This window comes from Ascaphus truei, chromosome 5 (genome assembly GCF_040206685.1).
Source record: "Ascaphus truei isolate aAscTru1 chromosome 5, aAscTru1.hap1, whole genome shotgun sequence".
In the NCBI taxonomy this organism is placed as follows: Eukaryota; Metazoa; Chordata; class Amphibia; order Anura; family Ascaphidae; genus Ascaphus; species Ascaphus truei.
In genome coordinates, this window is record NC_134487.1 from 105626130 (window position 1) to 105698218 (window position 72089).

Here is a 72089-nt window from a genome sequence, read left to right on the forward strand (position 1 = left end):
AAAATCATATGGTTTTTTTTTTTTAAATCAGTTCTGTAATATTAGATAATATTGTATTTTAATAAAAAATATTATTCAACTCAATGCAATTTTTAATGAGTTTTAAGCTTCCTTTGATTTTTATAGCAGGTTTTAGCTCACCTCCCTAGCAGTGCAAGATATTTGCAACACTTTCCTGTTTGTGATAATTTATTGCCAATATTTCCAGCAGTTTGAGCTGTAAACTGTAACAATAGATATTACCTTAGTAATATAAGGATACATTGTAGCTGCTGAGTTCCACCGACTGAAGCAGCCATTATGTTAGTCGAACAATCATGATTTTGACATATTTATAACAGGGAGCATCAAACGACTGCTTTATATATACAAATAAGAGGAAAAAAAGGAGAATGTAGTATTGCTGCTTTAACGTAACCTTTTGACGAGCTTGACTCATTTAAATTTTGCTAATTTGGTTTGTAGTGGTGAATGGGTACCACCCTATCTCTGCCATCATTTTGTCCTTTATGAGTTTCTGGAGGATCCGTTTTCAGTTGGCGCTTAAAGTGAAAGAGATACATATGGTAAGGAAAAGTCACTGTCAACGGGATTTCTAAGGACGGATGCTTTCACCACAGCCCACCAGTAAATTAAGTGCTTTGAATTACTAGGCATCTTTGCAGTAACAGACCCCGGTAGTATATTCTCACGAACCATTCACAGAGGAGACTATGTCCCCTGACTGTCATTTTATCTACAAAAACATAACAGCTGCCGGTCAGTGTTAATCCACTTGTACAAAATGGCATGGGAGCAGAAGGGGCAGCTCATATATGATACATGCTCAAGGTCTAGCCTATTTCTAGGACACAACTCCTACTACTAATTACTTTCTGTGCTATTTATAGAAGGATGCTTCCATCTCTAAGATTATGTTCAAAGCATTTTAGCCATAACTTTATGCAATGAACCAATAAAGCATGATAGTTATTATTTCTGAGTTACAAAATGTTCTGGATCACCCAGGAAGGTACCTGTTCGCACAGGTCTGTAGAAAAGCAGAAATATGTCAGGGATAACTATAAACATCATAAAAGGCTTTATAAAATATTCCAAACTGCGTATTGTATATGCTTATAAATGTGTTTACACCATTTTACAAATAATTCTGGTTACTGGACTGCAAACTAACTACATCATCTTATCAAGCAGTACCTTGAGGGAGCAGACAATAGAGACAGAAGACCAAGGTTATAAACATCTTAGGCGTGTAATATAGTGCGCGCGCGTGCGCTACCGTGCACGCGTGTCACTGCTTAAACCTGACCTATACTTCCGACGCACGCACGTATGGCAGTGAGCGTTAACCCAGCAGATCGGAGGAAAGACATCAAAAATGTCTTTTCGCGCTGCTGCCGTGCCACATGACGCTGCCAAGCCAATCACAGGGCGGCTATCGTCTGATGGGTGAGCCTGTCCCCAACAAATCCAGAACAGACGTTTACACTGTATGTGCCTGGGTTCAATTCTTCTTTGTCTACATGTGTGTGGTAGGGTGCTGCTGACAGCTTATGGGTACCAGTGGTTGATGTGCAGTAAAAAATTAGTTGTACTGTGATTAAAATTGCTAGAGAGCAAATAGTACATAACAAATAGTTCATGCTATATTATGTTATTAGAAAAGCATGTTTCAAGCTCTGGCCCTGTTAAGACAGTTCCAAATTCTACAGTTTTTTTTGTTCTATATTTTTTATCCAAGATGACATAATAGGGGGCTTGAACTATACCTCTGCTTCATGCCACTGCTTACAACTACTGTAGTACCCACAGTTATTCTAACACAAACCAGTGGCAATCGCCAAAAAGACCCAGGTACATGCCATAAACTTGCCTTAAACTAGACCCAGCATTTCTGCAATGATTAATGGCCCATCAGATTAACAGCGGGGGTCCCTAGCAGTCCCATTCAAACTGAATGGGACTGCCAGGGACCCCTGCTGTGTTAATCCTATGGGTCATTAGTCAATGCAGAAATGCCTTAAACTTGCCTTAAACTAGCCAGGTTACACCAAACACATACCCAGAATGTAACCGGGCTAGTTTAAGGCAAGCTTTAGAATACTTGTGGTCCCGTCTGTATGTAAATGAAAAGCGCGTGCCATGTGCATGCGCAACGCCAGGCACGCACCAGCGCGTACTATATAACAAGCCTTACTTTTAAAAAAGCACATAGCAAACAGCTTGGAAAAGATTTATAAATGCAGTTAAAAAGAAAACGCCCTCTGGCGCAAAGAGAAAGAAACCGTGCAGTGTTTGAAATAAAATGTATTTAGCTCAAAATAAAGCGTGATTACACTCACAAACAACTGTAGTGTAATCTTGTCCATCAATAATCAGATGTACTCTGTGGTAACTTCTGGTATTGTCCTCTGTCACCTCTTGTCAGGGACACGTCTAGTTAGCGCTCCCTCTCACAGTTCCCTTGTTTGTCCACCGGGTGTGCTGCTGCTGCTCCTGTCTTCTCTGGGATTTCCTCTGTCTTCTCTTGTTTCTCATAGTTTCCTGTCTTTGCCTTTGTTTTGTGTTCTGGTGACTCTTCTCTGCCATAGACCTGTTCTGTGTATCCTGTTTTTGAGCCCTAGTTATAAATAAAGGTCCTTGCCTGTATTCGACATTTCTCGGTCTTTGTCACAGCCCTGTTCCTGTGCTCCAGTCCTGTTCCTGCCTCCTCACTGCCGACCTCTACTTGTGACCCTGACGACTACGATACATTGCCGCCTACCTCCGACCTCTGCCCGTGACCCGACTACGCTACCTTGCCGCATGCATTAGAAACATGTCTGTGATAAGACTACACCTTAGTTTCTAGTCACTGGGGTCCATCCTGCACCTGGAGTCCCCTGACACCTCTCTTCATAGCTCTTCTCCCAAAGTAAAATGGAGTTAAAAGTAAAAGCATGTCTCATATGTCAACGCAACTGCTCTCTCCGCAGTGGTAATGGGTTACAGGTTCTTCTGGGTCACATGAGACACTCATTCTCGTCTCGCGGTCTTTTCGCTGTGCTCCATCCATCTGCTTTCTTCTCCACAACACTCTATGCTTTTCGTCTGGGCTTTGTTAGGCGTGATGAAGGCTGCTATTGTGCTGCAGCTTAAATATTCGTAAGCATTAACCATTACGTTGTCTAAATGTTTTTGCACTTAAAGGGGACAGACCGCCCATCCAGATTGTAGATATACGTATATGAAATCGACAAATGGTGTAATAGCATGAAATAACTATAATATATATATATTTATATATATATATATATATATATATATATATATTCATAAGAAGCTGCATCAGTAAGCAATCCCCAAAGTGCACAAATTCAATATAAATGTAATATATATTAAATAAAATAATCATATCAATGAAATAATCCAAATATGGTTTATTTCTATCTTGCATTAGTAAAATAAAATTAGTGTAATAATATTTAAAATAGCTATACTGTGAATATAATACATTGTGTTAACCTACGTATTTAATGAAATATTAAATAAATGTTTTACTTGATGCATAGCAACTTAATTCTGCACTTACACTCTTAACAGTCTTTTTAGGGTTTAGTTTACTTGGCAGATGATTTTGAAGCATTCACTTTTTGTTGGTGTAACGGGTTTCCCCCCCCCCCCCAATCTCACATTGGCCCGGGTACTCTAATAACCAACCCCCATTACGTGTTAGTGTTTGGTGGTGCACCTGTAGGCAACAGGACTCCTGAGTCTCCCGCTTGTTGTTATTAGGGGATTTCCAGCAGGACAGGTAGCTGAGGTAGTGGGTGCGAGTTCAACTTACATCATGTGCAGCGCCTCCACCTCATCAGGATCTGTGCTTCCGCAGGGAGATGGTCCTGGTGAGGAACTCCTTCTTGGTGGTGCCATCCACTGCTGAGTAATTTCACACTCACACAGTGGGGGTATCGTTAACAAGGCCATCTTTATTGCAGGTTGGGATGTAGCAGACTGCCCCATGCAGCTGCCTGCTCTAGCCGCACATCTCTCCGTGCTGTCCCTTTGCCAGGTACGCCCTCCCAAATTGAAGTGGGATTCCCTCTTCTCCTAGGGAGATCCTCTCTGTGCCAGGTCCCTGGACACAGAGTGGCTTAGACAGGCCGATTGGTCAACCTGGACCGCTAGTTACTGCACTAGGGTCACAAAGTGTTCCTACAATCCCTTATGCAGGAAAATACAACTTCCCAACAACTTCCCACAGCTGCTGGAACACACTGTAACTAACTGTGTTGTGCCTTATATACTTCAGGAGGCAGGTGCATCCCTGAAGTCACTATCCAGGGACTCAGAGCCTACAGCCACTCCCCTCCATACATAGGGCACCTCACCATGGTGTGAGGGAAAACCTCCATAACTACTGCTGGCATACCTGTTCTTACCAGGACTTACTGTCAACAGAGATGAAAGTAATATACCATTATTATGCATGGCTATATAGGTATACAGAAATATCATTTTTTTAGGACACACCATATACATCTGTATGCCCAGCTGTCTATTTCAGTGCGCCCCCCAAAAAAATTGTGACGCTGATGGCGCTGAATCGACGATTAAGACATTTCAGGTTAGTACATACAATTTAAAATGAGTATAGGTGACAGTTACGGGCATTGAACATGTATGTGAAAAATTCCTATGATTTATTGCCAAGCAGATACTAGACAGGTGTCCCCGCTACAGCTTATATGTGATGGCAGCGAGGTGCTCAATAGGTAGTAACGTAATAAGAAATGAGAAAAGGGAACCTAATACGATAGCCCTCTATCACTGCCTGGTGGATTATAAAGTAATTAAAATATATTTTAATGTCAAACCAATGAATTTAAAAAATAGGGTGTTAAAAAATGCAAAAATTATTGTGTGACTAGTGATCGTAGGATGAGCACTATATGAGTGCTCACGAGCACACATGGATATTGTGATGAGCTATAGATCCGTCATCACTTTAATTCCAATAGATGTTGGAAAGGCCCTTGTAAGGGTAATGGTGGAGTAATATAGCCCCTTACCCTGTTATAATAAGATAATGAACTGTACTGAACCAAGACTTAATATAACAGTGGTTTATGTGGATCACTGTTCAGTTGTATGGTGTGTACTCATGTGAGGATAAACTCTAGATAGTGGATAGTCTGATCTGTGGTGTCAGTACCAGTATATAAGCCACACATTCCTGGTGTACCATATAACCCCCATAAATTGGAAATATATGCACCAATATAGTTTGTATGGGTATAATGGTGTATACACTATGATTGAGTGATCCAGCGGCTATATACGTATAGACAGTGTTCGACAATTATATACATTTACAAGCCCGGGGCGTGTGGATTTAACCTCCGGGCGAGTAAATATTGGCCCAAGCAGCACACGTGTTTTTTAAATTTCCCCCGCTCGTGCTGCTGTTTTTCCCGCGCTCGCACTGGAGAAAAAAAAGAAAAAAAAAAGCCGGAGGCGGGTGCATGTTGTTGGGGGAGATTACCCCGCCTCCGGCTCTCTGAGCAGTGCCTTCGCTCCTCCCCCGCCTCTCAGCAACTTTCCCTCCTCAGCGCTTCCACTCTTCCCCCTTCCGGCAGCCAGCCCCTTCCACGCCTGTCTGCATCAGGCCCCTGCAGGGCCATCTGTCGCCCCCCCCCCCCCTCCCATCGGGCCATCCGCCCCCCCCTCCCATCGGGCCATCCGCCACCCCTCGCATCAGGCCATCCGCCCCCCTCGCATCAGGCCATCCGCCACCCCTCGCATCGGGCCATCCGCCACCCCCCCCCCCTCACACCAATCTCTCCCGGCTTCCGTGACCCCCCCCTCACCCCAATCTCTCCCGGCCTCCGTGACCCCCCCCTCACCCCAAACTCTTCCGGCCTCTGTGACCCCCCCCCCCCTCACCCCAATCTCTCCTGGCTTCTGTGACCCCCCCCTCACCACAATCTCCCCCCGACACCCCAAATCTCCCCACTCACTCCCGATCTCGCGTGGCAGCTCCGCCAGGTCCCGGAAGGTCTCCACCGACAGCCACTGAGCTGAGGCTGCTGCCGCCGCCCGCATGTCCCGGCATGTCTGACACCCGGTGACCCGCAGCGACAGCCGCCGAGGGCGACACCCAGACTGCCCCCGCCTCTTCTCCCTCTCTCCGTGGGATATGGCGCTCTCCGGGGGAGACCACAGCGATCCCGAGGTGTGTAGAGGGGGGGGGGAGAGTGTGTGTGTGTGTAGAGGGGAGGGAGAGTGTGTGTGTGTGTGTGTAGGGGGGAGAGAGAGTGCATGGGAGAGTGTGTGTGTGTGTGTGTGTGTGTAGGGGGGAGAGAGAGAGCGTGCATGGGAGAGTGTGTGTGTGTGTGTGTGTGTAAAGGGGAGAGAGAGAGAGCGTGCATGGGAGAGTGTGTGTGTGTGTGTGTGTGTGTGTGTGTGTATAGGGGGGGAGAGAGAGTGTGTGTGTGTGTGTGTGTGTGTGCAGGATACCAGAAGTGTCACATCACCCCACCCCCATTACCCCCCCACCCCATCACCCTCTCATCACCCCCCCACCCCATCACCCTCTCATCACCCCCCCACCCCATCATCCCGTCACCCCCACCCCACCTCTCTCACCCCCTCTCTCTCGCCACCTCCCTTTCTCACCCCCTCTCTCTCACCCCCCCCTCTCTCACACACCCCCTCTCTCACACACACCCCCTCTCACTCTCTCATCCTCTCTCTCACCCCCTCTCTCTCTCTCTCACCCCCTCTCTCTCCCCCCCCTCTCTCTCTCACCCCCTCTTTCTCTCTCACCCCCTTTCTCTCTCACCCCCTCTCTCTGTGTCTGTCTCACACTCTGGAACTGGATATCTTACTTACCCTATATATCTTAACTGCCCTATACTACACCGAAATAACCTATACTGCTTTCTTCCAGATCTGACTCAAGCTTCACACAGAAGACATCGGAACCCCCCCCCCCCCCTAACCCAGAAGACAGGTAGGGAACACTTCCCCTCCAATGTATAACATTGCGGGAATGAGGGTACCTGGACATTGAGGGACTGCGGATCAGGTAAGATCCAGCATTTACATACACACACACACGACTAATTGTAGTATAATGTAATACAATAAATACATTTATGTCAAAAATGAATGTTGTTCTGACTAGGAATTTATTAAATGTGTTTTATTTTAAAGCGGGGTTGGGGGCGAGTAGATTTTTTGGTTGGGCTAGTAGATTTTTGGGTGATTTGTCGAACACTGCATATAGAGAATGCAGCTCCACCATCTTATATATTTATAAAAATGTTTTACCAGGCAGTAATACATTGAGAGTTACCTCTCGTTTTCAAGTATGTCCTGGGCATAGTTAATATGACAAATAATACATGGTTACAAATACAGTTACATAAATGAACAGGGTATACATTATATACAATACATTGCATGCAGTTAGAGAAGATGTATATTATAGGCTTATGTAACAGTTACAGACCAGATTAAAATGTGAACTTAAACGGGTGGTGGATGTGAGAGTCTCTGGTAGGTTGTTCCAGTTTTGGGGTGCACGGTAAGAGAAGGAGGAGCGGCCGGATACTTTGTTGAGCCTTGGGACCATGAAAAGTCTTTTGGAGTCAGAGCTCAGATGATAAGTGCTGCATGTGGTAGGGGTGAGGAGCTTGTTCCGGTAGGTGGGTAGCTTGCCCAGAAAGTATTTGAAGGCAAGGCAGGAAAGGTGAACTTTGCGCCTAGACTCGAGTGATGACCAATCTAGTTCTTTGAGCATTTCGCAGTGATGTGTGTTGTAGTTGCATTGGAGATCGAAACGACAAATTGAATTGTAGAGGGTGTCAAGTTTGCCAAGGTGGGTTTTGGGTGCCGAGCCATATACTATGTCTCCATAGTCGATAATTGGCATTAGCATCTGCTGTGCAATACGCTTTCTGACCAGCAGGCTTAGGGAGGATTTGTTCCTGTAAAGTACACCTAGTTTGGCATAGGTTTTGGATGTCAGGGTATCAATGTGCATTCCGAATGTTAATAGCATTTATCTTAATAGCATTAACAGTGTAGATGCCACGTGCTCTTATTATGTGCCATATGTATCGGAGCACTGATAACAGTGTGCTTGATTGTCAAGAGTAGTAAGCTGCAGCTGTGCCGATCTCAATATTGTATCAATTCACCTGCCACATCCATATAATGCGTATATGAGCTTACAATGACTAACATGGACGTGAAAGACTGCAGTGGCACCGATCTCTAGTGTGTATCAGTGCATATGCCACATCCTCATACCAATAGTTCTCAAATAATAAATGCAGCAAATTGGACTAGCCACAGCAGTCAGCTGTAGCCCACGTGTGTCCCCGTTATGGCCACATTAAAATAAAATATATGCTTCTCCCCCTGCAACTCCTGTAAACATGGCTGGGTGGCGTCATTTAACGCTGCGTTGCCATGACAACGGGACGTGGCATTTTACGCCGCGCAGCCATTTTTACGGGTGTAACAGGTGTTCTCCTGCAACATTGAAGTTGCAGGAGAATGCCGGGAGACGCTACCGGTAAGACAAGCGAGCGGGTAAAATGCACTCGCCTACGTGAGTGGGCGAGTACATTTGTCGAGCCCTGTATGTATGTATAAGGCAATTGGGAAATGGCTGCACACTCCGTATTAAGTATCCTACAGTGGGTGTCTGTCCTAGATAGAAAAAAAATCCAATTTAAAGAAAATACCAGAATGGTCTAATTATCTGCACCAGACAAAATTCATGCAAAATCGATGGTGTTCATTGACCCATAACACACAGGAGCCCACCGTTTCGGTCCTCAAAGGGACCTTCTTCAGGGAGCTGAAAACGTTGGACTCCTGTGTGTTATGGCTCAATAAACACCCTCTATTTTGCATTTATTTTGTCTGGTGCAGATAATTAGACCATTCTGGTATTTTCTTTAATATCTATATTTATTTACATCAAACTGTATTACAGGTCCCTCTGCCAGTGAAATAGTTAATATAGTTAAATAAGTTTACTACCCCTGTGCATCAATGATTATGCTACAAACCAATAATAAATAAGCAATGATTTCCTCCCTTTGGAGGCTGCTGTTTCCAGACCAAGGAACCTGCAACGTACAACCACATCATAGAGACTGATGCATGAAGTCCCCTGTAAAACACATTGGGATTATAAAACCAGAAAGACAAAACATTAATGACTGTGTCATGTATACTATTGTATAACCCTACATTATACACATTATATATATATATATTTATAACATCACACATCCACGTATATCCAACCTCACTGGTTTGAGTCACGCGGTCACAATTCTTGTGACAATTCTGGTAACAACCCCCATCCCCCACAATCGCTTCCATCCGTTGTTATGACAACCAGTCGGATGTGGTGGCGTCCTCTCTTTTCCGCCTGCTCCCTGGCGTGCAGCACTTTGGTTCCTACCCCTGGTCCTTATCCTTCACAATAATCCGCGGGTGTCTGCACCTCTCTAATCAGCGGTTGCTGTATACGGATCCCACCCCCTACACATAAAATAACCACATGTAGTGGCGTTTAGCTCATTACCAAGGTTGGAGGCTCCAAACAATAAATAGGGCTGGACCGGATGTCTCCCCGTGCGCTTCCTGTTCCCGGCTAGTCCTGTTCCTCTACCTGGCAGGATGGCTGGAGCGGCAGTGCTGGTCACCGGTTCCCGGGCGGGCTGGCGGGGGCTGCGGTCTGTGCTTCCCAGCGTGTTCGGACATACTGAGCCGGCGCGAGGTAGGAAAAATAACTCCACGCGCACGTTCCTCCGCCAGAGATTACCATGGCAACGAGTGAGCACGAGCCAATGACCTCACCGCGCGGGCGACCTCTGCACAGATGCATTCAGTGGCACGAGCAGTGCAACCTTCAGTGTCAGTCCCAACACTAACCCTGCAACAGCCCACATATTACAGTGCCCACACACTACTGTTCTGGTGTTCTGTCACCTTGTGCTGAATGATAACCCAGATACTTTTTTTTATATAGTTAATGCTCCCGTCAAAATGGCTCTGTGATGAATGTCGTCATGGCAATGCGTCGGAACATGGTGTCCCATTGTCATGGCAACGCGGCGCTGAATGGTCCCATGATGTCACAATGTCGTGGCAACGCACTGTCAAAAGGAGTCATTTTGATGGGAGCATGCAGGGGGAGATGCAGCCCAAGAAGTCACTGAAGACTTCCGCGTCGGACCCCTTGGGCGCCGTACTCTATCGCCCCGCTTTGTTCCCGCCTTCCAACTCCTCTGGCGGTCCTCTGTCCTCTTCTCCCGCCGCCACCACCCAGTTTGCGCACCTTGCCCAGAGATTTCAAATGTAAACCTGTAGCCCGGAGATTGGTTCGCAAAACCCGTAGTCTCCGGGTCAAACCCAGTGAAACCTGTAGTCTCCGGGTCAAACCCGGAGTGGTGGCAACTCAGTCTGTCACTGTCTAAATAAAGAGCTACATTTATAACTATGCCTATAATACAGGGCTAGATTAGTGCTGGAAGAGCGGCATGTGCATAAAGTTGACCAGTTTTATTCATTACGGTTGACGCATGTACAAATTGCACATTGAATTACAGCTCGTTAGAATTAGGCTTGCACTCTTCATTTCTATTTCGTGTTTATCATCTCTAATTTGTGAAGCAAATTGGCTCTTATACGTTAATAAATAGGTAGCACCACAATACCAACCATTTTACATTAATAAAATGTGTTAAATGCTCTATTCTTGTGACCTTTATCATTTGTGTCATACCATCAGAATGGCGCATTGGGTGCTGTGTAAGTGTACACCCTGGTGTAGGGTTAAAACACATGGCTGATCAGATCTAGTCAGATTAAACTCTTTGGGACTCGAGGGAATAATATAACAACTTGATGCTGAACCTGTTAACCGTGGTATAGATTTAGAAAAGGATTGGCGCATAGGTCCATGGATGACAATTTAAGAAGAGTGGGAAATAATACACAGCGGTATAAATGAAAATACACTAAAGTTGTATCTTTAAAGAGAATGCATAGATAAAGCATAAAGGATCAATGGTCTCTTAACAAACATCCTATATATCAATTAAATTAAGAAAAAAAACTACTACAGGTAAAATCCCGTCAGACAATTATGTAATAATACACTATAGCAGATTTAATAAATAAAAAACTAAGAAAAACACAAACCATATATTTCATGCCAATAAGGCAACCACCATAAAATACTCCTGACTGGGCAGAGCTTAACTTACCTTCTTTATCACTATAATGCTTGGAATACAACCCAAATACAGTACCTTCATACCACTATAATATTGTGTTATAATATTATATCATGTGCATTGTAAAGCGCTATGTACCTGGATGGAGCTATATAAATAAAGATATACGGTACATACATACAATATAGTAAGTGTTGTTCTAAACAATATCAAATATACAACATTTTGAACAATGTACAGACCACTACCATACAAACCCCTAACTTAGATTGTAAGCTCTTCGGGACAGGATCTTCATTTGCCTTGTGTTGTCATTTACCTGCTGCACTTATCCCCATTAGTTGTCATTTATTTACCTTGTATTGCCTTTTAGTATGAGAATGTACTAAATTGTATCTTTAAAGAGAACCCATAGATAAAGTAACAAATGTCCTATATATCAATTGGATTAAGAAAAAACCTAGCAGGAGGTAAAATATATTTTATATACATAGTGGTGTGCAGTTAAGTGAAATCTTTGAGGGCCACAATCACCCTGTGCTCCCTCCTCCTTTTTCTGATTTACCTTGTAAACATGCAGGATCTAGTCACTCTCCTTCTTCCCCATCTGATGTGTCTATGGCTACTTGCGTTACAACGTTATTTGCAGCAACTTCAAAAAGAAGCCCAGACTTCCAGGTGATATGGAGGGTCTAGCGATCACTCGTACCCCTGTCCCGGACAAGCTGGAACACCTTCCACGCTGCGTACAGCAGCCTCTATGTTTCGTAATGTTGCAGTTCAGAGCAGGAGACTTGTGCACTCCTCCATATGATATATTTCCCCGGGAGAGTATAACACCACCAGGATACCTTTAAAAGGATATGATGTATTGCAAGCTACGCATTACCAGGAACCTTTGAAAGGGCTTGGAAACCCTTGGACTTTTTGGCTGCAAGAATATAGGAATACTTGCTCTACCTGCTGGGCTGCATAGTATCATTACCCTACCTGGTGGGCTCCAATATAATTATCTATATTCACTATTTTTCACATATGTTTTATAGTTTGATTTACACTTTATTTATATTATATTATCCCTCTTATCACATTATATTCACAGTATATGATAGCGCCGTATTACTTTTCCTTTTTCTAAACATGTTAACCCCCTCTACATTTCCCTTTCTATGTTTTTGTTTTACATTAAGCAGAAATGGAGCACAAATACATAGTGTATGACGGTGGTCCATAAGTGACATTAATGACACTCCTTTCTTAAGGATGTTGTGTTATGAAGAATACACTGTAGTGCTATGACTGCCACTCACACCCATTTTTGCCAGAGGGATGAGATGGATATTACAATGCAATACGTTTTAATGAGTCGGTTCCTTGGACAAAGATACTACATTCTGTAAGCGTCACTTCCCCTAGTACGTATGCATCATTTTATTTGTATAGCGCCAACAATGTAGGCAGCGCTTTACAAAATTATCGTACAAGGTAAATAAATGACAACCAATGGAGAAATGACACAATAAGGCAAAGGAAGATCCTGCCCGAAGAGCTTACAATCTAAGTTAGGGGTTTGTATGATAGTGGCCTGTACATTGTTCAAAACCTTGTATTTCTGATATTGTTTAGAACAACACTTACTCTAGTATGTATATCTTTATATAGCACCATCCAGGTACATAGCGCTTTACAATACATGTGACATAATATTATAACACAATGTTATAGTGGTATGAAGGTACTGTATTTGGGTTGTGTTCCAAGCATTACAGTGTTAAAATAGGTATGTTAAATTCTGCCCAGTCAGAAGTATGTTAGGGTGGTGGTCACTTATTGGCATGAAATATATGCCCATTTTAAGGGTGCTCCTTTACTTGGCTGTCTGTATTGTCTCATACACTATTAATATGGGGCCCACTGTATTCTGTGTGTTCTAAAGGGCTCTGTACCAAGAGGCTGGGTTATACATTGGAAGTGTCTTGTTTCTGCCCCATGAAAAACAGAAAGCTAGGTATTATGATGCATTTAATAAAAAATAGTCTTCGTAGAGGTGCAGTAGTCATCACATTTCAATAAATGAATGTTTATTTTCATAAGTTAATATATTTTTCTTTTTTTGTTCAGTTGACACTGCGTGTTCTCTCTGCCACAAATCAAGCTATTCAGCCCTCCCAGAAGACTACAACTGGTATGTACTGGCAACACAATGCCTGAAATTACCGGGGTACGGGTCACTTTTAGTTGTTGTCCAACTAACATTGAGGTAACCCCCTAAAATGGCAAAGCCGATTTAAAACTATTCATTTGTTGGTTTTCATATGCCTTTTTTATATCGCATGCATAATATGTACATCATTCAGTATGACCTATACATTTATATCCTATTCAATGTAAAACAAAATAAGGATCTGACCCTATTTCATCATATAATGTAGTACTGACTTTAATACTTTGCAATACTGGTGACTGGGTCATAGCCAGATCATTCTTGAAAATGTCCTGAATTTGCCTGGAATTGAGAACGTGTTGATATTTGCTAAGTTACACAGTGCTATAACATTTCAAAAGGATAATGGAGATATTGATTTGTGAGATCTTCATTCAGATATGCCTGGAAACCATTGCTATAATCCACCTGCTGCACAATCTGATAGTGCTGATTTTTACAGAGAGCATCTTTCTTTCTATTCAGCAAGGTGGAGCTCGCCATGACGTCGGATGGGAAAACCATTGTCTGCTACCACCCATCAGTGGACATCCCTTATGAACACACAAAGGTAGGCACAGAAGCTATACAGACACCATACTTATTAGAATTATTTTACCTCATGCAAATAACCTGTTATGGATATCGCTGTACTAAATATTATGACTGACAGCAGTCAGCAGAGACAGTGTATACAAGCTGTACTGTGAGTTAAAAGTTGTGCTTTTAATAGTAAACATTTTGCAATATTTGAAGCAGCATCTTATGTTCCGGATGCTAGGATGCTTTTAATGTATTCCATTGTTTTCAATTTATAATTTTTCAATGGTGGTTGCCATCTTATATTGTCCGTCACTTACTCTGTTCCATGCCACCAATATCCAGACGCTGAATGCTTCCTTCCCCGGTGAGATTGGAATCCTCCCTCTTTCTGCACAGCCCACCTCTGTGATGTCACAGGTCTTGCTCTTTGGTCTTGCAGTAGCACCTATTCATGGTGCATTCATGCACCCGGATATTATGATCTTGTTCCCAAGCAATGTGGGAACACTGATTTCTGTCCCACTATGGCTTTTATATAGAGAGAATTTTTAAAGCAGTCTATCCCCACCAAAGGAGCAACTAGAAAATAACCCCAGTAAGGGTAAACGCTCTTCTATTGGTAATACATTTGGGGAGGGCACCATGACAAAATCACAATGCAAATTAATCACAATGCTCAAAGAACTAGATTGGCCATCACTTGAGTCTTTCCTGCCTTGCCTTCAAATACTTTCTGGGCAAGCTACCCGCCTATCCCGACCAAGTTCCTCACCCCTACCACATGCAGCTCTTATCACCTGAGATCTGAATCCAAGGACTTTTCATGGTCCCAAGGTTCAACAAAGTATCCGTCCGCTCCTCTTTCACTTACCGTGCACCTCACACATGGAACAACCTACCGGAGACTCTCACATCCACCACCAGTCTAAGTTCTTTCAAAACTAAAGCTGTCTCACATTTTTATGTGGTCTGTAACTGTTTCATACGCCAATAATATATGTTATCTTTAACTGTGCATGCAATGTCTTCATATTTAATGTATAACCCTGTTCACCTAATGTACTTCAATATCTTTATATATAATGTAAAGCGCTGTTCACCTAATGTACCCATGTATCTGTCATCATAACTCTGTGCCCGGGACATACTTGAAAACGAGAAATAACTCTTAATATATTACTTCCTGGTAATGAATATGAACGGAAAATCCAGGGCACTGCGGATTTGGTATATGAATTCGACAGAATAAATTCTTATACCAAATCCGCAGTGCCCTGGATTTTCCATTCATATTCATGTTTAAGATCTCGCCAGACAGGTTTTCCCCTGAACCATGGTGCACCGGTATTGAAACGCAAGTATTTTGCTCTCTTATTTGATATATGGTGTGCAGCACTTAACCCTGTTTTTGTATTACTTCCTGGTAAAACATTTTATATATAAAATTGATTAAGGCCCAAAGACTCGCCAACAATCTTCTCACAGATCCATACAGATATTATAAAAAATCTTCCAAAGTATGTGGTTACCATATAAAAAAAAAAAAAGTTGCAAAATGTAAAAATGCTTGTTAGATTGTATTTATATAAAATGTGCTAATGGTTACATTTAATTGATTAAACATGCCACAGTAAACTTTGCTTCTAGGAAAGTCTGTAATGTAGAATACTTCTTGATAACACATGATTCATTGTTGATGCTAGTTTTTTTTTTTTTGTTTGTTTTTTAATAATCAGAATTTGTCAATATGGTTAATGCCACTATAGTCCTAATATGCTCTCACGTTGTGCTTCTAGAAGCCCCACTTTCTTTCTTTACAGTTTCAGTATGTTTTTTTTTATGCTTCCCTTAATAAGTTTCAGCTTTTGTTCTGCTTCAAAAGTGCATATGTTTGTAGTTATGTTAAGTTTTTGGTAAGTTAAGTGTGCTGAATATTTCTAAGAGCGCTTTTTGTGCTGATGGCTTGCCTCTTTATAACCAGTGCTAGCATGTTTGTAATATTTGACAAGTCTGTTTCTATTCACACGAGGAGTCATCGGATATAGAATTTGTAGTGTACAGCTGCATACCCTGGCAAATGTCCATCAAATAACTAATTTATACATCAGTTCATCATAACTCACAAGTGGGCTGGAACATCTATTATTCTGTTCCAAACATCCTTTTGAAATTTTCAGTATCCTCTCCGTAGTTCTGTTTGTATAATAGTCTTCAGATTTAATATTGAAATATACAGATAATTAAATAAAGAAAACAGCGTGAAATAGGTCAAGGTTTATCATCAGGTTCTTTAATCTTGGATCTTCTACAGATATGCTCCAAATTGCCCTAAAAGAGTGGGTAATCCAATGTCTAAGAAATGCTGCTTTTAGTAGATAACAGACTAAATATTCACAGTGACTTCACTTAATCTGTGTATTGTATTCGAACATGTAAATCAATCTGTAACTACTAAATTCTTCTTTCAGCCCATAACTCGGCACAATCATGAAGAATCCCACGAACAAGTGCTCAAGGCCCGACTCAGTGACACACCGAATAAACCTGGGCCAACAATGGAAGAGCTAAGCAAAATGTTCTATACAACCAAGCACCGCTGGTATCCTGTTGGACAGTAAGTAGATACCTAATTGCTCTCCCTTCCTTGGGTAATACATCATTGTTGGTAAATACACCTCTCAGCTGTGACTTTCATACGGAAAACCTATCAAGAGCACAATATTAATTGCTGCTTAACTGCTGTGAACTGAAGCATAACATTGACCCTGATTACTATTTTCCTGTGCAATAGCTTCTGATCTGATCTGATCAAACTGTTTGATGTTTGTCAGACTCCTAGATTTACATTTCGTGGTCTTTCGGAATCATAAAATGGTAAAGTGTCCTTCCAACTTCTTAATTGCAGAACTAACGGACACACAAATAATGAGGTCTAAAATAAGAAAACGTTGAGGCCACGGAGGGATTGAGATGAGTTTTCTGATCATGACTTCCTGACGTTTAGATGAGCTGAGAGCTCTAAGATGTAGATTCTTGAGTCGTTTTGAAGATCATTAAAGTTAATTTTAAAAAGTGTTGTTTTGCAAAGGCCGTGTGCTTATGGTTTTTGAGACACCTCTGACCAACACTGCATTCTAGCATTAAATATATTGACTGTCTCTTAAAGGTGCAGTCAACTAGAATGTACTTACATTCATTTTAAGAACATGCAGGAAATGTTTAATGAAGTGAATTAAATGCTTTTTAATGATTATTATGTTTTGTTTTTACTCTAAACTGTAGTCATTGTGGTGCTAGAGACGTTCTTGTGCCAGATTACCCATCTACAGTACATACTGGCATCACTGCCCTGCTCCCTCGTTTATGGCGCCTTCAGAAGCCTACATAGAACTTCTAATACAGAGCCTGCAAGAGCACGAGCATGCGTGATGGTGTATTTCTATTATATCTATTACAGGATTTCAGGTTTTGAACTTAATTTCACAGGAACAGTTCCCCATTCTTTAAAAGCCAAAGTCTTCTGTCCTCTGCTTCACCCAGGTTACTTTGCAAACTATCTGCTTTGAGTTTTAATGTCTTTGAGTTTTCTATAGGAACAGAAACTGTACAAAAGTATGTTTTTCATTTCATTCTAACTTCCATTTTTTCTGTTTTGATTTTAAGATATCATAAAAGACGCATGAAGAAAGACAACCCGAAAGATCGATGATTTTGTTTAGGAAATGACCAATCTTCTGTGTTGGGAGTTGCAAAATACTCTCATCCTCCAAATGTTTCACCTGACGGGCCACAAACTCTGTTTCTTTCTGATGGCAATAGAAGAAAGTTGACTCATTGGGACAGTTTAATATAAACAAATAAAATATAAATTTCTAGATGATGTTTGCTGTTTTTATTTTGTATATTAACCAACTTAAGTTTGACGTGTCTTACATTTTGCACATTTATAAATTCTTTAAAACGGACACATATATTAAGGCTCATTATGTCCTGTAATGAACCTCCCGAAGCTCATTTAGGCTCATTATGCAATGGACCTCTCTAAACCTATCTTACAATTTTTTATAAGTGTTTGTGGACTGAAATAGTTGTAACAACTAGTGGCGGGGTTGTTATTTTTACTTTCCTTTTTGCTGATAGTAATTATTTTGAGAAGTTTTGGTGACTTTGAAGTTTGGGTAGTTGCATTACATTTCTAGAAACTCAAGTATTATTATCATACTATGTAAACATACAGTAAATGGTCATTTTTGTTTGGTTAGCTGTGATTGTATGTAATCATATGGTAAGTAACTGGCTTATTGAAATGGCTTCTTTAAAAATATAATAGCTCTGTGGGAGATAAAAAAAAAAAAAATTATATATATATATATATAAATGTAAATACAACTGTATGCTCATCTGCATGTCTTAGGCAGGTCTGCAACCCCGCCTTTCACCATTATCACCCAGCACACAGCACTTCCACTGCCGGAAGGGATTCTGGGAAATGACATGCAAATGAGCACACAGTGCCACTTTTTGCTTCAAAAACCATTTTTAACATGGTTCCCTATAGGCTTAAGCTTGCTGCATGGTCACAGCTTTGAGCACAGCCAGGGTTAAGCCTATAGGGAACCATGTTAAAAATGGTTTTTGAAGCAAAAAGTGGCACTGTGTGCTCATTTGCATGTCATTTCCCAGAATCCCTTCCGGCAGTGGAAGTGCTGTGTGCTGGGTGATAATGGGGAAAGGCGGGGTTGCAGACCTGCCTAAGACATGCAAATGAGCATACAGTTGTATTTCCATTTGCTATATATATATATATATATATATATATATATATATACACACATATATACAGTATATATATATTTTTTATTATATATATTTATATTTATTTTACTTTGAGCTATTACATTTGAGTCTCTTTGTAAATTTCACATGTTGCCAGTGGAAAACCTGAAAAGCATAAATTAAGTAATTTTAACCGACCGATCCAAGCTCAGTCGTCGAGCTATTAATGGACCAGCTTTTCAAGATTTCATAATCTAGCTCTTATTATCATGAAGGGAATTTGCTTAGGTATGTATTGCCTTGAAAACCAACCTTATTGGTGAACCTAGGGCACTGCATTGAAAGGACAATGTAAAAAATAATTAATTTGTAGTTACTTTTAAAGTAATCATTTTCTTGCCTTGGAATGAAGACCTCTTTTTTCAAGAACAGGCGCACCTGCTATTGAAATAAGAGCCACCAAAGGAGAATATACCGCTCTCTAATATAACAAATAATCAACAGTGTTGGATATATAGTATATATATTAACCTAAGTACCAATTCGGGACTGGGTGCAGACTGAGTGCTGAACTGAAATCTATTTTCAAGGTTTATAGGGAAGGCTGGTGTTAGCAGCCAGTCTCTAAAAAAGAAGCACTCTAATGATGCACACCAAGGTTTATTTAAAACGTAACATTTATTATGTCTGCTATTAATACTTTAGAGCACATATGAACAAATACATTTTTTTAGTTGTATTTAATTTTCCTTAAAATATTTGTGAGGAGATAAGTGAAGAAATGTAGTGTGCCTTTGGTGTGTCTGATATTAAAAAAAAATGTTACAGATAACACCAAACTTAATGATGTCTGATATCATAAACTTGTCCAGAACTGGGTCTATGGCGCTGTTTTACTAGTATCCCACCAGCAGATGAATGAGATGTAATACCCACTATGCCACTATGATGAGACCGAGATCTGATTATCTAAATATTAGTCACAGCATTTATATTTAGATAATCAGATCTCGGTCTCGGCATAGTGGGTATTACATCTCATTCATTTGCTGGTGGGTTACTAGTAAAATAGCGCCATAGACCCAGTTCTGGACAAGTTTATGATATCAGACATCATTAAGTTTGGTGTTATGTGTAAAAAAATTTTTTTTATATCAGACACACCAAAGGCACACTACATTTCTTCACTTATCTCCTCACAAATATTTTAAGGACAATTAAATACAACTAAAAAAATGTATTTGTTCACATGTGATCTAAAGTATTAATAGCAGACATAATAAATGTTAAGTTTTAAATAAACCTTGGTGTGCATCATTAGAGTGCTTCTTTTTTAGAGACTGGCTGCTAAAACCAGCCTTCCCTCTAAACCTTGAAAATATATTGAAATAAGAGGTCTTAATTTCAAGTCAACAAGCAAGAAAAAAAATACAATCACAAGCACAAATGACAATATTTAAAAAAAAAAACATTTTTTTTGGTCCTTCAAATGAGTGATAAAAAAAATTCTAATACAATGTTACTATGACGAGATTTTTCATGCCTCAAAGTATTTCTCAATTGCAGTAATTGATAAACAACATTCGTTTTTGACATAACAGTTTATTTATTGTATTACATTTATACTTCACTACAATTTGTCCTTGTTACATAGTTGCGTGTGTGTGTAAATGTCGGATGACCTCACTAATCTAGAAAAATGGGTGAGTGGGTGACTGACTGGGTGGGTAAATGAGTGGTGGGTGGGACCACTGGTGGGAGGAAGGTCAACTGTCCCAGGTGGAAATAGCTGAAGCCCAACGCAAAAAGTTGAGTCCGTTCAATTTAGGGGTAAGAGTTTCCATGGGCCCCTCCGTATTCTATCACTACAGATGCCTGCGGAACGTGTGCACAAGGCAAACAAGGTATGCAAAAGCACAATATTACTCTGACAATCTCCACCAAAATACATCAAACCCAGCTAACTTCTGGAAGGTTATCAACAATATATTCCAGGCTCCTAACCATCAACAACCAAGTAATATCACTAAGGGGGATATTACTCTGACAAACCCCACTGACATTGCAAATGCATTCAATGATTACTTTGTGGGGTGTGCCACTAACTTATTAGCGAAACGCAGCACAAACCCCAAACATGAATCTCATCCTGGGAGTATCCCTACAGTCCCACCCCCTCCCAACACTGCCCACAATTTTCAATTTAGCCCAGTATCTGAAGAGATTACACAAGCGCTCCTCAAACTAAAACTAAGCAGCCAATGTGGACCCGACTTACTACAATCTAGGTTCCTACGACTTGGTGCCCCAGCCATTGCCAAACCAATTGCGTCCATAGTCAACTCTATCCTGTCTGCAGGCCATATCCCTAAGACCTGGAAAACTGCCAGAGTTGTCCCAATCTTCAAAAGTGGGGACAAAAACACTGTCTCAAACTACAGGCCAATCTCACTTCTCCCAATTCTATCCAAAGTTATGGAAAAATGTGTCCACTCCCAATTAAGCGATTTCTACACCAAGACAAATTTCCCTAGCCAATTCCAGTCTGGGTTTCGTCAAAACACTCCACCGTAACTACCCTGCTAAAAGTTTGCAATGAAATCCAGTGTGGAATGGAACGGGGACAACTCACTGGTGCAGTATTCCTAGATTTTGCAAAGGCTTTTGACACAGTTGATCATGTTATCCTGCTTAACAAACTCCAGAGCTCTGGAATAGGGAAACATGCTTTAAACTGGTTTCAGTCCTACCTATCAGGAAGATCCCAACATGTGTCCATCTCAGGCTCTAACTCCAACCCCCTGGATATCACCTGTGGTGTACCGCAAGGCTCTGTTCTGGGGCCCCTACTCTTCTCAGTGTTCATTAATGATCTTCCCACAGCTTGTAAGGAAGCCTCAATACACATGTATGCAGATGACACAATCCTGTATGCACACAGCCATAGCCTCTCTGACCTTCAACACATACTTCAGTCTGACTTTTTGAGACTCGAAAACTGGATTTCCCAAAACAAACTGTTTTTAAACACTGACAAGACTGTAACAATGGTATTTGGGACCAAGACTAAATTTGTAAAGCTTCCAGTGACTGAGCTCCTGATTAGAACCAACACTACCACCACCCTAACACCTGTCACTAGTTTTAAATACCTGGGCTTATGGTTTGACTCCCACTTAACATTCGGGATGCACATTGATACCCTGACAACCAAGACCTATGCCAAACTAGGGGTACTTTACAGGAACAAATCCTCCCTAAGTCTCTTGGTCAGAAAGCGTATTGCACAGCAGAGGCTAATGCCAATTATTGACTATGGAGACATAGTATATGGCTCGGCTCCTCAAACCCACCTTAGCAAACTTGACACCCTCTACAATTCAATTTGTCGTTTTGTTCTCCAATGCAACTACAACACACATCACTGCGAAATGCTCAAAGAACTAGATTGGTCATCACTAGAGTCTAGGCGCAAAGTTCACCTTTCCTGTCTCACCCTCAAATACTTTCTGGGCAAGCTACCCAGCTACCTGAACAAGCTCCTCACCCCTACCACATGCAGTACCTATCACCTGAGATCAGACTCCAAAAGACTATTCATGGTCCCAAGACTCAACAAAGTATCCGGACGTTCCTCCTTCTCCTTCCGTGCACCCCAAAACTGGAACAACCTACCAGAGACTCTCATATCCACCACCAGCTTAAGTTCTTTCAAATCTAAGGCTGTCTCACACTTTAATCTGGTCTGTAACTGTTTCATACGCTCATAATATATATTTTCTTTAACTGTGCATGCAATGTCTTGTATATAATGTATACCTTGTTCATTTATGTAACTGTATTTGTAACCATGTATTATTTTGTTTTACTCTGTGCCGAGGACATACTTGAAAACGAGAGGTAACTCTCAATGTATTACTTCCTGGTAAAATATTTTATAAATAAATAAATAAAATATCAGGAGGTAGAGCTCAGTGAGCCTAAGTTTTGGGTACTACTTGGTCAGGGAGCCAACCCTATTTAAAAGTTCAGCAGAGATGATAAAGCTATCTTTAATGGGTACCGTCAGTCTCATGGATATAAATTTCCATATGTACCTGAGTCAATTATGGATGAGATAGACCAACTCCGTCAGGAGTGGCTGAGACTCGCTGTTATAGAAAACATTAAGACCAAAACATCTGAGGATAGGTTTATCAACGACTCAAATATACATTCAGTTATGGAAGAATGGCTTGTGGGCATCCCTACAAAGATAGGGTAGAGGTTAGGCAGTGCCCTGGTCCTCCCAAGGTGTATTCAATCTGGACCAAGTTATTTGATGGGCGTGTAGGCCAGAAGCCTGACCCTAAATATTATAAGTGAGGGTTTTCGTTTTTCTTCCCATTGGGAGAATAGCTTACAATTCATCATCGCTGTAAACCAGTGGATGATATGGGTAATTGTCCCTATAACTGTATGGTTATGTTATCCATCTGCTGTAACCTGTTCTGTTTTGCAGGCTTCAGGTTACTGGATGGTGCCCAAATTGGATCCCAGTGAGAACATGGGAATTTTCACCTAGGGGAGAGTATAGCAATAGCTGGTCCAGCTCAGCTATCTTTCTGCCTTCCTGTCATGTAAGTTCTGATAGCTACAGACAGTGACAGGCTATTCTGTGGGGTTTAACCCCCCCTCTCACACAGCCTCCCTGAGTGGCAGGAGAGGTGGTGTGACACTGGGTCTATGTTGCAGCCAATCATGGTTCAAACCCTGTGCCCTCCCCTTTTGCATTAGGGAGGATGCCTTACAAATTATTAGTCAGTCCAGCTCTTCCCCTCTAGGGGTTGAGTCAGTAGTGCGCCTTCCCACCAGGGGAAGGGAGAGGAGCTCAGTCCCTCTTGGGGCGGAGTGAACCAAGATCTGTGCATAGTACAAGGCCTCAACATTATCTGCTGCCCAGCACCATCCAAGGGACTGAAACCCATTCTCTACTATATGCAATGCTGTTATACCATCTGCAGTGGCGGAATCAAATAAAGACCCCTTTTATATACTTCTGGCTAAGTCGAAGTATAGGAGAAAAGACCTGTCATGGTAGGGACTGCCTGCAGCTCTGCTGTAGCCTGCTATGACTGGAGGCGCTGTCACCAAATGAAAAGAACCTGAGGATCACCTAAAGCCTGTCCTGTTCCCCACAACATCACAGACACTCATCTCTCCTGGACCCTCACAGGTAACCAGCACCACACGTACCTGTAGCCTAGGCAAAATCTCCCAGAGGTGGGGAAGCAGTGCTACATATACATATATAGCAGGGCCCACCCTTGGGTCCCTTTACCTCCGTGGGGCTCGCGGGTGCCAGCAGCAGAGTGTGCGCATCCGACAGGTGCCGGTGAGGTGCGGAGGGGGAGAGCTGCAGTGGGGATGGCGACCGAGTCGCCGGAGGCTCCCGGCGGTTCCCGTGGCAGGATGCCGCCATGTTGGGTGGGCACGCGCGCATGCGCAGAGGTTCGCGCATGTGCAAAGAGATTGCAGCGTCCATTACAGATGCGCACAGGCGCAGTGGAAGGACACAGAGCACCAAGGGGAACTACAACACCCAGCAGTTCCTGGGTCTGCAAGATCACCTGGCTACACTTAGCCAATAGGACTGACAGAATCCCTTGCTCAGAGATGGATACATTTGGTGTGCTACAAGCCACGCCAGTCGGAGCTGGGACAAGGAAGGGGTAGGTTGTGTGTGCAGGTGTCTGTGGCACCTGCACTAGGCCAGATACCCCCTGTTAGGCCCCAGCTAGGCCCCAACTCCCCTCAGCTTGTGTTTGCTGCAGGGACAGGCCCATAGATAAGGACACTGCCCCATGTAGTACCAGAGTGAGGGACACAGCCAGGACGCGGCTGCATCCTGGCCTCAGGTGATCTGGGACCAGACACCTGCAACCAAGAGACATTGCATACGTTGGTACCATCCACAAGGGACCCACCCACTGTAGAGGCGGAGGCGTCGCGGTTCATCAATGGATCCGTGGATCCAATCTGTATCAGCGGTGTGCCCAGGTGTGGGAGCACCCGGCAGGTACCCAACTCACCAGTGAACCAACTCAACACTTTAGTGGGGCAGCACTGTCTCACACATTTGGGTGGTTTGGATCTTTGGAGGACACTGGGATGGTTCAGTGCCAGGAGCACCTCAGTATATTGGGGTAAAACCCACCAGGATATGGATACGGTGTCATGGAGGCACGGTGAGGGGTTACGGCCCGGCGAGGCCAGTGTCACAGTTGTGGCACTATTGCATGTTGTTTATGATCATTCTCATGCCATCAGTAAACTTGTTCTAATTATACCATTGTGTATTGTTTATATGTGTCCTGTAACGTGGTTATTCAACACTATAGAATCCCGTACAGGTGGAGGCGCAACCGAACACCCCAGGTTTCCAGCAGCGGAGGCTCAGGTTTCCTTTGAGCCACAGGTATCGCACCGCACACACACACCGTAGCCACACATCTCCCAGGGGGTGGGGGAAAGTGTGCTACATTTGGAGGTGCTGCTGAGAGCTCAGACCTGGGGTGCCCTACTCAGCCGTCAAATTGTTAAAACTAAATCCACGCCATGTTCGTGCCCTCCAAGCAAGAGATCCATGACTGGACTTTGGAATACTGGGTATCCCCGTACTGCATGGACGCAGTATGAGGAGTCCCCATCCTCACGTCTATCATTGACATCCACAACCACACAAGAAACGTCCCGGGGCTGGCCAATGCCAGGATTCTAGGTCACAAACTTGATACCACCTGCCGTTCTAGCCCTGTGCTACTGGCCACTGAACATGAGATATGCTGGGAGACGGCCCCTAAGGCCCTAAACCAATCTGAGGCCTTGCCCGAGGGTTATCCACTGGTATACCTCGTGCTGTCTCCTGCCCTGGCTGCGTCCATTCCGGGGCCTTCTTCAGCGGCCTCTTATCCTGCTGCTGCGTCCACCTTCCCCTAGAGCTCTGGGGAATGGATGTTTGCAAGTACACCTGTCCGAACAGACTTCACCGTACATAGAATCACTTTTTCCTCGAGCGTGATACCCGCTACGCCTTCCGCCAGCCACGGACCAACTCCTAGTCAGAGCCCAGCTTTGTATAGTCACCTGTCTTCGGGTACTTCCAGCTTAGGAGTGAGGCTACCTCAACTCGTGGAAGCCCTGAACCAGTCATCTCAATCCCACCAACACCGCAAACTCAAGGCCTTCATGGGGATCCGGCCTACGCCCCTTGGCGAGGCTGAGTTTGAAGAGTGGAAGAACCATGCAGGGCAAGTGCTTCCTGAGTGGACCTGTTCCGAGGCTGTCAAAAGTGGCAGCGAATCCTTGAGTGCCTGCGGCCACCGGCCGCTCATAAGCTACAGTTCTACAAGGAGTGCCACCCCGAAGCGGACTCCCAAGCGCTCCTAGACGCCCTCACTAAAGCCTACGGTGTCCCAGTCAATGCCATTTCCTTGCTGGCCAAGTTCCACGCCCTTGCCCAAGCAGAAGGAGAGGAGGTATCGTCATTCCTCCGACGTATTCAGTTGGAGCTATGGACCTTGGTGAAAAATAAGGCGGTACGAACATCCGAGGCTAACGAAGTCAGAACCAACCAATTTTTACGGGGAGCCCTATCCATGCACCCAGTAGCTATCCGAATCAGTTGTGCGCTTGCTCCAGGACAGCCTATCCCATTCGAAGATCTAATGCAGGCCTGCACAACACGCGGCCCGCGGGACGTATGTGGCCCACCTGCACTCATTGTGTGGCCCACGGTGGCTTTCCCCGTCCTCCTCCTCTCCCAGCCACGAGCCACGAGCCCCCCCTCATCTCCTGGCCACGAGCCGCCCCTCCTCTCACGGCCGCGAGTCCCCTCCTCTCCCGCCTGGGAGCCGCGAGCCCCGAGCCCCCTCCTCTCCCGCCCGGGAGCCGCGAGCCCCGAGCCCCCTCCTCTCCCGCCCGGGAGCCACGAGCCCCCTCCTCTCCCGCCCGGGAGCTGCGAGCCCCCTCCTCTCCCGCCCGGGAGCCGCGAGCCCCCTCCTTTCCCGCCAGGGAGCCGCGAGCCCCCTCCTCCTCCTCGAGCCTGCTCTCAGGACTGCACGAGTGTGCTTCAGGGGGGGGAAGGGAGGTGAGGTGCAGGGGAGTGATGTGAGGTGCAGAAGGGGGGGAGGTGAGGTGCAGGGGGTGGGGGGGAGGTGAGGTGCAGGGGGGAGGTGAGGTGCAGGGGAGTGATGTGAGGTGCAGGGGGGAGGTGAGGTGCAGGTGGGAGGTGTAGTGGGGTGATGTGAGGTGCAGGGGGGGAGGTGTAGTGGGGTGATGTGAGGTGAGGTGCAGGAGGGTGATGTAAGGTGCAGGGGGGAGATTGAGGTGAGGTGCAGGGGGGTTGAGGTGCAGGGGGTGGGATGTGTGTGGTCTGCAAGGGGGTATTTTGTGTTATGTGGAGCGTATTGTGTATGGGTGAGGGGGAGAGATGGGGGTGTGAGATAGAGGGTGAGTCTCGCAAAGGTTGATGATGAGGGGTGCAGGGGGAGATATATGAAGATGATGGGGTGCTGGGGGAGATATGAGGATGATGAGGGGTGCTGGGGGAGATATGAGGATGATGGGGTGCTGGGGCAGATATGAGGATGATGAGGGGTGCTGGGAGAGATTGATGAGGGGTGCTGGAGGAGATATGAGGATGATGATGATGAGAGGTGCTGGGGGAGATATGATGATGATGATGATGATGATTTTACCCGTGCGGCCCGAATCTGTTTTCCTTGGAGCAGTTCGGCCCTTCTCGCTTTCCAAGTTGTGCAGGCCTGATCTAATGGATAGGGTGCAAGCGCAAGAAATCCTTTTGATGGCCCTTCTTCCTCAAAAGGTTCACAGTTGATCCAAACAAGGAAAATCTGCGCCTCCCTCGAAGGAGTCTTGGAGAGAAGACTCCCGCTTGGAAAGGGCCAAGGAGGCTGAAGGAACCAGGGACGACTGTCTCCATACACAGTCTACCGACCAGTCCAGAGCGTCAGGAAGAGTATCTCCTACCTACAAGACCCGTATGGACCCCAGGGGTGTCGTCTGTTACAGCTGCAACAGAAAGGGTCACTTCTCCAATGAATGCCCCACGAAAGAAAAAAAAGCTCCAACTGAAAATTTCCACCCTATGTAATGATTTGCGGGGTTCACGCAGCTGAAAACCCTGCCACATCAGACAAAACACCTTCCGTCACTGCTGAAACCTTTCCTGAGCCAAGCCCCAATGATTGAACCCCAACATTGGATGCTTACAGGGTAGGTCCTGCCGCTATCATACTCGTCGTTGTGGACGTGTCTATTCGTCAGCATTGTTAGACATTGGGTCCCAAGTGACTATTGTGTGTAGGGGGTTCTATAACCAACACCTCAAACACCACCCATTGCAGTCAGTGGAGAGCCTGAAACTGAGAGAACTAAGCAATGAGGATTATCCCGTTGACGGGGTAGTGAAGGTTCGGCTAGAGATACTCCAGCTGAACACAGGCAATTTGCACCCTATGGCTGTGGAGGCACTAGTATGCCCCGAGCCCCGAGAGCATCCCAGTTCCCCGATCATACTTGGAACTAACACGGATATGGTGCGGGCAATAATCAGGGCCTACCTGCAAGAAGCTGGTGAACTGCCTCTGGATAGCCTAACCATCCATCCCATCTTGTTGGAGGAGTGTTGCAAGATATCTGCCCTAGATCGTCATGGAGATCTCTTTCACCGGCGAGCAGGTCTAACAGAGATTCCACCAGGGGGAGTGAAGAGCATGGCCGCATGGTGCTGCTACCCTAGGCCGATCACCTCTTTTCTCTGGAAAGCACACCGGAAGAAGATGCTAAGCGAGGCTACAAGCTGATACCAGAAGTATGGGAATGGACTTCCAAGATTCCTAGTCGTAGTAAAGTGTTTGTCCAAAACAGCTCTCTGTACCCCACGGCTTTCGATCAAGACAGAGATTGGGCCGCATATAGCCGTCACCGCAGTGGAGACAATGCCGCAGGTGAATGCCGCTACGGCGTCCGGACAGCCAGTCAAGCTGACCTTCAACTTCAGAGACTCAACCCTACTGGCTGAATGGAAAGACCGACTAATAGCTAAATTGGAAGAACGCCAGGCTGTATTCTCCACGAGTGAGATGAACGTGGGCTGCCACCGCAGCGCTCAGCACACCATCAGGCTGAGTGACACTACGCTTTTCTGAGAACGTTCTCGTCGCATCACCCCTCGGGTTATGGACGATGTAAGGGACGTCTTACAGGAGATGGAAACCGTGGGGATTGTGACCGAATTCTGGAGTCCTTACGCCTCGCCCATCGTAGTGGTGAGGAGGAAGAATGGGTCGGTAAGATTGTGTGTTGATTACCGGACACTGAACAACCACACCGTACCCGATCAGTACACTCTTCCCCGTAACGAAGAGATTCTCAGCGCACTAACTGAGAGCCAGTGGTTCAGTGTTCTGGACTTGCGATCCGGGTATTACCAGGTACAAATGAGTGAAGAAGACCAGGAGAAGACTGCCTTTATCTGTCCCATGGGCTTCTACCAATGTACGCGCGTGCCCCAAGGCATCTGCGGGGCTCCAGCAACATTCCAACGCCTAATGGAGAAAACCATTGGAGACATGAATCCTCGGGAATGCTTGGTCTACATGGACGATATTATTGTCTTCGGTAAAACCTTGAAAAAACATGAAGAACGGCTGCTTAAAGTGCTGGACCGTCTGGGGCGAGAAGCCCTGAAACTGTCACTGGACAAGTGCCGGTTCTGTCACACGTTGGTGACCTACATGGGACACGTTGTATCTGCCGAGGGGATCGCCTCTGATCCGGCCAAAGTCGAAGCTGTGGTGAATTGGCCGCGACCTGAGAACGTCATGGAGCTACGCTCTTTCCTCTGTTTCTGTGGCTACTATCGTCGCTTTGTGGAGTGGTATTCCAGTAAGGCCAAGCCTCTAAATAATCTCCTCAAGATATCCCCAAAGGACACCGGGCGAAAGGCCACCTCTGCTAGACAGCCGTTTGATGATTAATTGATGACTGACGGCGAACGGGCCTTCCTGAGCTTGAAGAGGAGCTTAATCAAGGCACCTGTTCTTGCTTATGCCGATCCAGAACAGCCCTACATCCTCCATGTAGACGCGAGTCTCAATGGCTTAGGTGCAGTCTTGCACCAGAAACACCCGGAGGGGCTCCGACCAGTAGCCTACATAAGCCGCAGTTTGACTCCTAGCGAGCAAAATTATCTGGTACACAAGCTGGAGTTTTTCGCCTTCAAATGGGCCATCGTAGATAAGCTCCACGATTACTTGTACGGGGTAACTTTCGAAGTGAGGATGGATAATAATTCACTCACCTACAAACTAACATCCGCCAAACTGGATGCTACTAGCCACCGATGGCTGGCAGTGTTATCAAACTACCAATTCACGGTGAAATATAAACCGGGGCTTCTGAATATCGGAGCGGATGCCCTATCCGGAAGACCAGGACTGAGCTCCACTCCAGACGATGACTGCTGGGAGGAGATACCGGGACTAGGGATGAGAGCCATGTGCAACACGACTGCTGTCATAGAAGATAGAGTGGCCTTCTCAGAGTTAAGGGTCGTGGACTCCTTAGGATGTCAATCCAAAGTCATCCCTTACGCTTACTGTGACTCAGAAGGGATGAACATCACCCACGATAAGATCATAGCGTGGAAGGATATGGTCCAATATCAGATCCGGGATCCAACAGCTGGCATCGTTCGTCAAGCCGTCCAGAAAAACAAGAATAAATGGAGAAACAAGCCTGCAATTCTGAAATATGCTCCCAGTGACATGGTCGCCATTCTCATGCGAGAAGCAGATACGTTCAAGATCGACAATGGGCTACTCTCGGGTGGTGCAATACCACAACCACCCAGATAGAAGACAACTGGTTCTCCCAAGGAACTTACAACATATGGTCCTGAAAGCCTTGCACAATGAGCATGGGCATCTCATGTGGAAAAGACCTTTGGCCTCATCAGAGACCGTTTCTTCCGGCCAAAAATGCGTGAGTTGGTGGAACGACACTGTCGGCAGAACGACACTGTCGGCGGTGTTCCAGGTATATTCAACGTAAGACGCTTACTACCTGAGCCGCATCAATGGCTCACCTGAAGAGCTCGGGACCCATGGACTTGGTGTGCATGGATTTCCTGTGCATCGAGCCTGATGCCCAAGGTATCTGTAACGTGCGGGTCATCATTGATCATTACACGAGATATGCACAAGCTTTCCCGACCAAAGACCAGAAGGCCATCACGGTGGCGAAGATACTGTGGGAAAGGTATTTCATGCATTATGGCCTGCCCAACCGCCTTCATTCCGACCTAGGCCGGGATTTTCAAAGCAAACTGATCAGTGAGCTACGCAAAATCCTGGAAATCACCAAATCCCGGACAACTCCGTACCATTCGGAGGGTGACGCTCTGTCGGAGCGATTCAACAGGACCTTGCTGGAGATGCTCGGCACATTGAAAGGCACTCAGAAGACAGAGTGGAGCCGACATGTAGAAGCCCTAGCACATGCGTACAACTGTACCCGACATGAGTCCACAGGATTCTCCCCATACTTCCTTATGTTTGGGCGAGAAGCCAGGCTGCCGGTGGATGTACATCTGCGAGTGTCAACAGACGGGATACACAACGCAACTCACTTCAAATACGTGCAAAGGCTTCAGGAAAACCTGCAACAGGCTTACCAGCAAGCCGAGAAGTCCGCTGCCCAACTCAATGCCAAGAACAAGAGGCGCTATGACCACAAGGTCAGACACAGGGATATCCGTCCAGGAGATGCCATACTTCTCCGCAACCTAGGGATTCCAGGGAAGCATAAACTTGCTGACCGCTGGCGTGACAGTGTCTTTGAGGTTGAGTCACAGATGCCAGGCCTCCCGGTCTACCGCATAAAAGACGCGGATGGCCGGGTAAGGGTCTGGCACCGTAGCCACCTTCTCCCTATCCCACAAGTGAGAGATGATGAACCAAAGATACTGGCTACACCACTGGACGGTGAGCCGGAACAATCCAAACTAGCCAAGAGACTGTAAATGAAACTACCTCTGAGACCACCAATGATCATGCCGACGGTGAAGAAATCGTCAACGAGACTGTAGAGGATCCTATGGAGGGACCTCAAAGTCACAGAGCACCTCCAGAAGCTACGGGTAAAGGGCTCCGACGCACAACGCCTGCAAGGGTGGCGCCAACGAGCCAACCCATGGACCCCAGAAGCCCATGCTTCATCCCAAGCAAAGACTATTCAGAGACATTTACACCCTCAATGGGAGAGGCTGAACCTCAGGACTGTGTGTACTACTCCCCAGAGGGAGTCGTAGAAGAGCCATTCAGGCGGAACCAAAGAGCAAGGCATCCACCCAATCGGATGACCTATGATCAAATTGGGACACCCCATTATGGGGCTCAGCAGTGGGCCTGTAGTAAAGTAAGATCTGTTATAACCATGTTCACTGAAATGCAGAACCTCATGTAAAGTCGTTAATGATGGTTAAGTTGTGTTATATGATGCATTTTATATTATATAATTTTATATATGTTATGTATGCTGTTCCCAAGCGGGGACGTTGGGGTTTCACCAGCGGGAGGGTATAGCAGGACCCCCCCTTGGGTCCCTTTACCTCCGTGGGGCTCGCAGGTGCCAGCAGCAGAGCGCACGCATCCGGCGGGTGCATGTAAAGTGCAGAGGGGGAGAGCTGCAGTTGAGAAGGCGACCGAGTCGCCGGAGGCTCCTGTGGCAGGGCGCCGCCATGTTGGGTGGGCGCGCGCGCATGCGCAGAGGTTCGTACATGCGCAAAGAGATTGCGGTGGCCATTACAGATGCGCACAGGCGCAGTGGAAGGACACAGGGCTCCAAGGGGAACAACACCCAGCAGTCCCTGGGGCTGCAAGATCACCTAGCTACACTTAGCCAATAGGACTGCCAGAATCCCCTGCTCAGAGATGGATACATTTGGCGTGCTGCAAGCCACGCCAGTCGGAGCTGGGACAAGGAAGGGGTAGCTTGTGTGTGCAGGTGTCTGTGGCACCAGCACTAGGCCAGATACCCCGTTAGGCACCAGCACTAGGCCAATTACCCCGATAGGCCCCAGCTTGGCATCAACTCCTCTCAGCTTGTTGTTGCTGCAGGGACAGGCCCATAGATAGGGACACTGCCCCTGTAGTACCAGAGTGAGGGACGCAGCCAGGACGCGGCTGCATCCTGACCTCAGGTGATCTGGGACCAGACACCTGCAACCAGGAGACATTGCATACGGTGGTACCATCCACGAGAGACCCACCCACCATATAGGCGGTGGCATTGTGGTTCATCAAAGGATCCGTGGGTCCCATATGTATCAGCAGTGCGCCTGGGTGTGGGAGCACCGGCAGGTACCCAACTCACCAGTGCACCAACTCAACACTTTAGTGGGGCAGCACTGTCTCACACATTTGGGTGGGTTGGATCTTTGGGGGACACTGGGATGGTTCAGTGCCAGGAGCACCTCAGTGTATTGGGGTAAAACCCACCGGGGTATGGACACAGTGTCTGGGAGGCACGGCGAGGGGTTACGGCCCGGCCAGTGTTATAGTTGTGGCACTATTGTACGTGGTGTACAATCATTCTTCTATCTATAGTAAACTTGTTCTAACTATACTATTGTGTATTGATTGTGTCCTGTAACGGGGCCATTCTACACTATAGAATCCTGTACAGGTGGAGGCGCTACCAAGCATCACACAGGTTCCCAGCAGCAGAGGCTCAGATCTCCTGGGCACCAGCAGGTATTGCATCATATACACACACCGTAGCCACACATCTCCCAGGGGGTGCGGTAAGGTGCGCTACATATACATGAGGGGCAGTTTAGTGGTAATGCAAATTTTTAAAAAGCAGTGGTAAACGGCTTTTAAGCAGGTGTAGCCGGGTCAAATCCCAGGGTTTGATCTGCTCATCACGTGGGGCAATATTATATTGTAATATCTTTTGAGCAAGGACTCCTTGTGACTGCAGAATTGTATAGACCGTCATATACATGATAAAACGTATAATTATTTTACATGTACATGTGTACTGAACAACATTATATGCTGCACACAAAATATCACAGTGCGCGAGGGGCAGGAATGCTGGAGTTACCATAGCATTGATCTACAGTATATAAAGGAAGGCGGCCAATTGCCAGGCCTGATTACATCACAGAACGGGGCAGCGCGGGCCCGGCAGAACTACATTTCCCGTGAGGCCGCGGAGACGTGACAGGAAACGGAACCCGCGCTCCCATTTGTGCGTGAGAGGAGGAGGAGTGGTGGCGCGCGCAGAGAGTCCGAGGCTGAACGCGTTATAAGACAAGATGGCCGGGCTACCCCGCAGGATCATCAAGGTAACCGCTGGGCGTGGTAGCAGCTGCCTTCTTTCCCCGGGAGATGGGCCTGATTCCCTCCCCGCGAAGAAAGCTGCGGCCGTCTGCAGGCTGTTTGTAGCCGGGATTAACGCTCAGGCGTATCCCCGCGGTGCTGCCCCTTCCCGCCGCCCCACTTCAATATGGCAGCCGCCGTGCGGTGCGTGTGTAGGGCGGGATGTCCTGGGTCCGGCGGCCGCTGCGAGTTGAGGGGGGAGGATATTCTAGGTGACCAGTGGGTGAAGCCCCGGGGACAGAGGCGCGTTACAGCGAGGCCTTCAACTCTACACACGCGGGCCACACCTACCCCCGCTGTCCTGCAGGCCGCTATCCGGCCTCCGCACCATCATCCACCGCCTCTCACGCACACACCCCTGGCATGTAATGAATGGATGAGGCTCTGAGCTGCCACCAGCCTCCACATATCTATAGCTACTCATGCAAACGCACTTCTCCGACTACAGCCCCCCTTCCCCCTATGGGGCCTGTATACTCTCCTCTACTACCCCCCCCCCCCTTTCCCCTATGGGGCCATTATATTCTCCCCCCCCCCTCTCCCCCCCCCAAATAAAAATCACAACCAGCTCCTCACTATACAGTAGGCAAATGGGATGTCATAGAGGCACACAGTCTAATCACGGGTGTCACGGAAATGATACTGCCAGTAATTGAAGTTCTGCTAATGAGTTCGATCCTCTGTCACTGGCAGAGGCCCCTGTAGCAGCGAGAGCGAAAATGACAGAATTGGAAAGTATAGAGAGAAGTGCGTGTACAGTCAGCACCGTCAGACATGAATTCACCCAGCTCTTGCGTAGGAAACGTGAGAAGGGTGGGCTGTCACCCTGCAATATGATCAGCCTTCTCGTGCAATGGTTGGTCGGATGCAATCACCACTACTTTAAAATATTTATTTATTTTTTAATGTAACTTTTTATCAACATGTCGTGTTGTGGGTTTGTGTGGTTTTTATTTTTATTTTTTTAAATGCTGTGTGGTGTGGCATTCATTTTTGTGCTAGAGATCACAAGATCATGTGAGTTTATAGGTATGCCTGTCAGGGAAGCAGTCTTTGTAGTAACATTAATTTTAAGGTGTGAAACTTTTCTTAATGTATTTCAAATGGCCATGTTCATGTCAAGCTAAGTCAGTTTCACCTCCTGCCAACCTTTTTGATTTCTCAAAATCAAACTGTTAACATTTCTCTTAATTTGTATTAAGGCTTCTAATTTACTTGGTAATGGATAGGGTTAAACCATGTAGCTAGTGCTCGAGCCGGTTCAGATAATTTAAATGAAAAGCATGTCCAGGCTGATATAGATAACACACACAGCCCCACATAAGTGTGGACCTGCATGCAGGTGGGCGGTGAATATAGCAGGGGAATAGTAAAGTAAGTCGCCCGGTGAGAACTAGCCCGCAACCCCCACCAATCCTGGTGTCGCACACAGGCTCTGGACCATGGCACTGGACCATGGCACTCGTTGATAAAATGCCATCTGGTGTAGAAACAGCCGTGTGGCGGATCCTTAAGCAAGCCGAAGTGAAATCGAAGACAAAAAATGCTGAGGAGGCGGTGCACTGCTGTCCGGTCCGTGAATGAAGAAGTCCAGACGCAATCGATGAAAAACTGAGTTTTTAATTAACAAAATCGGAAGTGCACATGTCTGAAGCGCAACTCTTGACATGTTTCTTTCCTTGCTGGGAACTTTGTCAAATGGATAGCAGTGTACCACCTCCTAGGTATTTTTTGTCTTCTAATTTACTTGCAGTCAGTGTGAGGTGGCGAGTCAGCTTAGTCTGATATGTATATCAATTAAAAAAAAAATTGGGGGGGGGAGAGAGAGCAGGCTCCTATTTTGTGCCATCCACAACTGTCAATTTGTCACAACTGTCAATTTAATGCCAAAAGTGCAAAATGCACGTGGGTCACAAAACTGAAAAGGCAGAATACCGGATTATTGGCACACTCGGGTACTGTAGAGGAACTTAATTTAGCTGACTAAAAGTAGACGTGCGGTGCAGAAAGCCAGCATGATGTTGGGCTGTATAGGGTGAGGTATTAGTTGGACAAAGAACAGTGGTGGTGCAACGTTATAGATCATTCGTGAGACCTCACCAAGAGTTTCAATCTGGAGACTATATCTCAGGAATTACATATATTGTGCAAAAAAAGTGTTACGAAGATGTACAGCATAAGATTTTAGGAAAGAATAAAGAACCTTTAATATGTACAACTTAAAGGATAGAGGTGAGATATAGTTGAAACTTTCAAATACATGAATTGAACAAAGAACAGTAGGAAAGCATATTTCAGGGAAAGAAGTGCTAGAACAAGAGGTCATGCTCTGAAGCGGGAGGGTGGCAAATTTAGAGGAAACATGAGGAAGTATTAATTCACAGGCTGGTGGAATAACCTGGTATGTAGTGGCTAATTGAGTAAGGGAATTGAAATATGCTTGGCATAAACCTAAGGCTATCCTAAATTAAAAAGAAAACCATTATCAAAATGGGGTCTGAGGTTTTACAGCAGATTGTTAAATGAGCAGAGTAGGTGGGCCGATTTCTTCTGATCAACCATCAAATTCTGTTTGTAAACAAATTTAGCTTTAAGGATTGCAACGTTATGATTCAAGATTAATAGAAACATACATTTGACATTGTCGCTCTACGGACATGCCAGCTCTCCCCATACCCAAGTTTAAGGATGAATGGGACAAGTTTTCTAACCTGTTGTATGATTGCACAAAAAATAAAACCACAGCCACTATCTTATTGTGCTAAATAAAACCCGAGAAGTTTCTTCTGCGATCCAGCAGATAAAGGTGTGAAAGGATTCTTGTACGTGGACCAGTGATTGGGATCCTGTGTATTTATGAAATTGAAGGCAAAAAATTACTTCCTCTTTCTGTTGTAATTTCCCTACATTCTTATAAGTAAATACCGTTTGGCAAGATGCAGGTGCTGTTGAACCTATAACTTAAATTGTTATAGAGGGGGCTGTAACTTGTTAGCTCCACCCCCTTTCCCACACGTGGCTAATACAGGCACAATGGGATGTGCTGGTGCATTGTCTCACTGCAACGTGCCAGCAGGCGCATTCATGCCAGCTATATCTGTATGAGACCTGCAATAAAGGTAGAGCGCTCAGCCATCAACGCCTTATAATTCCAGGCAGTATAGCAGCTACTATGAAGTAGCTTGCAAAATATACTCATATGTTGGGCTCACACCAAGTGATGCTGCAGGGTATTTAACCGTTGCAGTGTTACAGGTGAGTTTGTAGGAAAATATAAAGTTTGTAGAAACATGTTGAGTACTAAAGTGTTAGGTGATACTTTTTTTTTTTTTTTTTTTGGACTAACAATTGATATTGATAGGGGTAATTGTCCCCCCAAAGGTAAACTAATGCTGCAGAGTGTTAATCCATAAATGTCAATATTGCCAATGAGGGGTGAGAACAATGAGCAAATAGTGACTTTAACCCCTATTGAGGGGAAATGGCCTGGTAATGGGGCTTCATGAAGAAGACAGGGTTGATCGGTGGAGGGCTGTGACCGAAAACCGAACCCCCATCTGCAACGTCCCGCACGTATGGCCAAAGCACCTGGGGTAGTAATAAAGTCACTTACTGAATCTCCTTTGCTCCCTCTGGTCAGCGTGCTTCAGCTGTAGACGATCTGCAGAGAATCCTCCCGTCGAAGAAGGAAAAGGTCAGCGGGCACTGCTAGGCAAAAGTATAAGGCTGGACTATGCTGTGCGTTCAAAAATGAATACGTTTATTATAGATAAGCCTAAGGCCAGGTCCATAGTAGGCGCGCTCGTGACGTCACACGCGCCTGTACTTGAAGAGATCCGTAGCCTGCAGGGTTATGCGATGGGGGGCATGCCCGTGACATCACGTGAGCGGCTCAACCTCATTGGCTGCACCGTGCACGTGACCCAGCCATCACGCAGCAAATTCAAACAAATTATGGTGACAGTGGTGATAACTATATACTGTGGCTGGGTATTTTATATCACTTTATTATACTCTGTTACTGTACAGACATACCCCGCATTAACGTACGCAATGGGACCGGAGCATGTATGTAAAGCAAAAATGTACTTAAAGTGAAGCACTACCTTTTCCCACTTATCAATGCATGTACTGTATAGCAATCATCATATACGTGCATAACAGATGTAAATAACGCATTTGTAACAGGCTCTATAGTCTCCCGCTTGCGCACAGCTTCGGTACAGGTAGGGAGCCGGTATTGCTGTTCAGGGCGTGCTGACAGGCGCATGCGTGAGCTGCCGTTTGCCTATTGAACGATATGTCCTTACTCGCGAGTGTACTTAAAGTGAGTGTCCTTAAACTGGGGTATGCCTGTATATAGTTATCACCACTTTGTCACCATAATTTTGGATGTAATAAAATGCTATTTTAACTGCTGATCCTGATGTCTGACAGCCTTTGCAGATATTATCTCTGCCGGACCACTGTTGTCCAGTATACCTTTGTAGTAACATTGAGTGCAACTATTTGGAGGATCTTTTTGGTCCTGTTTGGATCAGTACTTTGTATACTATTTCTTCCTATGTACCCTTGTTTCATATCTATATCATTTTGTCTCCTATATATGAGGACTATCTCCATGGTGAGTGGTCTGACCAATTCTGTTTCTGGCTAGTATACAGTGTGATTAAGGATTTATTAAGTATAAAATATTCCAGTATACTGCCCGATGCCTCAGTTTTTCCGTAGGAATCCTAGGGCACTGAAACATGGGTTAGTATATTGGAATGTATTGCACTTAATCCTCATTCACTATACTGGTCTTTTATGAGATCTGGACTTGTGTATTTGTTTTTGACTGTGGTACAGTTAGTGTTAAAGCAGTAATATCCAACCTTTTTGATGCGGTTTCCCCCCCTGCTAGAAAATGTGTTCTGCAAACCCCTAACTGATCTTATTGCTGTCTCAGACTATAGCTAAAAATTTGACCGATCCTAGGCAGTATAGTGTCCCGAACGTAGGGGGGGAGGAAACACACTCTAAGGCCGCGCTTATAGTGCCGGCGACGTCACCCGAAAACAAATGCAATGTCGCCGCCGCGTGCACTTATAGTAAGCGCGACGGCGATGTGATTTTCGGAAGCCGAGAATATTTGATTTTTCAGGGGCTGTCGCCTCATGTGACAGCCTCTGAACCAATCAATTCCCTGGCCGCCCGTGACGCCGCCGCAAAGCGAAATACAACTTTCGCTAGCGGCGACGGTGATGTCGCGGGCACTACGCGCGGCCTTAAGGGCCCAAACTGCACATCAGTACAGTAGGGCCCCGCTCATATGGTGGGTTCCGTTCCAGGCTGCCGCTGCAAAAGCAGAAATAGTTGTAAAGCGGGGCCCTACTGTACTGTAGTGTACCTTTGAAAACAGAGGTGCAGAGCTGTAAACTGACCGTTTCTCTGACAAATGGCATCTGACGAGCTGCGCAAACGCTAAAACTGTTGCTTAGTGACAGCCAGATACTCAGCTGCTGAGCGCGTCATAATGAAAATCGCCGGAAAAATGGAACAAGCACCGAACCGAATGATTATGGGTATACATTGGGAAACACTATGAGAGGAACGCTGTAAAGCGGGGCCCTGCTGTATGTGCAGACAGCATCGGTGGTAAAGCGTCAATTATTGTGGGATCTTCCAAAGTCACGACCCACAATGCCTTCCAGTGTGGATGCAAAGCATTGTGTGGAGCGACTTTGGAAGCTCCTGTTGTAATTGACAGCTATACTAACTGCTATGGTGCACATCACGGGATACCTAGGCATTCACTATAGTTGACGTGACTGAGTCCATTCAACTGCCTTGACTTTTTTGGGGAGATATGGTTTCCAGAATCTTCCTTTCTCAGTAAAGCAACAAAAACTTCAAGACCCAGGGATAGTCTTTTATATACTGTATGCTGCAGCAACAGAAAGCTCGAGGGCAGGACTGAGTCAGCAAGGGAGGAGACCTGTAAGGATCCGCTGGTAATACATGAAGTAACTACAGCTACAAATTGAATGTTTACATTACTAGAGCAATCGGGAGCATTGATACAATTAAAACATTCAATCTGTAATGAAATGGCCATTAATACCGGTTCTGTGGAGTCATTAGTATCAAACATTTGGTTGCAAGAATTACACTGTCCCTTATGTAATATTCTGTGAAGCCATCTCGTTTTAAACCAAGCCCCCAGCATTCCTGCTGACCTCAGATTAAATACTGAGACTTGCTGGTGTGGCATTATTGATTTGTACAACACCGCAATTGATTCTGAAGTACTGAGCCATAGGCATCATTGAGAACTTCCCTCTCCAGGAACAGCACACAAATGTATGTATGTTTTTTTTTGTTTGTTTTCCTCCCCCATGTTAGCAGACATACTGCTTGCTCTGCTGCCCGCGCCTGTTTTCATAATTAGTCAGTGCAGCTTCACATTGAGTATTCTGCTTTTGAAACTTCCTGGAGGCTGGATCTGTCTGACTGAATTTTTTTTAATTATTATACTACTTGTCACTTTCCCTCCCTCAAGTGCCACCAAGACGGGACTGCGTCAGACCTATTAGTCTCCTGAAATCAGCCATTGGTTTGCAATAAGGGCCTAAACCCAAGAGCTGCCACATGGACCTGCTGTGCATTCCAGAATAATCTGGTGCTGGGCCATTTGTCGGTGTAGGGGTTAATCTGTTAAATTTGTTATTGTAGTGCTTGACTTTACTAATATAGTACTGTTAGAGGATGTAGGAACACAATGTGACCTACTGTAGCTTCACACAAAACCTGGACGTTTCCTGTTTTGTAATAAAACACAATAATACTCTGTACTAATACTCAGTGGTTAGGAGCATAACTTCTTTAGAATCATGCGACATAATCCTACACAGGGTGTAGGTCATGGCAGAAATATTGCTGCACCACTGAAGGTGTAATAAAGAAAAACCATGCATTTACCAATTTGTTTTAATGCATTTCTGTTTTTGTGCTATCTTCCCCTGACGACATGTTTCATGATGTCAGATGAAGATCCAGTATTTTTTAATGGCTTGATTATTGTGAGCTTTTGCGGCACCCTAAGGTTTTAATTGGGACTCGCAACGATGAAGTTTTCATTAGAAATCTTTCTATATATTTCTGAAAGCGTCATATGTTTCCGTGTCTGTCTGTGTCTCCCTGTGTCCCTCCCTGTGTCCCTAGCAGCAATCCCATTGGACCTTGGGCCAGGCCAATGAGATTGCTCCCTTGGCCCGCCCGCCCCCGCACACCTCTAATTGGCCTGAGGTGGAGTGATGGGCCAAATGAGAGACACACACGCGCACACACCTCTTCCTCACCCCCGAGGCCAGCCCCCCCTCACCCAAACCTCACCTCCCCCCCCCCTCCATCATCACTCCCCCCCCTCACCCGCAACTCACCTCACCTCGCGGCGCCCTGCTTGGCCGCGCGGGTGGGGGGTTTAGCGCCGCCGCCGCTCCCATCACCTCACAACCCTCAGGGGCGACGCAGCAGCCCTACCGCCTCCTTCCACCCTCCTCACAGCCTGCAAACCTGCTTGGCCGCGCACTGCGGGACCTGCCAGCGGGAGGAGCAGGGCAGTGGCGGCCGCGGCGGGGACACCTCACCACGTGACTCCCACCCACCTCCCCAAATATTCCACTACGGCCGCCGCGTGAGGTATGAGGGGGGGGGGGGGAATGGCGTGCCGCACGCTATCTTCATGCCCCCAAAGCGGCCGCATGTGGGGGGGGGTGGTGTGATGCCGGCCTGAAACTAGCTTCATGCCGCCGCGGGGGGGGGGGGGTAAGATGCAGGGGGGAAATGCAGGCCTGCCCGCCCGCTATCTTAAGGCCTCCGCCTGAGGTATGGAGGCTGCAGGGGGCGGGGGTAGTGGGAGATGTCACTAAATAACCCACTCACCCAGTCACTAAATAACCCACCCCCTAAATAAAAGTCACTAAATAACCCACCCACTAAATAAATGTCACTAAATAAAGTCACTAAATAACCCACCCAGTCACTAAATAAGCCACCCACCCAGTCACTAAATAACCCACCCAGTCACTAAATAACCCACCCACTAAATAACCCACCCACCAACCCAGTCACTAAATAACCCACCCACCAACCCAGTCACTAAATAACCCACCCACCAACCCAGTCACTAAATCACCCACCCACCCAGTCACTAAATAACCCACCCACCCAGTCACTAAATAACCCACCCAGTCACTAAGCCACCCACCCACCCAGTCACTAAATAAAGTCACTAAATCACCCACCCACCCAGTCACTAAATAAAGTCACTAAATAACCCACCCACCCAGTCACTAAATAACCCACCCAGTCACTAAGCCACCCACCAACCCAGTCACTAAATAAAGGTCACTAAATAACCAACCCACCCAGTCACTAAGTAACCCACACACCCACCCAGTCACTAAATAACCAAAAGTCACTAAATAAAAGTCACTAAATAACCCACACACCCAGTCACTAAATAACCCACACACCCAGTCACTAAATAACCCACACACCCAGTCACTAAATAACCCACCCAGTCACTAAATAACCCACCCACCCACCCAGTCACTAAATAACCCACCCACCCAGTCACTAAATAACCCACCCACCCAGTCACTAAATAACCCACCCACCCAGTCACTAAATAACCCACCCACCCAGTCACTAAATAACCCACCCACCCAGTCACTAAATAACCCACCCACCCAGTCACTAAATAACCCACCCACCCAGTCACTAAATAACCCACCCACCCAGTCACTAAATCACCCACCCACCCTGTCACTAAATAAAAGTCACTAAATAACCCACCCCTTGCCTTTCACCCCCCCCTTGCCCTGCCTCCTCCCCTCCCTTGACTTCCTCCCCCTTGCCCCTGCCTTCCCCCCCCCCCTTGCCCCTGCCTTCCTCCCCCCTTGCCCCTGCCTTCCTTGCCCCTGCCTTCCTCCCCCCTTGCCCCTGCCTTCCTCCCCCCTCCTGCCCCTGCCTTTCACCCCCCCCTCCCGCCCCTGCCTTTCACCCACCACCTCACACCCCTTCCCACCGTAGTGGGACCGCCACACCGCACTCACCAGCCACTCGCCGACTCACAATAACTTTACAATAGACCATTTTTAAACATCGGATTACATTTTCTTCCATGTTTCTTTTCAACATTATTATACAACCTTTCCACAAAATACTCAACCTATTCGTACCCTATTTAGAAATACTACCTATTACGGATTTACATCCCGGGCAACGCCGGGTATATCAGCTAGTAATGCTATATTGTCAAACTTTTTCGTTTCCTTGCTATGTCTGACTCCCCCATTCCTATGCCATAAGAAATCTACATGGGGCACCAGTAGTGGAAAGACTGGAAACAACAAATATATTTGGTTAACCCCTTCAGTGCCCTTGCGTCCTGCCATCTGTGGCCACAGCTCCTCTGGCATTGACAGATCACGTGACTGGTTCCGGCAGCCAGAGAAGTGAAGGGAGAATCTGCCCCTGTAGTGTAGTTCACGTGGAACGTTGATTGCGAACACCCCCTACAAAATGAGCCAAAGGCCATGACTGGAGGGTCTAGCGGGATCTTTGGAGCTGAACCGTGCTATTTTTATCTCCCGGCAGCCTGCCCACATCTCCCAAGATATTTATCTATTTGTGTGCTGGTGTTTCTTGTCCATTTTAAGAAATCATTATGGCTTTTGTCCAAACCTCATTCCAACAAACCAATACGAAGTCACTGTGTCATGTGGCTTCCTATATGGGCGAGACTGCAGATATCTTTCGTGTTGTAACTTTATTTTACAGGCACATGAAAGATAACATCTCAGAAATCAGACGGGCGGGGTCAGTTACAGTGGACTCCTAGTTCTGATTCTGTAATAAAATATAAACTTTCAAGGAATATGTACATTCAGGCCGGACTGGTGTTTTACTGATGTGTTACTGTAAAAGCATTCATAAAAATAAAGTAACATTCAGACTTTTGTTCTGTATAGCTATATGGTCTGAATGTTACTTTCTTACTTTTTTTTTTTTTTATGTATTGCTGCTTTAAAAACAAAAAAAAAAGCAGGTGCCCAAGCAATTTGGATTGACTGAACTATGCAATGCTAGAACCCTTAAGGAGGTAGTTGTGTGCTACAGTTCGGCAATATGCCGATCAAGATAGTAATATGATAAAAAATTACGAGATGTTGAAAATTGTGATTGACATTTAGGCGGCAGCTAGTGACCTGCAGTTTAAGGCCCAGAAGCTTCAAAACAGGCAGATGTGAATGCACACCCCTTCCTGCCCCATACCCCAAGGAGATCGTTTTGCCTTGTGCTTGCTACCTTTCTCTTAAAGCAAAAAAATTGGAAATCTTGTGTTTTTTTTTCTTTCTCAAATTGGTTCTGTAGTATTAGATAATGACTTATCTTTGTTTTTTTGTTTTTTTAAACAGGTTTTAGCCCATCTCCCGAACAAATCTCTTAACACTTTCCTGTTTGGGATACTTTGTTGCAAATGTTCCCAGCAGTTTGAGATGTAAACTAACAATAGCTACTGTTACCTTTGTAATATAAGGATACATTGTAGCTGCTGAGTTACACAGACTGAAGCAGTTATTATGTTAGCCACACAATCAGGATGTCGACAGATTTATAACAGAAGCGCCAAATGATTGCCAGCTTAGGGCCTTATAGTGCTGGCGACATGACCGATGACGTCACCACTGGCGAAAGTTGTAATTTGATTTTTAGCGACGTCGCTGGCGACAAGGCCAGCGACGTCACTAAACAGGGTGCGCAGCGCAATTTGATTGGTTTTGAGTCACGATGTGACTGTCTCTAAAAAATCTAATTTGTCCGGCTTCAATTTTTGGTTGCTCCGTCGCGCTTACTATAAGCGCTTGTGACTGAGTCAATGTATTTGTTTCGGAGCGCCGTCGCAAAGCACTATAAGCGCTGCCTTAGATAAGAATGTAGAATCTTTTCCACATGCTTTGCATATACAAATAACAATAACCTCCCCCCCATATATATATTTATAGTATTGCTGCATTAATCCCATCAATAACTCCCTTCTCTGATTAAGGAATAAGGAGCAATAAGGTGTTTTATTTTAAAATGTGATTAATCTCAAAACAGTTTGTCACAAATTCATAACTGTTAAATAATTGGGAAGGTAGTTTTATTTTTAAAATGTTCCATATGAAGTAATTTTTTTTTCTTCTATTGAGCCAGATATTTATAGTGATAAATATGATTACATGACTTTTTTCTTTGTCATTGTGGGAACGTTCTTGTTGTTGCACAATCCCGGTGTGGGACACGGTTTTGTTTTTTTTCCGAGTTTTCCAAAGAATTTGGATCTCGTTTGCAAGGCTGTATGTAAAAATGAATGACTTGGATTGCTTTTTATTCAGTGACTAGTACAAGCTCTGTCTTATCTCTTTGCGTATGCCATAACGCAACCATTATATGCTCCATTATTTTTTGTGTCCTGCACAAGATATGTGACCTTGGTTTAGTTTACTATGCGAAAGTTCACACAATGTTGAAGATGTTTTGAGTGAAAAAACAGATTGCTTATTTTTTGTGTGCAACAGCATTTTTTGCAACGTTTTAGAGAAAAAAAATTGTTTCCATTGGTGTCCAAGTTGTTTTCAGAGTAAGAAATTCATGCGTGGGGGTTTTCGGTGACGTTTCAGATCTTTGTGACTTTTTCAGCTGTTCTGAATATGCAAAATTTGCTTCAAATGTTTTGCATATCTATTTATAAGCAACACCAATATAGGATATATCGCTCACTGGTATGTATGAATGATGCGTGTATGAGAATCTGATATTGCCTAAAGTATCAAGGTAGATACTGGGTGCTACCTATGTGCTGGTTTGAAATGTATTTTCAAAATAGAGAGAGGCTTTATATTGAAAAGCCTTTCTCCAGCAAGAAGCACATTTATGGTGCATGCGTAGGATGTTAAAACTTAACATTTATTTATGCCATGATTAAAATAATGGTACACATACAAAATAAATTTGTCATCAAAAATAAACTATCATATTCTTTAAAAATTAGTATAGTGAGGGGTGCAAATAGTAGACTCTGTGCTATAAATACATATCCATCTGGGTTATGTTTATCATGTGATATTTATATATAATCCCACAACGATGGGTAAGTGCATCCTGCTGTAGGCAAATGCTGAGGTTGGGCTGACAAGGGTTAATTCCCAAAGAAATTTTCCATACCATCGGTAAGATGAAGTAGCTACTTATCAAGGGTGTATAATGTCTAATTGGTTACCATGATTACATGACATTTGGCACTAATAAATGGAAATTGGTATTTAGTGCAATATTCATAGTAACAACACACCTAGGACTACTTGCCTTTACCACACTAATATGCTATTACTATCCCTAATAATATGCTAAGGTATTTGGAATTATACTAGGAGTGTATAGCTTAGTCTCTTAATATCTGTCTAGCTGTTTTTACAACTATATATACACATCAGTGTTGAGAATAATAGCCTCTCTGTTATCCACTTCTTGGTCACAGCATTAGATTTTTTTGCAAATCATTTATATTTTTATTAATATCTTTTAATATGGTTGGGCAATATATAGGTACCATAGGAATACCGCGATAATAAAAATGGACGGGAAGTCGATATGAGATGATTTATGACTGCGGTATTACTTGATGCCGGCATGTAGGTGCAGGTTTGGAGCTGCAGCATGTATGGAGTATCTCAGTCATGTCCACACGCTCTCCTCCTCCCTCTTCCGGCCACCCTTACTGGAGAGAGGGAGTATGACTGTCCCGGTCCAGAGACACATAAGACAAGCAAGAATGAAAAGGTCACAACCCATCTCCTAGTAATCTTAACCCCTTCCTCCCCCAACCCCTGGGACTCTTAACCCCTCTATTCCCCTCCTCCCCCCCCCCCCCCCCTTTTTTTTTTTTTTTTTTTTTTCCCTAGCCCTTTTTTTTTTTCACCTCCCCTGGAACTCTTAACCACCTCACTTCACCTCTCTTCTCAAATCTTTGGCCCCATATCTCTTTCACCCCTTTCTCCTCTCACTTCTTATTAACCCTTTCACTTCTAGAGGCAGCCGGCCATTGATCCAAATCCCTCCTGTGATGATAGTTCACACTCTTTCCAAACCCCCTTCATGTCTGCACATCACATTTTCCCACCTACATAAAATGTTACAAATGTATAAAACATATTTGTTAGGACATTTCTTAAGAAAATGTGTTCTCTAAAGAAAGGGTTTGAAAATGAAGGGCCCATTTTTCTAGTAAATCTAAAGAAAAATAATTTATTTTAATTGTTGATGTACCGGGTAATTACCTGACACTTTTTTCGGTATCAGGCACCGGATTTCCGTTCTTCTCCCTCGTAGGCCTTGGACATAGTAAGCGCTTAGGTGCTGCCGCTTGCTGCCGCTCGCTCTACCAGGAGCTTTTTGCTGTCCTTGCAGAGGAGACAGCAAGCGCTTGGGAGGCGGGTATCACTGTGTGTGTGTGTCACTTTGAAGTGATCTGTGTGTGTGTGTGTGTGTGTGTGTGTGTGTGTGTGTGTGTGTGTGTGTTATATAATATTTAAAAAATTTAAAAAAACACATGTGAGTAAATTATTTATTAACATTGTGCAACTTTGATAAATATATTCGCGCACACACATCACACACCACACATACACATACACACTGGTACACACACACATACACACACATGCACACACATACACACATACACGCACACATACACGCACACATACACACTGGTACACACACACACACACACACACACATACACACACTCACACATGGACACACACATACATGCACACACACACAGACACACGGGGCAGAAGGGGGCACATCACCCGCTCCCCCCCGGCAGCGCAAGCCCCCTCCATCTCCCGCAGGCTGACAGCCACAGGGATCGGGCAGATGGAGGAACATCACCCGCTCACCCCCGGCAGCGCAAGCCCCCTCCATCTCCCGCAGGCTGACAGCCACAGGGATCGGGCAGATGGAGGCACATCACCCGCTCACCCCCGGCAGCGCAAGCCCCCTCCATCTCCCGCAGGCTGACAGCCACAGGGATCGGGCAGATGGAGGAACATCACCCGCTCACCCCCGGCAGCGCAAGCCCCCTCCATCTCCCGCAGGCTGACAGCCACAGGGATCGGGCAGATGGAGGCACATCACCCGCTCACCCCCGGCAGCGCAAGCCCCCTCCATCTCCCGCAGGCTGACAGCCACAGGAATCGGGCAGAAGGTACACTCACTCCGCTGGCGCCAGACCCCGTTCACATTTCCCTGCTCTCCTTCCATTGGTTGCTGAGGCGTCACGTGAGCGGACTCAGCGCGTGAATTTAAAATTTCACTGTCTGCTCTGTTCAAGCGCGCCTCAGCAAGCAACGGAAAGCATGCGCGAGCCCCTACTAAAGCCGCTTTAATTGCGACTGTAGGGGCTCAGTGGCAAGCAGCAGCAAGCGAGAGCAAGCGAGAGCAAGCAAGCAGTAACCATGCCCTGGGCCTTACCTGCAGCCGGCGGTGGAGGGTGAGGAAGATCGCTGCAGAGGGTGACTAGGACCATGGCAACATCGTGGGAGCAGCGGCAGATATCCTGGTGGTGGCAGTGGCAGCAGAGGACATCCTTTTTAAGCTGCGGAACGCATCACAGTGGAAGCCGAGGAACACGTGATCGGAGCAGGAGCGTTACTATTGGACAGCCGAGGAGGAGCTGGTTATCCAATAGTAATGCTCCTGCTCCGGTCACATGCTCTGGCTCTCACCGGCATCAGCTGTGATGTGTTCCGCAGCTCCTGCACCTGCTCAACAAGGATGTCCTCTGCTGCCACCGCCACCACCAGATGTCTGCCGCTGCTCCCACAATGTTGCTGTGTTCGTCCTCGCCCTCCGCAGCGGTTTTTCTCACCCTCCACTGCAGGTAAGCCAATGCTCCCCTTCCGGGTACCCGGCCTGCAAATTGCCCCATATATGCAGTACCCGGCAATCAGGACCCGGTGCAACACTAATTTTGATGACCCTTTTTATTTTGATTTTACTCTAACATTTTCAGACTTTTATTTTAACAAATATTTGTCGCGATAAATGTTTTGTTGTTTGGGAGGTTTTTTTTTGGCGCCCAACCCTAGTTCAGACACACAGTAGAAACACTTGCAATGAGCCTTACCCTGCTTTTCAAACTAGAAAGGAATAAACAGCAGGCCAGGGTTGAAAAGTTCAGGTTTAGTGTTCATTTGCCAGTCATGCAGCCTGATCAGCTCTGATTTAGCGATTTAGGCAGACAGGATTGGCTTAAAATAATAGCCCCATGAGCTGCACTCTTAGATCCGAGTGCCAGTAATTCATATAATCTGTTTTATGTGCATTACTCGGGAAGCAAAAGTTGCACCTGTCTGGTCGCAATATCACATGCTAATGAGAGTTTACAGATTTGATGTTTGATAAAATTGCAGTTTGTCCAAATCCTTAGAGGCCGTATAAAAGTTCTGCTAACAGTCCCTGGTAATTGCAGTCTGCTAAATCTACTTTATTGTGAGATAAATAAAAATGTTTCATAACCTCTGTTTAAAATGAAGCTGTTGGCAACAAAGCAACCTCTGATGGATGCGGGTTACAGCACCACAATCCCACATTAACTGCCACTGACCTCAATGGCTGTTAATGCAGGGTGATGGGGAGATAACCCGTATCGATGCTGAGCAAATCTCCATCAGTGTTACACGAGTAATTGACCACATTCACAGTAGTCAATACTTTTTTTTTTTTTTTTTTTTTTTTTTCATTCCCCCCCCCTATCTCGTCATTTCCTTTTTTTATTATAGAATAATAGATGTGGTTTGATGGAACTTGACAGCTGCTACTAGAAGTATGTTGAATCCTTGTGTGGGAGACAGCCAGTTCATTCACGATTCAGTGACCGCTTGTATTGTTCCCTGCGATACCATAATCTGTATAACAATAAGACGAGCTAAAAAGCTTTGCCAGAAAACAAAGAACTGTTTCACTGAGAAAGCTAGGACTGTTTTTGCAAAAACAATTAATTGCAACAATGCATATTTCTTTTTGTAATGTCTCTTACTACTTCCTTGCCTATCACAACGAGGAAGGTTTTTGATTAGGTTAAATAGAGGTAAAACATTGTATTTTGCTCCTCCCTGGTGTTCATTTTAGCCCATCATTACAGAACGCCAGTAAATGGCAGCTGCAGTCCTACATACTTGATTTCCAGCCGTTCTATACCTCATTGGACAGTGAACATGTAATGACGCCGATATTTACCCAATATGCCACTGCAAATGTCTGGTGGCCTTGCTTCAGAAAAATCTAAATAAAGGGGTTCCGTATTATTATAATATACAGCATTGCGGGGAGATAATGGTGTTTAAAACTCTTCATTAATTTGAGGGCCTCCAGTGTTTTTTAACGAGATCCTAAGTAGGGGACGCTTTACACAGTTGAGTGTTTCAGAATTGCTTTATACTGCAGAAAGTTTACTTTCATGTTGATGTCTGAGTGGAGTTGCTGCTTTTAATAGGCAGGATAGCCAAGGCATAACGTTTTCTTTAAACAACAACCTGATTTGATTGCATATATATTTTTTTTATACACTTTGTTGTACACATGTCTTGCAACACTGAAATCCAGCTGTTGTGCTAATTGAAACAAAGTGTGTGTGTCTTTCTTTTTTCAAAAGATAACCTTGTATTCTTGAAGACAATGCTACTACATTCTAAAGTCACCTTGCTATGGCATGGAGGTCACCTGTGAAGTTCAGGGAGCTAGGCATGGTTCTCTCCCACCACATGTCCCTTCTCCGAAGTGGAGCTTGACTGTTTGACGTGCTTTTTTTTGATAAGTAAAAGTGGCTCCTAAATGATTTGCGTCATTCACGACACATGATCTTCGTATTTCAGTCTGTTATCTGCTTCAGTTAGAGAGATTATTGCAATGAGGTGCACTGCCCATTGGATCTCTTCCATATTCTTTAAATGCCCTTTTATCTGGCATTTTACACTAAGCTTTGTTCCATTGTCTGTTGACCCTTTCATTAGCTGCTGTATCATTTATGAGGACCTACATGAATCCAATTTAGAACTCGCCCTTTTTATAGTCATTCTAAATATGTTGGTATTTCACATTAATTACTTTAAAGTTGTGGTTTTCAACCCCCACTTTTTTATAGTTGCAGCTGGATCTGTCTGTTTTTAACCCTTCTAGCTTTTTTCCCTGGCTCACTGTGTTTATTGTTTTTTATTCCTAAAAATGAGCCCAAAACCTATATTATAGCTTCTTATCCTTCTTACTTGGTGTCCTTAGTAGATCTTAAAGAATCTTATCTGAGAAGATTAAAATGAGATGTTTTTTTCTGCCTATTATAATTTTGTAGTCTGCATACAAAACGACTGTCTGCTGCCTAGTGGAGAAAGTGGAACCAAACAGTAGGAGTTGTCAAGTGTACATTACCAACCTTCTTCATCTATTAATTTTTTTTTTCCCTATCTGTAGTCTGGCTAAGGTCCCACTGCAAGCGCCTGGCGGTGCGTGCACAGCGCTAGACCGCGGTCTGTAGGCAGAGTTCTCAGGTGCGGTGGGTGCAGCCATGATGGGTTGTGCAATCTCCCTTTCACTTCTCTGCCACATACTGTATACAGAGTTACATGCACAGAAGAGGAAGGATTTTCAAGAAACCATAATCCTGAAGCGTTTTTAAGTATTTTTAGAGCGTACCTGAGCCTTTTTACACATTTACACTTTCATGTCGATTTGAAATTCAAATCATTCCTCACAGGTGAGGTGTAAACAGCCACGCGTCGGGAGAGAGGGGACTTTGTTCTTTTTCCTTTTTATTAAAGGGCTTCTTCTGTGAGATATTACATTCACTTTCTGCAGGTTTACAGATCCACCCCCCTCCCCTGTTCATGTCAGGCTGCCGGCGATCTCCCCTCTTGATAGGTGTAGGTGAGGGAGTTTCGCATGTTTGTGCAGTAAAAGTTACTCGCACTAAAACACTCTGCAGGAAGCTTCAGGAGAGGTTAGGGGACCGCTTGATTAAGCAGCAATATGCTTTGCTACTATATCCTTTCTGCATGGCAGTACATTAAGGATTACAGTCGGTTCCAGATCCAGTCTCTGGCGCATGACGCGTCGCCGCACGGGAACACAATCTTCTTGTAGCCCCTGCTGGCTGACGCGCCACAGTATGCAGTGAGCCAGGAAGCGAGGAGGCACCAAGGACAGCTAGGGAGGAGGTACGGGGCTGGTGAGAGGCGTGCGCCGGCGGCTGCACTGGGGACCTAGCCTTAAATTGCATCACATGGGGCTTGATTTCAAAACATCCGATTGGGGAGGGGGAGGGGTTTTTAAAGTACAGCGAACCAGCCGCGTGACGTCATGGCCGAGCCCCCGTTGCGCGCTGCTGCCGGGAACTGAGGCCTTAGCCTAAAAGTGCTACTCTGTGAGATCTCCTGTGCCAGAAGAAACCTTACACCCCATTCTTGGGAATGTTTATTGGCGTCTGTGTTTTTATCTGTGTTGCTGAGGCATTCGAAAGGGTAATTAGGTGTTGGTTTCTCTTATAGCTGCAATATATTTAGGATGCTTTGGTTTTTCTAAGGAAAATAAAATATTTCAAGTTCTGGAATAAATACTGTGTTGATTTTAAATTGCAGTATATTCTATTTTTGTTGAGTGACCAGTTACTAGTCTCTTACTTGTCTGAACTCCCAGCCTTCTACTTTGCTTGCAGTTTTTCACCCTCTTCAATGGATTTCTTACCTGTTAAGCTTTTTTTAATTTCTGGTTTACTGAAGTAAGCCTAGCAGGATCATTTTGGAAAATGGACATTATCAGAGCAGTTTGTTTACACCACAAACGCTGCATATTAATCATTTCAGGTTGGGAGCTGTTTTGTGATACAATTCTCACATGACCCGAGCTTGATTGTCGTTCTTTTAAACTAGCCATAATGGGTAAATTATTTGAAAAGGGCAAGTATTGGCCTAACAAAAGTAGTTATCCTGCATAGAGGGACGGTCCCACCTTGGTCCAAAGTACACTAAATGCATTTGCATGTTTTAATGAATAAAATGTAGGTAATTTTGCCTTTCTTAAACAAAAAAACAAAAGTGTGTGTGTATGTGTGTGTGTGTGATCTTAGAGCCTATTGCCAATGACTTGTTCCTTGTGTTGCTAATGATGACATTACGGCTGCTTTACAAAGAGTTAAAAGCAGAACACGAAGTGTCTGCATGAATGTGATACAACCTGGAGAAAGTAAAAACGTTCGTTTTTCACAGGACAGAAATAAGTATGTTTCACTTTAGGGTGATTTGAATATTTCTGAGAGAGACCAATATATTTATTTCTTTTGCCTGCTACATGGGATTGCCCCTTTAAGGCAGCAGTCCATCTTTAAGTGTAGAAAGCTACACATTAAGATTATTGATGCAGTGACCAATTATGGATGAATTTCCACAGCAATTATATTATTTAGGAAGAGGGAGATAGTTGCTGATTTCTTATCGGCTATGTATGGGGAGGGGGGAGGGGAGCCATCTCTGACCTACATCTTTATCCGGAGGTGCTCAGGGGGGAAGCTACAGATCAAATGGTGCAAACTAAAATACATGTACAAAGCCAATTACTGCTATACTTTAGTGATGTTTAGTTTCTTTTAACTGTAGTGCTTCAGAGATCTGCGTATAAATTTATATTTTTGACTACTCTTAAACCTCTGTCTTGCCAAAGGGAATACATGAATGATGCCCGTGTGATTACATGGGTATTTAATGTTTTCTAATGAGTGCACCTCACAGTCCTCTTTTGGTGACTATATGAAAACTGTAGCATTGACCCATTTTCAAATCTCTCCGTGACATTATTATTTTTTTTTCCATTCCAGGAAACCCAGCGTCTTCTGGCAGAGCCTGTCCCTGGAATAAAGGCTGAGCCAGATGAAAGCAATGCCCGTTATTTTCACGTGGTTATCGCAGGTCCACAAGACTCCCCCTTTGAGGGAGGGACATTTAAACTTGAACTATTCCTTCCGGAAGAATACCCAATGGCAGCCCCTAAAGTACGCTTCATGACCAAAATCTATCACCCTAATGTAGACAAGTTAGGAAGGATATGTTTAGATATTTTGAAAGGTAAGGAACTTCTGTGTATTTTCGTGGGGTTTATTTATTTTTTTAATTTATTTTTACATCGATGACCATGTGCATAATGTTGCAAATTATTGTTCGCTTCTTCCGCAAGTCTAATCCTTGGTTAAATACTTTAACTAATGAATGTCTGATTAATAATGCATTGGTAGATGTTGAAGAAAAAAAGAAGTGCAAGTGCAAATAACACAAAGTGAACATGGTAAACAAAATGTATACTGTCCTTAACACAGCGTGCAGCTCCAAGAACAGGACTCCATCCCAGTCCAGATAACAAATGGCAAAAAAGCACAGGGGTGCAAATTTCATCCAGGACAGGAAAAAGAATAAAAAGCAAAAAATAGTGCAACACTGTATATCAATATATAACAGTATAGGTTAACCTTTGAATGTTCCACGTGATAAACAGGCAGTTTGGTTATATAGAGTAACCAACTCTGAATCAGTCCAGGTAAGTATTTCACACCGTCACAGATGATGTCCCAAATGATCCATAGGAGAAATGGAGGGAGGGGAACCCCACATGCAAGGAGAAAAAGCAAATATAATGTAAAAATGCTTTAATTCAAAACACAAAGTGCACTTACATAAGTGTCTTTGTGGTAGGCATTCAGACCACCCTTGGTCACAAAACAGGAGCTAGGCAGACGGCACTCCCAAAGCAGCCCTAGATCCTGCTGCACGGCCGATAGGCAGTCACTGGGCTGAGTAATGAAGTCCACCAGCAATGAATGAATGGCCCCCAAAGTCTATGTACTGCAGAGACTGTGGTAGATGTTGCCATGTGTTACAGGTCCCTTTGCTAGTAACATTTACCAGGAGTTGATATTGATTTTTACTTTGAGGAATTAATCTTAACACAGAACTGTACATTTATACCTGTAACACTCAATTTAAAAAAAAGTAGTTTCAAAGTTTGGCAGCTTTAAAGAGTAGTAGTGTTGTCTTGCAGTCTGAGGTTTATTTGAAAGCTAAATAATCAACCCCACTATTTCCATGACCTCTCAGCCCCATACTTTTCAGTGGTTCTAAACGACTCCCCCCACAGACAGATTTCTGCTGGCAATGGGGAGGAGATACACAGGTTTCATGTAATGTATATCCCCCAAATGGATTCCTTTGCAATTCTTGATGCTGCTTTAATAAATACATTATTAGATGACCCCCAGAAGAAATAACTGTTTTGTCTGAAATAAAATATGCTCTACTAAACCGTAAAATGACTGTCATTGCAAACATATACTGTTGCTTTATATCGGGCACCTGGCTGTTAACTTTCTTCCCACCCTGGTGAATGCCAGCAGTTTAAATGGTTTGCGAGAGGGGCTTTTGCCTGCAAAACCTCTTGTTGAACACACAGTGGCATCACATAAAAGGAAGTGGCTAAGTGAAAGCAAACCCTTCCCCAAATATTTGCTCAACATTTGTTGTTTTTTGTGTTTTTTTTTTTAATTTAAATTTAAAAATACTTCAGGTGTCTAACCCCTTAATCGTGTCACGGGTGTTTTCGCTATAGAAGGGACTACACCTTCAAGGCTTTGTGTCTAAATGTAGCATCTGCAGTTTCTGACAAGCCGCTGGCTGTAGTCCTTTCATCCTACCCAAGGGTATTTATTGACTACATGTTTCAGAGTGTAGATTGCTAATTGAATATTTTTCCTAGATACGTGAACTGTGCAACTGTTAGAGACTGAAGTGGTTTGGCAATAGTATTTCCATGTTATAAATAACTGTATTTATGCTACAACTGGAACAAATCTACAAAAAAACAATCGTATCTGCTTTCTTGGTGATCTTGTAATCCATCTTACGGGTGATGTTTGCCAAGGCTTTTCAGCAGTTTGCATGCAGAGGAGATGCATTGCCTCTGAGCGACACAACAGAGACCAGTCTATTTCATGCACTTTGCACCTTCTGTCTCTGTAGATAAATGGTCACCAGCTCTGCAGATCCGCACAGTGCTCCTATCAATTCAGGCTTTGTTAAGCGCTCCCAATCCAGATGATCCGTTAGCAAATGATGTAGCTGAGCAGTGGAAGACAAATGAAGCCCAAGCCATAGAAACAGGTATTGTTACACAAAGCCTCGACTGTGTGAGATAAACACAGACCAGCATGTCATGGCTCGTACATTCTCACACTAGCAATAGTGTCACTGGCTAGTGGTCCCCATGTTTGCATGGCACATGTACTATGATCAAATGATTTATGCAATTATTAACCCTTTTGCATCTGCCACTCAATTCTTCGCCACCTGAGGGCTATGTGCCGGTATTATTTACATATGGAAACCCCAGATTGCAGTGCCTTTTCATCCACATTGCAAATATGAGACACAAAAATTAAAGGAAATATAACTGTTTACCTTTTTGTACTTTTATAAGTCTATATCAGTTCCATAATTTAAGACCAGTGGCCTGCAACAGCACATTTGGTACTCAAGGGATGACCATCTGTACAACTGAGATACTTTGATTTTATCATTTCACATATATTCTAAAATGGATATAGGGCTTTCTTTTTAGATGGGAAGTCTTTGCAAAATCTTATTTTAAGGAACTTGAAGGTATTCTTATTTATATTGGGGGTGAGGGGGGCATTTCAATCTGCTTTTATTGGTATGATTGTTAATTTTCAGTTTACAGTATGTTTAAGCACCACTATTAGTTTACGCCATCAATTTCAGATGACACTATCTACTCTGGTTTTTTTTTTTTTTTTAATGACATGATCACCGTTTGTCTTTACACGTAATAGGACATGTTTGTCATTTTTAAAGATATAATTAAAGTGGAGCTGCATTGAGCACAACACTTCTGTACCTCATATACCTCTGCATATGCAAAAGCTCATACTTGGTGGTGAGAACTATGTACTTCTAGTAGGCTAATCAAATCCTATTCAATTACACTGTCCAGGGAAAAAAGGAACTCCTTACATTATTCATAATTTTCTATATATTTCTCGCTTAACCCCCATGAAAAATGTGCGCAATTGTTGCTATTTTATGTAGGTTAGCACTATATAAGAAGCACAATGTAGACAATCGACTGATCTTGATTAAATTGATGCCACTGTTTTTATGTCAACAAGTACTAGATACACTGCGTTAGGTTCATTTAAATGAGAAATGGTTCAACACATTTACGAGCTATAAAGGAAAAACTATTTTTTAATCTAATTTGAAACACTAAGATTACAATAAAGTGTGTATTCAAAATCTCCTCCTGGTGACACGCACGCCCGAACATGAGAACGTCACTGTCTGATTGCATTATCGATAACTTCGTTGATTCAGCTGCTCCCACTCCTGAACCACACGTTGCTTTTATACATTAGTTTTTCTAATCCTCTCGACCATCCTTTATCAGGAAACATTTTATGTAAGTAATTTGGACCATAATTGTTGCACTGTCTCCAGCACTTGAATACGCGCTAATCGTCTTCGCGATTCACCATTTTGCAACTGTGCACTTGATAAGGTAATAATGCCGTCACCAATTCCAAAGAATATTTTAGATTATCACATCATAAATGTAATAACTACTGTTACAGACCTATAATTGCTCAAATTTTCATGAAAATTTAGTGATTTTTTTCAGCAAGGTATGACTAACAGTAAAAGGTTCCGGGTTTTTTTTTTTTAATGAACACGGTGTGCTTCTGAACCAAATTGGTGCTTATACACACACAAGATGTAGTTAACTAATCTGTTTCTCATTCTGACCTTTTTCCCTTTCTTCTCTTGCAGCCAGAGCATGGACTAGGCTATACGCAACGAATAATGTTTAAATTCACCTTGATCTTCAAGTGTGCATCACTTCTCCTGTTCTGCCAAGACTTCTTCCTTTTTTTTTTTTTTTTTTCTCGTTTGCATTTAATGGACACAGTCTTAAAAAATAAAAATACAGAATTAAAAAACAAAAAAAAAAATCAGACATGGTCAGTCCTTGGTGATTAAATGCACATTATCAAATCTCATGTCTTGTCCTATTTCACTGTTGTATCGCATGAGCAGAGGCTTAAAAAACATCACCCGGCATGTTCTAAAGGGGTATCAATACTGCCCTATCTCCATTTTTCCCATCATGATTTGAGTAAAAGCACTGTTAAAAGAAGGTAGTGTAGGTTAGTTGCAGTATAAATATGTATTTTTTGTTTTGTTTTAAATTTATGGACTCCCTTTTCCCTTTCTATTGTAATCCTTGTTGCGTTGTTTGAAAGCAGCTAACCTGCACTTTAGAATCTATGCCCCGTAGCCAACTACTATAGACACCGTAGTCAGACAAGCTTGATTGGAAGAAGAAAAACCCATCCATTTAACTAATATCTCTTTAAAGTGTAGACCATCCAAAGCTTGTGACCATTTTGTATGGCTTGTCATGAAAATCTGTAAATCTTATGTTTTAGTAAAATATTTTTTTGTTATTCTACTTTTGCCTTTGTACCTTTATTTGTTTTTTTTTTTTTGTTCAAGTTCTTATGTGGTATTAAAAAAAAAGGGAGTGGTCACTTTACAGTGAAGACTGTCCTCCCTAATGGGGTAAGGTCCCTTTCCCCTTCTGTGATTAAAAATGGTTGGTGTTGGCAGAATTTGAGACGCTTCTTTAAAATAGGAACCGTCTACAACAGGGGGGCGCAAACTTCTTTTTTTCCTTCCCTGCGTCCCCTCACCTCCGCGCTCCAGCGTCGTGTTGCCATAGCAACGTGACGCCACGTGACCTTGCGGCGTCATTTGATGCTGCGTTGCCATGGCGATGCGTGTGAGAAGCCGCTGGAGCCAAGGTAAGTTAGGTTTACAGGGGCCCTGCAGCTCCCCCGGCACTTAAAGCTGCAGTTCAGTCTTTTTTTTTTTTTTTTATTTATTTATTTTTTTACTTCAATGGTTTCATGTGGGCAATCTCTAATTACCTAAAGAACTACATAGCTGCCGGTCAATTCGTTGTCCGTCTATTGATCGGCAAAGTTTGGCGACATCTTTAAATATGGGGAATGTAAATTGTTGCTATAGGAACAAGCATGCTTGTTAAAATAGAATACAAGAAAATTGGTCTTTTAAAGTTGTTTTTTTTAAAACAGAAAATGCTAAAAGTATTTTTTCTTACTACTGAACTGATTTATTAAAAAAAAAAACACATGCAGGATATTGCCTGAACTGCAGCTTTAATTTAAGTGCCTTCGGGATGCGCGCGGGGCCTCTGTAAACCCCGCACCTCCCAGTTTGCACACCGCTGGTCTACAATATAGTCCAACAGGTGTCGAGCAAGGTCTTTTGACAAATGGTGCCACCTATTCAAGGAAAGCAAAGATGCCATATGTTATAAAAGTGAATTATGAGGGCACATTTTATGGTTGACAATGACATGGTCATCTCCCAGATACCCCACTTTATAAACTCGCGTCTATTCCATATACTGCTGAAAAATGAAATGTGAATTTTAGGGGAAAGTTCTATAGTCCAAATCTAAAATCCGTATGGCCTACTGTAAAGGTGTTTTTTTTTCTTTTCTCCAATGTACACAAACATCTGTAATGGTGTAAAAGAAGCAAGGTCTAGCATGGTGTATACAAATGGAGTACCATTGAATTGCAAAAGTGTTGTACAGCAGTTTCATGTTTTTACTGTATGTAACATTGGGTATTTCCGACTATTTGTCGTCATTGCAGGTTAGAATGCTTTACTTAAATCTATGCCAGTCTGGTACTTTTGTCAGAAGTGTTGCCTGATGAAGGCGCAAGACGGGTCAAAAACGTTGGATTTATAATGTAAATAAATCTAAACACTGAGATAAAATGCAGAGTCCCCTTTGGTTCATTACATATAGTCTGGGGTAAAATACAGCAAGTGCCTCACAGCACAGAAGCACCAGCCCTTGTATTACTTAGGAGTACACTGGTGGGCAGACTTCTAATTGTTAATCTTCTTGCTGACGTTATCACCAGTGTTGTATTGAACATTTAGTTAAACCTCTGCTTTACCAAAGGTGCAGTCCTACCTAGTGTAAAAGTAAACTACTAGCAGACAATACTTTGATATTTCAACCTAAAGTATTGTCAATTTCACATTAGACAGAATGAGGTAACACTGCATAATTTTAATTCACTAGAAATGTAAGCCATCACCGCTGTGATGTATTGCATACATGTATGTACAACAATCTGAAGGCTTGAAACTTGGTTAATAATCTTTACTAAGAGCTCTTGGGATTGTAGCTTGCCCAGAATTAAACAGCAATCCCACCCAACTAACCCTCTCTGGTTTTGTGTTGCTGAACCTGCTGTTTTCTGCTCTGGGACTGCCTGGTTGGAGATACTGGTGAATTTACCAGAATAATTCCTATTTAAATGACTGTCCAAAAAGAATCCTCAGCCACTGACATTGCGACTTCACAGGCTTGAGAAATTTGACAACCTTTTTGTCTCCACTGGAAGGAGATTTTAAACTGGCAGCTTTACTGGTAAGTCTCTTGGGAACCAAGCGGTACCCAAACCTGAAAATAAAGTGGTTTAGTGGGAAAAACCCAAGAGATTAAATTATTGCAAAATAACAAATCAAACGTTGAACCCATTTTCTACAGAAGGGACTCTAAACCCATAAGGGGGCAGGCAAATATTGTACCTGCAATACTTGGTACTTTTTTCCTTTAAAGAAAATACTACAAACAAAGCTTTCAATTGATAGCAAATGAACCTACTTGACTGAAAAGAACAAAATTAGGCTAGCCTATTGAAGTATGACTAAGGACCATTCAAGTGATTAATAGTAGTTTGATAACTGACGATGTTGTTTTATAGCACCAAACTTGTTTTTTTTTTCTTGTGAACTAAAATAGACCATATTTCTGTGCTTTAATCTTGATATTGCAGTACCAGATGTGACAATATTTGGGAATAAAGCAGTATTTTTTTCACGTGAGTGCACGCATTATGGTAATTAGACTGACGAACAGTAGTTCCAACTGGCCAGTGGCGCCCATATTGTAATTTCTTGTCTCTTTATAGTAACTGCAGTGAGGACTCATGTTTCTTGTCATCCTGCTTTAATACAACTTAAAGGTGCAGTCATACCCAAAATCAACTATTGAGCTACACGCATCATATGTATGCATGACCAATGTCAAGGACTTTGTGGCCAAAAGTCAGATTTTCATACGTTTTATATTTCTGTTCTGGTTGGTTTCTGTATCCTCCCTTCCCCTCTTCATCCTGAATGTTTATTAGCTCCACCTGTCAAGTGTGGGAGGGTGGTGACATCAGACTGGAATTTAACCGCTATCTGATTGTATCTGCCATGTTCTAACCCAGGCAAAAAGAGATTTTCATATGGACTTTCTCCCACTTGCATGGATATAGAAGTATTTCAGAAGAAAAGGAACATTTTTCTTCTAGAAGGGTAGAAATTATAAATAATACCCCAAAAAAGCATGACAGACAATGTAAGGATAATAGTGATTTTCTGGGTCTTTGTAAATAGGTGATAGTTTTCCTTCTTGGAAGAGGCTCCACCTTGATCCCTTTTTTAAAAAAATTTTTTTTTAATGGTTAGCCATTGTTTTAAATGCCTGCATACAAGAGTGGGGAGTGGGGTTTGTTGCTGAAAACCATTAAAAAAAAAAAAACATTTTATGTTCCATTTGTTGTGCACAATGTTATTTACCCCCCCCCCCCCCATTTAGCTTGGTTGCCATAGGAGCCAGAAATGCATTGCTGTTCCCTTGAACAACGAAGGGGGTTAACACCTTTTCTCCTTAAGAAGCAATGACACTGACTAGAAACACGGATAATCAGAGCAATGCGTTGCTGGCCGTCCGGCAGACACGGTTGACAACTAGTTATTGTATCCCTAGAACCATTACTTGGGTACATACTAGGTTGCAGTTTGACAGAAACATGCTTAGCCTATTATTACATTTATGTTACATTGCTTTTCTGTAAAGGAAAAAAGTTGACTTTAATTTCATACAATTGTGTTGTTCACAATATACAATCGTAACTGTAAATAGACATTGTATAAAGATCTTTAGTCTAAAATAATAGCAGACAAATAGTAGTAGTTCTTTGGTGTATGGATTGGATGGACTATGCCTTTTAAATGCAAGTCCATCTTATGTGCGACATCCCACTGCTTTAGCAGATCTTTAATATTTTTCTGGTGTGACATGAGATGTGTAACTTTTTTTTTCAAGAAAGCAGATTTCCTTCACAGATGTCTTGTACAAATTCCCTTCAAGTTTTAATTGTGCAGCTGCTCATCTAAATTTCTGTATGTTCATAATTTAAGTTCATGTAATACAATGTCATGGCTAATTAGGAATGTTTATTAGGTTTCATCCTAAGGCATGTCTCAAATGTAAGATAACATTGACAAATAAAGGTGGAAATTGTTCTGCGTCTTGCATTGCTTCAGGTGGTTTGTATAATAGAGACATTCTCTGCAGATCTCACTGGAGATCCAACAGATTCAGAAGGTGCTGGGTTAACACATTTAAGTTGAATATAACTTGTCTACCAATCTTGACAATAGTATTCTTATTAATAACTTTATTTCTTAGTGTGCTTTTCTCCCAATGTGACCCAAAAGAGCTTTACAATACATACAGTACATAGAATTTTAAAGGCAGTCCCTGTCCTGACAAGCTTACAATCTGTTCGGTTACCTAGCATGGATGACACAGGCAGTATAATCAATACATATTTTGGGTCGATGATGTATACCTAGCTGAAGAGTTTGTTTCAAAATCTGCATTTTTCTTTTGCTCTTTCTTACCATTTCTTTTAAAAGTTTGGGGTTTCCATCAGTAAGCCTTTATAAGCTCACCCCTGTGCTTGATACTTACACAACTAAAATGAGTAGCTTTACAATTTCCCATAATCCCCTGCTATTTAAATCAATTCTGTTACATTGCTCTGCATTCATTTGTTCCCATTACACTATTAAAAAAACAAAAAAAAAAAAACACCTCTTGGTTTCAGATTTCAATAATTATTGTATTGCCAGACACCATTTAATACCTAAACATAACACAACCTAAAATCTCACTGGGCCTACCATTTACTTGCTGTATTTTTCACCTTGCTCACATTCCCCATAGTACAGGCGTAATAGCTTCTTGGTTTTAAAATATTCATGCAAACCAGAAATTGCAGCTCGATTTATTGTAAGTATGCACTTATAGCAAAAGTGGTAAAAATTGTACCTGTGTTGTGACGCTAGTTAATGTGCTTTTCACATGTTTATTTTGCCTACAATTACAAGCTAATAAACATATTCAATATTTGAAATTATGTTTTGAAGGGGAGTGCGTTTATTAATGTTGAGGTAAAATATATATGGTCAAGACTGCACTTTAATAAAGGTATCTTTATCACTAATGATGGTAAAATGTTGTTTAGTGCCAACCTAGTCTGCACGTTTAATCACTGCTTGCTTTATAAACTCCATTCTTTGGTTTTGTCTGTAGCGCATACTATTGTGTTGACGTCCTGTTACTTTTAGTTCAGGTACTTACTTTTCTACAGCACTATTGTCTGTGCTATATTACAATGATTTACAAGTCAGGGCTATAATACGGTGTGAAAATAAAAGTAAATATAGTGAGATGGCAATTGCCTCCCTGCCATTGAAAGGCTTCCATGGAGGGGGAGAAAAGAAATTGAAATGAAGAGATTTATTGCCAATAATTAAATTAATGCATGGTATGGTAATAAGCCAGCAAACAAGCAGGTTTGTATTATTCTGCAGGCTGTTTATAGTATGTAATGGATTTGGTAATATCAAACAATGTAGAAGTAATAGCAAATATTCAAGTCCTGCAACATTTGGGTAACGGTGATTATAACATGGTCTCATTTGAAATAAATGGTCAAAAAACAGATTACTTGGGTTCAACAAAGACCTTAAACTTTAGAAAGGCAGATTTAAATAAACTGAGGACTAATCTACAAGTAATATCATTGGGATGATGTTTTTGCATGGAAAAATGTAGAAGATAAATGGGCAGTCTTTAAAATATTGTTAGAAAAGCACACTTATCAGTGTATACCCTTGGGTAATACGTATAAAAGAAATAAGTCAAAACCAATGTGGCTAAATAAACAGGTAGGGGAGGAAATGGAAAAGAAGAGGCAGGCGTTTAGATTCTTTAAGTCACAAGGGATGGAGGCATCGTATCGGAATTACAAGGAATTTAGCAAAAATTGATAATGAGAAAAGGATTGCAATAGAAGGTACGATCAACCCTAAAAAGTTCTTTAAGTACCTTAATAACAAAAAAATGAGAAAAGAAAATATAGGACCCTTTCAGTGTGAGATGGGCAGGCAGATTATTGGTGATAAGGAAAAAGCAGAGGTATTAAACAAATTCTTTGCCTCTGTGATTACCAGGGAAGAATCAAGTTCAATAGTAGTGCCGCAGGAGGAAGCCACAACCTTCATATTAATGAACAATTGGATAACTGATGAAGAAGTTCATAGGCAGCTTGAAAAAAATAAAGTAAACAAGGAACCTGGCCCCGATGACATACATCCAAGAGTTCTCAAGGAGTTAAGCTCAGTAATAGCCAAACCATTAAATTTAATATTTCAAGGACTCCATTTCCACAGGCTCAGTACCACACGATTGGCGTAAAGCAGATGTGGTGCCTATATTTAAAAAGGGAGCTAGGCAATTGGGAAATTACAGACCTGTAAGCCTGACTTCAATAGTGGGGGAACTATTTGAAGGTTTAATACGGGATAATATTCAGGAATACCTAATGGAAAACAAAATTATTAGTAATAGTCAGCATGGATTTATGAAGGATAGAACATGCCAAACTAACCTTATTTGTTTCTTTGAGGAGGTAAGTAGAAATTTAGACCAGGGTAATGCAGTTTATGTGGACTACTTAGATTTTTGCAAAGGCTTTTGATACGGTCCCACACAAGGTTCGTGTACAAAATAAAGCAAATTGGACTCAGTAATAATGTATGCACCTGGATTGAAAACTGGTTGAAGGACAGACAACAGAGGGTTGTCATAAATGGAATTTTTTTAGGTTGGGCTAAGGTCGTGAGTTGAGTACCTCAGTGATCGGTACTGGGACCACTGCTTTTTAACTGTTTATTAATGACCTTGAGGTTGGCATCGAGAGCAAAGTTTCCCATCTTTGCTGATGATACTAAATTGTGTAAGGTAGTAGACTCATAGCAGGATGTAATGTCTCTCCAGAAGGACATGGAGAGACTGGAAATTTGGGAAGGTAAATGGCAGATGAATTTTAATACAGATAAATGTAAGGTTATGCATTTGGGAAGGAAGAATAAACAGGCGACTTACAAATTAAGTGGGGATAAATTCAGGCAATCCTTGATGGAGAAGGATTTAGCAATAGTGCCCAAAGTCGTGCAAAGGGAAACAAGATCTTATCTTGCATTAAACGGGCAATGGATGGAAGGGAAGAAAACATAAGTATGTACCTTTACAAAGCATTAATAAGACCACACCTTGAATATGGAGTACAATTTTGGGCACCACTCCTTAGATAAGACATTATGGAACTAAAGAGAGTGCAGAGAAGAGCCACCAAATTAATAAAGGGGAAGGGCAATCTATCTTATGAGGAGAGGCTAGCTAAATTAGATTTATTTACATTAGAAAAGAGGCGTCTAAGAGGGGATATGATAACTATATACAAATATATTTAGGGACAGTACAGGGAGCTTTCAAAAGAACTATTCATCCCAAGGGAAGTTCAAAGGACTCAGGGGCATCCCTTAAGGTTGGAGGAAAGGCGATTTCACCAGCAACAAAAGAAAGGGCTCTTTACAGTAAGGGCAGTTAAAATGTGGAATTCATTACCCATGGAGACTGTGATGGCAGATACAATAGATATCGTCAAAAAAAGGATGGACATCTTTTTAGTAAGGGAAGGTATTGTAGAGGGAGAAAGGGGGTGGCCCGGGATTAAAGGGGTTACACCCCATTTGGCCATCCCCTGACCTCACCCGGGAGTCAAAGGGTTAACTGGGCTACGACCCAGAACAGTGATTTAACCCCTGTAATGACATGTACATGTGTATTCCCCTGTTTCCCCTGTTTTATTGTAACAACTGGTCTGCAGCACACACACACTGGGATCCATCCGGGAGCACAAGGGTTAATAGTTGTATAGTGATTATAGCCCTTTGTGTAATTTTCCCGCCTTTTCTGGTACCATTTTGCAGGTTCCCATAGGCCGCCATTAGGGCTCAATGCTTTTTAATGGTGAATCTTGCTGTGGAGTCCGGTTCCTGAGAAGACCAGCAGATGGCGTCCAAGAGGGAGAGCGGCGGTTTCCCATTGAAAGTCTATGGGCTCATTGACTTCAATGGAGAAACCCTCGAAAGAGCTTTCCAGGAACAAGTTGGCTGCCGTCCAAACCGCTTAACAGCAAAGCGGACACATTTTCAATAGGAGAGCTTTGATCACTTACAGGTCAAGTTCAACGACAAGTGGCATGGGAATAAACAGTTCTAGGGCCCCTAGGAATAAAATTCTTTCTGTCCCTAGTTCCTAGACTTCCCCCCACTCGACCACAACCGGGTCCCCGTATCCTGGACCCCCGATAAGGGTTGAACCCATAAGAGCGGGCCGCGCCATAGGTTCCAATGGCAGCGGCCGAACCGGCTCAGGAAAACGGCTAAGTGTGAAAAGCTGAATTTTGGTATTCCATAGCTCCGGTTCCGGAGGGTCCAGAGAGTCAGGGTTTGGGGTATCTGTAGCTACTGCTCCGGCATCGCTGCAGAACCATCCTTGACCCTCTGAGACCAACCCGACGGAGTATGGACCCTCTTGAAAGTTCGGGATTTTTCCCATAGACTCCAATGGCGGCCAAACCCCATTGACCGGCTACGGCGGAAAACTCCCATTGACTTCAACGGCGGCGGGGATTCCTAAAGCCGCCAACGGCGGCGGTTTGCCATTGAAAGTCTATGGCGGCGAAGCCCGTTGTTTTCAATGGGGATTTAGTGAAAAACCATGATTTCTTGTAGCGGAGATTTTTGTATTAAAATGGAAAATGATTTAAGGTGCATTTGTGTAACTCCGGTTCCGAAGGTCGTAGCATGTTGCCTTTTGGACCATACGGTGTCCCAGTTCCGACATTGAGAACTGGGGAGTTTGGATCTGCTGGACCCAGCGGAACCGGATATTTTAATACGTTTATGTTTTATTTAATACTGTATCCCAAGGTATGGATAGAACCCAGAGGAAATTCTTTTGCATGCCAGGATAGCAGATGGCCCTAGAGGCGACCCAATGTCTAGGACTTAAGTATTGTTCAAAGGGTTTTGTCACCCTCCCTGTTTATGTGAGGGCGGAGAAGGCTCAAACCAGAGCGGTATTTAAGTGTCCCATTTAACACCTTCAAACAAAGGTTTTCCTGCCAGAGATCCAAATGGGTAGACTGGCTGGCATTCTATTTGCATATGTGGGGCTACAGAAATGAGACCCCAGAGTTCTACTGCGCCTGTGCCAGCTAGCAGGGGGGCATGTATTAAAATGTGTTCTCACGTTAAAGATTGGCTGGAGGTAATTGAAAACCTATCACAAGTACTTAATGTTAAGGATAGAGGGACCAAAGGTTTATAAACTGCTGTCCCCCCTATATCCTTTGTCTTCGTTTGCTGATATGGTTACCTGATATCACCTGAATGATTACCTGATTGCTGAGAGAAATGCTACATCAAACTTCTCATTCCCCAACCCCTAAGTAAGTGTACTTCTTGTCCGTTACTGTATTATTCGTGTGTTCACCTATCCAAAGGAATAAAATCACTTTATTATATCTAAGACTCGCTTCAGTTCAGACCCAGTGATAAATATATATCATCTGTTATATATATTTATGTGACCTTATACAGCCTGCCATAATCTCACCGTGACAGGCTATTATAAATTAACTGGTGGCAGCGGCGGGATTGAACTGGACCTAGATTACAGTATTCTGCGGGGTACTGTGATCTAGTGGGGACTCGATGGTAATTGCGAGTTCCTGGGTCTAAAGATATTGAACACACATTAGTGCAACAAGTAACGCAAGTTGTCACACCACCTCACCTGCTGCGACCCAGAACCATGAGTGAAGCGGAGAGTGCCTATTACCTGAAAACTAGGAATCAGCTAAAAGACAAGTGCCGTGAATATGGACTGGAATATGTGGACCAGGATTTCGAGGACATGGTTGCCGCAATCACAGCTCATGAAGCCGAGCTTGCAGAGTCTCAGGATACGACTCAGCTTGCCCTGGTACAGCCACCCGGAGATCAGGGACTGAACCCAGTGCCGGAGCGGCAGGATCCCGGGGAGGGGACAAGTGCACCTCCCGGGACAAATGCGACAAGAGGGGCACTGATGGCTACGGCCACCAGTCCGTTTACCTCTGAAATGTTGGCACTGATTACAACATGGGGAGACCGAGGGACAGCGGAGGAGCGGCTAAAGTTTATCTCAATGGCAGTGAACAGACCCGCTTATTGCCCCCCGGTCCAAACCCGCAAAGATGAACTCCAACTGGACAAGCACAGTCTCACCAAGTATGTGGAAGGCACTGATCGGATCGACATGTTTTTAAGGAACTTTGAAACGCAGTTCCGGCGATAAAAGGTGCTTCCCGAGCATAGGGTTGCACGCTTAGACCCGCTACTCTCTGGCTTGGCTAAGCAGACCTTGATGGCGCTTACAGAGGAGTTTGCTGATGACTATGACCACCTGAAAGAACTTTTACTATTTCAGCACGGTTTTACCCCTGAAGCTTACCGGGGTAAGTTCCGGCTGGAGGAGAGGCACCCTCAGGAGACCTATGTCACTTATGTGACCCGCATGGCTTTGTACGGGTTACACTGGGTGGAGGGCTCTGAGGCCAGGACTTACCAACGCCTGCTGGACCTCATCTTTCAGGAGCAGCTCATGCAGCAGTGCCCGCCGGCGGTGAGGGCTTTTGTGTATGATAAAATGCCCAAGACCTAAACCGAGGCGGCGAGGATGGCAGATGACTATGTGGTCAGCCGTTCCCAGATGACCACCAAGGCGCCAGCCAAAGCGGCGATCGCACCGGTGCCAGCCAAGAAAGCTGTGAGTACCCCCCAGTGGACCTAAAAGCCGCCTGCGGGCAGCGGGTCACAGAAGGCGGGAGAGCTCCGGTATGAGCGCCGGTGCTACAATTGCAACAGCACTGGTCACCTCCGACCAGATTGCCCGGAACCCCTGCGTTCCAACGGACCCTATCGAGGGCAACGCACCCCAGCTGCGAAGCCGGTAGCCCGCGTGCGGGTGGCTTCCACCGAAGAACCAGGACCGGTCATGGAAGCAACTCCCAGCGAGACGTCCCATGTCACCCCTATCCCGGTTTCATCGGTGCCTACAGCCAGGAGCGGAGGACATCTCAGCGCAGACCTGCAGCAGACGGATGGCCGGAGCAAACATCTTACCCCGGTCACAGTCGGTGACCGGCAAGCAGTCGGCTTGCTTGATTCAGGAGCCGCAGTGACCCTGGTCCGACCTGATATGGTCCGGCCAGAGGAATTGCTCCCAAGCCCTGGGATGCAGATCACTGTGGCCGACGGAGAGCCACGTTTCCTGCAGGTGGCCCGCATCTTTTTGGTTTGGGGGGTGGGCAAGGGTGTGCGGGAGGTGGGGGTTTTACCCGGTTTGGATGCCGACATTCTTTTGGGCAACGACCTGGGACCGATGACATGCACCTACGACCGTGTGCCCCAGCCCGCTGCAGTGGCGGCGGTTACCCGGAGCCAGACCGCGGCAATGCCGGTGGCAGCCACTCCAGTCCCCCAGCCTTTGGGACCAACGTTAGCGGAGGGCACAGAGGAGCCCGGGGAGGTAAGCCAGATCAGTTGCAACCACAGGCTGACTTACTGTTCCCCCTTACCTTGTCCCCGTCCCCTGACAATGACACGACTGGGGGGTGGCCAGACTTAGGAGCCCAGTGTAGGGAGGCAGTGAAGGCAGACCCTACCCTGGCCGGCGTGAGACTTCGGGCGTCCAAATCTCAGGCAGGGAAGGGCACTGAACGCTGCCTATGGCATAAGGGACTCCAATACAGAGAAGAAGGGAACCCGGGGATAGAGAAGGGATTGACCGGTAAGCGACAGCTAGTAGTGCCCCAGGGGTACCGACAGCAATTGTTACGGGTAGCTCACTCTATCCCGTTAGCGAGACATCAGGGGGTCACCAGAACGCGAGCCCGGTTATTGCAGCGTTACTACTTGCCGGGGGCATCCCGAGATGCGAGCAATTTCTGCCGCTCTTGTGATGCCTGCCAGCGAGTAGGTAAGGCGGACGACTGTGTGAAGGCACCCCTGAAACCCCTACCGATAATAGGGGAACCCTTCCAGAAGGTAGCGATGGACCTGATAGGACCCCTCATGATTCCTAGCAGGTCAGGGAAGCGCTACATTCTCACGGTGGTGGATTTTGCCACCAGGTACCCTGAGGCGGTAGCGCTTGGCACCATAAGTGCCAAGACAGTGGCAGCAGCTTTGCTGGACATTTTTGCTAGGGTAGGTTTCCCTAGTGAGATCCTAACCGATCAGGGGTCGCAGTTCATGAGTTAACTGTTACATTGTCTCTGGGATGCCTGCGGTGTACAGCACCGGCGCACTACCCCTTACCATCCCCAGACAAACGGATTATGTGAGAGGTTTAACGGGACCCTGAAGCAGATGCTTCGGACCTTTATAGAGGCAGAGGGGAAAGACTGGGAGATCCACCTGCAGCACTTGCTGTTTGCCTACCGAGAGGTACCGCAAGAATCTACAGGCTTCTCCCCCTTCGAGCTACTATAGGGCCGCAGGGTACGTGGACCTCTGGACCTATTCCATGAGGGATGGGAAGGGGAGACTACCGCTACTGATGCTTCAGTGATCCAGTATGTGGTAGATCTCAGAGACCAGTTAGAGATGCTCATGGGGGTGGCCCAGGACCACCTCAGGGCTGCTCAGACCAAGCAAAAGCAATGGTATGACCAGCAGGCCCGTAGCAGAGAATTCATCCCAGGACAGCAGGTACTTGTTCTCAAACCCACTCGGGAGAACAAGCTGATGGCTGCCTGGTCGGGACCGTACTCGGTTATCCGAAAGGTGAATGAGTGCAACTATGTTGTACAGGTAGCGCCTGAGAGGCACAAAACATACCACATCAACATGTTGAAAGAGAACAGAACACCGAGTATGGGAGCAGTGCTGGCCATTTGTAGCCCACTGCTGGAGGATCCGGCGAGCAATGCTCTGCCTGATCTCCTAGGGGAGGCAAGGCAAGGAAACACTGTAGAGCAGGTAGAGATAGGGGCACAGTTGAGTGCTAAGCAGAAGGGAGAAGCCAGGGACATGCTAGCTCAGTATAGCACCCTCTTCACTGACATGCCAGGGACCACACATCTCACCAAACACCCAGTACACACAGGGGACCTGCAGCCTCTGCATAAGCACGCTTATAGAGTGTCAGCAGAGGTCAAGACCAGTATGGAGAGAGAGATTGAGGAGATTACCTAATTACCTAGGGGTAATTACTCCGTCCTAGATCCCTTGGGCAAGTCCAGTAGTCCTAGTGCATAAGAAGGACAAAACCACCAGGTTTTGTGTGGACTACCGGTTGCTCAACGCTGGGACGGTG

At 44.4% G+C, this 72089-nt stretch overlaps 2 protein-coding genes and 1 long non-coding RNA gene across 3 annotated transcripts; 2 read left to right on the top strand and 1 right to left on the bottom strand.

Annotated features, from left to right (window-relative positions):
- Positions 1 to 105: 105 nt before the first annotated feature.
- On the bottom strand, positions 106 to 9811 carry LOC142495230 (uncharacterized). The gene is made up of 3 exons (XR_012801700.1): positions 9593 to 9811; positions 9069 to 9172; positions 106 to 542 (listed from the first exon to the last, which is right to left on the bottom strand). It is a non-coding gene; the product is annotated as an uncharacterized LOC142495230 (long non-coding RNA).
- MRPL42 (mitochondrial ribosomal protein L42) lies at positions 9475 to 17870 on the top strand. The gene is made up of 5 exons (XM_075600423.1): positions 9475 to 9787; positions 13371 to 13434; positions 13939 to 14023; positions 16464 to 16609; positions 17659 to 17870. Exons 1-5 carry the CDS (start codon positions 9688 to 9690, stop codon positions 17702 to 17704), a joined length of 441 nt encoding a protein of 146 aa, XP_075456538.1. The 5' UTR covers positions 9475 to 9687; the 3' UTR covers positions 17705 to 17870.
- A 16162-nt stretch (positions 17871 to 34032) lies between these two features.
- Positions 34033 to 58877, top strand: UBE2N (ubiquitin conjugating enzyme E2 N). The gene is made up of 4 exons (XM_075600424.1): positions 34033 to 34189; positions 54184 to 54430; positions 56372 to 56512; positions 58196 to 58877. Exons 1-4 carry the CDS (start codon positions 34160 to 34162, stop codon positions 58234 to 58236), a joined length of 459 nt encoding a protein of 152 aa, XP_075456539.1. The 5' UTR covers positions 34033 to 34159; the 3' UTR covers positions 58237 to 58877.
- Positions 58878 to 72089: the final 13212 nt, after the last annotated feature.

What these genes read in the sequence shown, in the direction of transcription:
- MRPL42 (XM_075600423.1), top strand. Translation starts at nt 9,688, where the DNA reads ATGGCTGGAGCGGCAGTGCTGGTCACCGGTTCCCGGGCGGGCTGGCGG. An exon ending in ACATACTGAGCCGGCGCGAG is followed by an intron (nt 9,788 to 13,370) that starts GTAGGAAAAATA and finishes TTTTTTGTTCAG; the next exon opens with TTGACACTGCGTGTTCTCTC. An exon ending in TCCCTTATGAACACACAAAG is followed by an intron (nt 14,024 to 16,463) that starts GTAGGCACAGAA and finishes TTCTTCTTTCAG; the next exon opens with CCCATAACTCGGCACAATCA.
- UBE2N (XM_075600424.1), top strand. Translation starts at nt 34,160, where the DNA reads ATGGCCGGGCTACCCCGCAGGATCATCAAG. An exon ending in ATGTTTAGATATTTTGAAAG is followed by an intron (nt 54,431 to 56,371) that starts GTAAGGAACTTC and finishes CTGTCTCTGTAG; the next exon opens with ATAAATGGTCACCAGCTCTG. An exon ending in AGCCCAAGCCATAGAAACAG is followed by an intron (nt 56,513 to 58,195) that starts GTATTGTTACAC and finishes CTTCTCTTGCAG; the next exon opens with CCAGAGCATGGACTAGGCTA.